This window comes from Moschus berezovskii, chromosome 5 (assembly GCF_049115385.1).
Source record: "Moschus berezovskii isolate FMDL1 chromosome 5, NW_MosBer_1.0, whole genome shotgun sequence".
Lineage (NCBI taxonomy): Eukaryota > Metazoa > Chordata > Mammalia > Artiodactyla > Moschidae > Moschus > Moschus berezovskii.
Genome location: NC_142464.1, coordinates 5683888 through 5755976, shown reverse-complemented (window position 1 = coordinate 5755976; position 72089 = coordinate 5683888). Strand labels below are relative to the sequence as shown.

The window sequence follows — 72089 nt, the reverse complement described above, 5'->3', positions numbered from 1 at the left end:
ATATTTGTCTTCCATGTATATGGTATTGATGATAATTGGATTAGGTTAGAGGGTCTGTTTACAAAATATTTTCTTCAAATGTGCCATTTTTCTGTTTCTCAGCAGTTTTCTAGGACCTGGGGGTAAAATTTTAAGCACAGTAAATCTCCTTTCAAAAGGCCCAACAAGCACAGTATTGACTTACCAGGCACCCTGGATGTGTCAGGCTCTTTACACAATCTATCACTGTTCATGACGGCAGGCCTCTTACAGGGGCACTCTTAAGCACATTTTACAGGAAGGAAGATAGAGGACTGGGAATATTAAATGACTTGTCCATGGCATCATGTAATCAATTCCTGGTCTATTTTATTTATAAAGCCCATTTCATTGCCACATGATCCCACCTATCTAGTTCACAACAAATACTCTGCTGTTATTTTCCCCCAATCCCATAGTATTAGTTATGTCCATATAAACTCTGACACCACACTGAAATCTGTATTCTATGTTTCAAACATAAGGACATCAGAATTATTTGGGGTACAGATTAAAATGTAGATTTTTTTTATCCCTCTCTGCAGAAATTCTGACTCATAGATCTGCATTTTAACAAGTGTATCATATGATTATATTACAAGTGATCTGAGAATCATACTTTGAGAAACATAGGCTGTTTCCATTTATATCCCAAGAGGCCACACCTAATCTTTCCTTTTATTAAAATGCACCCTTTTATCATTGATTTAAGTCATATACTTTTTTATATAATTTTATTTGCTTATGGCTGTCCTGGGTCTTCATTGGTGCTGAAGGACTTTCTTTAGTTTCAGAGAGTTGGAGCTACTCTTTGTCATGGGCCCTATAGCACACAGATTTCAGTAGTTGCAAATACATGGGCATAGTTACTCCACAGCATGTGGAATCTTCCAGGACCAGGGATCAAATCCTTGTCCTCTGCGTTGGCAGGTGGATTCTTATCCACTGCACCACCTGGGAAGTCCTAAGTCGTAGAATTTTGAACTTTGTTTACTTGTGTCTTTTGCTTGAGGTGTGATGTATATTACTTATTGAAACTTTAATGACATATCACAATGTGGGTCAAAATCAACATATTTACCTTAATATTTATGAAATTATATTGTGGAGATCTAGAGTATTCAATATCATTTCGTTTCTACCGATTCCTTTGTCTGTCTTTCAAATTCTAATCAGTGCTGTTGTTCCTTCCATATTTGGGTTCACTCAGGCTAACAAAGACCTACTATTGCTGTCATTCATTTAGTGGAACAATCAGTGACATGAACTAACTATCCTTCTACTAGACTCTGTAAGGAGCTGCAAGAATGGAAAAACAGATGCCTCCTCAGAAATACCAATTTCATCTAATAGGTGTAATTAAAAAGAAGCTGTATATTTACATTTCAAAAAGAAAAGTGACATAAACACCTATCCATATGGTACCTACAAATTTATGCATACTTGAAGTTAGGAACCATTTGCAAGTTCATGAACACTATTTCTATTTTGTCTTTCACTTTTGCACTAACTCTTCTTAAAACGTTACAAATAATCATTTGAGACTCTCTTTCCCTTAAATATTTAAGTAAATTTGGTTTGATCATCCAGTATTATGGTCTGCAATGTCCAGAAATCTCCATCCTTGTGATTTCTAAAAATCCCTAACCTTATTTCCTCAGGTTCTATGTCAGAAATGAATCTCAGCCCTATTTTTTTTTCCACAAAATATTTGACCACTTGATTTTAGCAGTGTGATGAGTTTACTGAGTCCTCTTCTCCCTTTTTGCCTGATTATATTAAAAAGTTCACACCCCCTCCGTATCACCCTTTTCATTGCCCACAACCACTTGGGAAGTATAATATCACTTAGTCCCTGGAAGCTATTCATTATCTACACAAGCCCAACTTCTCTGAAATTCTATGAATACAATTTTCTTATCTCAGTTATATCAGTAAAGGCTTCAGTTGTGCCAGTAAATTAAAGAATGTTGAAAAATCTAGTTTTTAATGCAAAACCAAAGGCTGTTATTCAATAAATATTGATTATGCATCCACAGTTCTAATGAATACAAGAAGCGATAGCAACTACATGATCAGTTTATGATTTGTGCTCCCTTAAACAATCTGTTTCTATCTTAATATATGTATGCATGGCATCTCAGCACCTAAAATTGATGACACATTTGGGCTCTAAAATTATGCAATGACTCATAGGAAAGTCCTTTTAAGACACTTATGGCAGATTTGCATTTAATTTATAGACTACTTTATATCTTCATTTTTATTATACACATAAAATCTACCCAAAAATTAGAAGTAAAGAGTGGTACTTAGAGATGAATCTACTCTCAAAAACAGCTAAAACCAGGAGTCTTATGACAAGGTTATCTAAAACAGAAACTGAAGTCAGAGTCAGCTTTGGCCGTCAAGGGCAAGCAAGTCCTTCACATTACAGCCTCAGAGCCTAACCTGGTCTTTGATAGCTAGTAGGGGTTGTGTGAAAGGAATGAGTCATTCAGTGAGGTAAGTGTATCAATTGACATTATAATGTTATTTTTGAGTCAGTGAAATGTCAAATTTATATTCAACATTTTCATTAAAAAATAACTTTAATGCATATTTTAGAAAGAAAATGTAGTGTTTACACAAAAAAAATGTAAGCCCTCAAGTATTCGGAAAACAGTTACCTAAAATGTTTCCACCTTAAGAATTACGAACAGAAATGCTACTTATGACTGAACATAAAACAAGAGTAGACATAGTTTAGGACTATCACTGATGAATCGATGAACACGTATAAATAGGTAGCAAGTAATAATCACATCCTCATTGCTGTGCCCTCCAGATTATCATTTTTTAAAATTTTATTTGCATTTTTTTCTCTTATGAAAATGTATCCATAAAAACAAGGCATTCAACATATAAAATAATTACTTTTCATTTGCTTTTTGTTTGCAAAGCTAATTTTTGCTTGGGCTTACAGGATGTTGATTTAGGATGGCTGCTACTAATCAAATCAGCAGACTATTTAGCTAAAAGCATATGTGTGTTTGTTGACACTATGACAAGCAGTGGCTGCATCATTGACCTGTGGATATTCCAAACCAGCAACAGTGGGCTGAGCAACTGATGTGATGGGAATGGACACACACTAGTCTGTGCAGGCACGAGGAGAGACAGAAAGGTGATAAAAGTGAGACAAGAGACCATTTCAGTCAGTTGGACAGCCTGTGTGAAAACTGTCACAGAGGTGAAAGAGAGAGTTTCTTGGTAGCACAAGCTAAGATTTTGCAAGAAGAAAGAGCAAATAATATGAAAAGAGAATTATAAAACAAGAGGCCTATAATATAGAGTTTCATTTAATTCATTCTACAGCCATCAGCCATTATAAACAAAAGAATAATTTAATGGAGTCTAAAGTTTAAAAAACACCAATCCTTAAATAAGACAGCACCTGTCTCTTCAGTGTTTTAATAAGCAACCATTCAGCCTGTTCTTGACATAGCTTATGTAATGAATTTCCGTCTTTACTAAGAAAGATACTTCTGTTAGAAAAATGTTAATTATTAAAAGAGTCTCTCTTTGGGTAAAGCCATTCACCACTAATAGTAGTAGCATGTGGAACACACAGCAGAAAACCTCCTACTTCACCTGTTGGCCCTTGGAAAATATATTTTTTAAAGCCTGAAAACCCCTTCCCCTAAGACAGTGAATATTCTTACCCTTTCATCATTTTGGCTATGCTATGATTTTAAAATGTCTACATTCCATTTATTATTGTCCTTCTTTCTGTTTATCCCTCAACCCAGTAGGATCTGATTACAGGTTTATTTTTCTCAACAATCTATTTTCTCATACCTGATTTTGGAATTGTTCTAAAAAAGAGATTAAGGATAGATATGCTAATTCTCAGATGAGTGGACAAGACTAAATCCCTGTATTATCTATTTTTCACATTTATAACCTATTTTCTTTAATCTGTCCCGTTTTATCTTTTTCTTTCACCAGGTCCTTCAATATCAGTACTTTTCAGATTTCCACATTTCATTCTCTTCTTTTTTCACTCTTACGTCTTCCTAGTAACCTTATTGTTTCTCATTATTTTGATTACAATTCTTAGGCTAATAATAAATTACAATTTTTTTTTATTATTCACATAGTCTTATTGAGTAACAACACGCTATTCACTTTTTCCTAAATTCTATAAATCTGCTAAATGTGTATTTCCACGTAGATGTTCCAGAGGCTCTTCCAAACTAATGGGTATAAAACTCATCTTTTATTCCCACCGAAGCTCTTCCTCACCTGGAGCTCAGAATCATCATTGAAGAATGGCCAAGCTGGCAATGTAGAAAAACCATGAATTCATCTCTTCCCATGAGCACACAGCAATCTCAATTATCTGCAGAGCAACCCTTGATAGAAAAAGGCCAGTACTTACCAGAAAAGATCTACAACTAAAGAAATAAAGAAGGAACCACAACAAGTTTAATGGGAGAGGTAGACTTATGAAATTAATATAATCAAATTCCATGCCCTGGGTGAGTGACCCACAAACTGAAGAATAATTTTATTACAGAAGTTTTTCCATAAAAGTGTGAGTTCTGAGCCCTGCACCAGTTTCCTTAAGATTCTGTACCAGAAAGATGCATTTGGCTTTGAAGGTCAGAATTCACCCTCACATAATGTACTTCCAGACTTCTCTATCTCTTGTCTAAACTCTTAACTGATCCCGTTCCTCTGAGTTTCAATCCTTCTAAGTAGTATTACACATTGCCACCAGAATAACTCTGCTAAAATACTGCTAAGATCACACCATTCCAGCTGCTTGAATTTCTTCATTCGTTTTCTAATCACCTATCAGAAAAAGCCCAAACACTTAGCAAGGATCAAAGATCTTTTGCAGTCTGGCCCCTGCCTATGTTTTCGTCTTTCTCTCAAGTCAATCTCCCCATAATTTTCAGGCTTTAGCAGTTCTAACAGTTCCATCTGCTTATAATGTGCTACTCTCTCTCCCCTGACCCTATTTTCTTAATCCCTGTGAAACAGTTCACCATTCAAAACTCATTTTAAACTTTTACCAACTGACATTCTTCTTATACTATGATCTTATGTCACATCATGTTCATGTGTGTTTACTTGTGCCTCTGCTCTGTGGGACACTGTGAAAGATCATTTCTTTTTTCTTTCCTTTTTTTTTTTTTTTTTGCCAGCACAGACAGGGAAAGGGGGGCTCCTGAGAGCAGCAGCAGGTGTATTTTGCTAAGGTGTATTTGTGCTCACAAAGTCTCACTTGTAAAATAGAACTAAAAACCTTATGCCTCCTTAAAATGCTATGACTATTTTAAAGAGTAATGTATATATGGAATAATAACGTGTAAATGGAATTTGCTGTGTGACACAAGATCAAACCAGTTCAATCCTAAAGGAAATCAGCGTTGAATATTCATTGGAAGGACTAATGCTGAAGCTGAAGCTCCAATACTTTGGCCACCTGATGCAAAGAGCCGATTCACTGGAAAATACCCTGATGCTGGGAAAATTGAGGACAACAGGAAAAAGGGGTGACAGAGGATAAAATGGTTGGATGGCACCACTCACTCAATGGACATGAGTTTAAGCAAACTCCAGGAGACAGTGAAAGTCAAGGAAGGCTGGTGTGTTACAATTCATGGAGTTGCAGAGAGTTGGACACGATTTGGCAGCTGAAAAACAACAACAAGTGTAATTGAAGTTACTCAATTAATTACTTAATTTGTAAGAAGCTGTATAAATGTATGTTACTATGATTGTTCTTATCATAAAGATTAAAAAAACTGGATATATGTATATGTACGGCTGATTTATTTCACTGTACAGCAGAAACTAACACAACATTGTAAAGGAACTTTACTCCAATTAAAAAAAAAAGAAATATGAAACCTGTTGATGAATATATAAGTTTTTAAGCTTACTTTTGATTTTAGTCTAATTTGCACAATATCTGTTACAATTCCACTGTACTGCAAATGACTTCTTAAACTTTCTAATAAAAGTGAATTTTATTTAACAACAACAAAAAAAGAAATTGTTTCTTCTTAATACTCTATCTTCCCTTATCCCTCCTGGGCATGGTAGTAGTTCAATCAATATTTATTAAACAAATAACTGTGGTTTTAAAATCCAGAAATTATCATGAAAACTAGCAGTCTAGTAAGGAGAAAATGAAAATAAACCATTCAAGTATGGCATATTCTGCATATTCTGTGCCATATGGATACCCATGGGTAGCAGAGTAACACAGGCTTCACAGATAACTCAGTTGTGGGTTATAATGGATGTCACATTCACGCTTGACATATTAATCAGTCCATGAATAAAAGTTATGTGAGTCTGTGCAAATATTGATCACTGCTACTTCCCATCCTGAGAAAGAGAAACAAAGAGGAAAAAAATAGAGTAAAAACAAAACAGGAGAAAGCTTGTGTGAGGACCAAAGCGGCAGAGTGGGGAGGAAGAAGTCATCTTTGAAATAGTGGACAGTCTGGCACACAAAGGCGCTTAACAAATATCTCTGAATGAATAAATGAAGAAATGAGTGGTAATGGATCATACAGAAGTAGAGTAGGAAAAGTGAGGTCGAATAACATGGAAAGTTGTGATTTTAGCTATCCATTGTTTCTTAACTTGCTAACGAGCAGTAGAATTATGTGTAGTTTGGGCAGAGGCATGCAGGAGAGGATGAGGCAAGTGATGAGGTCTAACTCAAAGCAAATCCAGGATAAGAATGAAACACTTCCCTATGATTCAAGCACACCCAAGAACTCGAACAAATTCTGAAGGAAACCACTTCTCACTTGGTCCCTTTAGAGAATTAAAATGTGGGCCTGTGCATCCATTCCGTTATTCAATTCCCTCATGCTATTGCAGATTGGTATTTGCATATAAGATTAGTCTTATATAAATCAAACCCAGGTCTCCCAAATTGCAGGCAGATTCTTTACCAGCTGAGCCACCAAGGAAGCCCAAGAATACTGGAGTGGCTAGCCTATCTTTTCTCTAGGGGATCTTCCCTACTCAGGTATAGAACCAAGGTCTCCTTTATTGCAGGTGGATTCTTTACCAGCTGAGCTACCAGGGAATCCTTATAAGATAGTGAAATACTTCAAATAAAGTGACTTGATCATGTAAGATTTTGTTTTTCTCTTCATGATCAGAGAGCATTTCCAGGAGTGTTTTCTAAACATTTAGATTGCATTTTTTGTTTTGTTCTCATAGTGAAATTAGGAACAAGTCTATTCTCTCTAGGTTTATAAAAATGTGAAGCAATAAAGTTGCACATGCACAATGAAAATGTGACTGTTATCAATTCTTGAAAATTTGAATGAATTATTTCAGGAAGTAAGAGCATTTTGATGGCATGAATGGACAGGAAAAACAAACTTGCTTACTCTGTACTAAAGCCAGTGCATTATTTTGTATTCTTGAATACATTAATCCTAGAGGCTATGATGGGAGAGAAGAATTATGGCACTGTTGCAACCAGCATTTATGTTTTCTGTGATTTTTCTAAACAGAAATTTGTTTGTTGTTGTTATGCCTCACAGTAGTTCTACTGTAAGATGAGTCAATCTCCTTATCTTGACAGTATATTTGAAACCACTGACAGAGAGGTGAAATAAATTGCCAGCATCACTAACAAGTAATGAAAAAGCTACAGTAAGTGCTTTTGTGTCTGGGCTACCAGACAGTTTTAATCTATGTAATTTTCATCACCTGGGCTTCACAGGTCACAGAAGCACTACCACGTGAAGATCTGTGAAATTAAAGACATCACAATCCCTGCCTTGGGAAAAATCTACATGCTGCAAAGCATTTGCCATTAATTACCTTATCTTATATTCAAAAATCCAGTAAATTAAGGTCAGTGTGGCTTTCAGATTTACCAGTGAGGAAAATGTTACCCAGATAAGTGAAATGATGTTAGGATGTGCAGAACCATAGCTGGAATTTCACTACCTGATTGTTGTTGTTATTGTCACCCAGTCATATTTGAACAACTGACTGGTTCAAGATTAAGAAAGGAGTATGACAGGGCTATCTACTGTCACCCTGCTTGTTTAACCTATACAGTGAGCATATCATAAGAAATACCAATCTGGATGAATTACAAGCTGGAATCAAGATGGGGGGAGAAACATCAACAACCTCAGATATGCAGATGATACACAGTCTAATGGCAAAAAATGAAGCGGAACTAAAGAACCTCTTGATAAAGGTGAAGGAGCAGAATGAAGGAGCTGGCTTTTTTTTTTTTTTCCTCTGATTAGTTGTTTCACTTTATTATTTTATCTAATTTTTTTTTACATTATTGTATTCGTTTTGTCATACATTTTAAGACTAAAAAAAAAAAAAAAAAAAAACTAAGAAGCAAAAGTTAGAACTGGACATGGAACAACAGACTGGTTCCAAATAGGAAAAGGAGTACGTCAAGTTTGCATATTGTCACCCTGCTTATTTAACTTCTGTGCAAAGTACATCATGAGGAACGCTGGGCTGGAAGAAGCACAAGGTGGAATCAAGATTGCCAGGAGAAATATCAGTAACTTCAGATATGCAGATGACACCACCCTTATGGCAGAAAGTGAAGAGGAACGAAACAGCCTCTTGATGAAAGTGAAAGAGGAGAATGAAAAGGTTGACTTGAAGCTCAACATTCAGGAAACAAAGATCATGACATCTGATCCCATCACTTCGTGGGAAATAGATGGAGAAACAGTGGAAACAGTGTCAGACTTTATTTTGGGGGCTCCAAAATTACTGCAGATGGTGATTGCAGCCATGAAATTAAAAGATGCTTACTCCTTGGAAGGAACGTTATGACCAACCTAGATAGCATATTAAAAAGCAGAGACATTACTTTGCCTCTATTGTTCCATGTCCAGTTCTAACTTTTGCTTCTTAGTTTTTTTTTTAATATTTAGTCTTAAAATGTATAACAAAATGAATACAATAATGTAAAAAAAATTAGAAAAAAATAATAAAGTGAAACAACTAATCAGAGAAAAAAAAAAAGCCAGCTCCTTCATTCTGCTCCTTCACCTTTATCAAGAGGTCCTTTAGTTCCTCTTCATTTTCTGCCATTAGACTGTGTATCATCTGCATATCTGAGGTTGTTGATGTTTCTCCCCCCTATCTTGATTCCAGCTTGTAATTCATCCAGATTAGTATTTCTCATGATATGCTCACTGTATAGGTTAAACAAGCAGGGTGACAGTAGATAGCCCTGTCATACTCCTTTCTTAATCTTGAACCAGTCAGTTGTTCCATACAGAGTTCTAACTGTTGCTTTTTTACCTGCATACAGGCTTCTCAGGGGACAAGTAAGATAATCTGGTATTCCCATCTCTCTAATAGATTCTTTGATGGCTCCAGACAGTAAAGAATCAAGTCAGTCATATTTGACTCTTTGTGACCCCACGGAATGTAGCTCGCCAGGCCTTCCTATCCCTTCCCATTTCCTGGAGTTTGCCCAAGTTCATGTTCATTGTCCCATGAAGCTGCCCAGCTGTCTCATCCTCTGATGCCCTCTTCTCCTTCTGCCCTCAATCTTTCCCAGCATCAGGGATTTTTCCAATGTATCGTCTGTTCATATCAAATGATCAAAATACTGGGGCTTCAGCCTCAGCATCAGTCCTTCCAGTGAATATTCAGTAAAGACTCTGGATGTAGGAGGTTACAATTTCTATGCCTTCTTCACACTAAAGACTGTGCATTTCTAAAGCCGTATTATAACACTATCTTCATAGCAAGACTTTCAAAGACAATTGTTTTTTTGTATCATGGTCATTGAAAAATTAGTTAAACAAAGTTTCCTGGTCCTGACAATGAAAAGAGAGTTGTTTTTCTTTATTCTTTCTCATACAGGAATAGTATTAACTTTTAATCACACATAAGCTTGGAATGGAAACAAAAGAAAATAAAATAAGTTACAAAGTATATTGACTTTTATTATATTCAGTTGATAATGGAAACAAAAGAAATAAAAAAAAGTCAAAGCTTTTTAATATGGTGCACTAAAGAGAAGAATTAAATATTAAATTTTTAACATTCCATTGTCTCTAAATACATATTGAGTGAGTTAGCTTAATGTGTTTTGGATTTTTAAAGTGCAGACAAAAATGTAAGAGACAAGGAGAAAGACATTGACTTGTTTTTGTTTTGTTTTTCTTTCCATAAAGCCGCAAAAGCATATGTTCTCAAGCACAGGACCCATCAGCTCAATACAAGAAATTTTATGATGGAATCACATAGTGTAGAGCAGAAGATGTTTTCCAGAAAAGGAAAATACATGTTTCGACAAATAGCTGCTGCTGCTGCTGCTAAGTCACTTCAGTCGTGTCCGACTCTGTGTGACCCCACAGACGGCAGCCCACCAGGCTCCCCCGTCCCTGGGATTCTCCAGGCAAGAATACTGTAGTGGGTTGCCAAAGCAACTACAAACACTGTGATACTCCAAAAGTTTGCGGTTTTAATTCAGGAAACTTATATATCAATGGGAAATATATGTAATCAGTTCCAAAGTTTTAAAGTTGCTCCTTCTTCTTTCATACTCAATTAAAAATTGGTTGTGCACATTATTATATGTTTGCAGAGACAAAGCAATTGCCATTTCCTTTAACTATTTAAAGTAATAGTGAATTCAGGGCTAGTTGAAGATTTCCATCATGACTTTTCTCAAGGCTTCTGAGTCCATTAAAATGAAAAAATGGTATTAAAATGTATAGCTCTTGACACTGAAAATGTTTTACAATTATCACCCATCCAAATACAGATGTCAAGCAGAATTTTTTAAAGGAGCTTTAGAGTTACTTCTATGGTAAGGGAGTGTGAGAGTTGGACTGTGAAGAAAGCTGATCACCAAAGAATTGATGCTTTTGAACTGTGGTGCTGGAGAATACTCTTGAGAGTCCCTTGGACTGCAAGGAGATCCAACCAGTCCATTGAAAAGGAGATAAATCCTGGGTGTTCATTGGAAGGACCGATGCTAAATCTGAAACTCCAATCCTTTGGCTACCTCATGCAATGAGTTGACTCACTGGAAAAGACTCTGATGCTGGGAGTGGTTGGGGGGAGGAGGAGACAGGGACGACAGAGAATGAGATGGCTGGATGGCATCACCGACTCGATGGACATGAGTTTGAGAGAACTCCGGGAGTTGGTGATGGCAAGGAGGCCTGGTTTGCTGTGATTCATGGGGTCGCAAAGAGTCGGACAGGACTGAGTGACTGAACTGAACTGAACTGGAGTGACAACTATATAAATAGCTCCATTATTTACATATCTCTCCTACCCTGCTCTAGAAATGAACAAGTAAGAATTCTGTGTTGCTTTCTTTGCTTTTTTACCCCATTAGAGGCTTTTTCACCAGCCACATTTAATTCTTTCACATGAAGAATTAATTCATATCCCAAGTCAATTAGCAGACAAATCTTCAGCAATGAAATTAAAATTATAGTTCAGATTTTTTATCAAGAACAATGTTAGTAGATCTTGAGATAGAGCTTTAAATGAGAAAGAAAACTAACTCTAAATAAAAGGGGTACTTAGAAGTATAGAAGTAGAAATGAGATAATAGGTAACAGCAGATAAAGGAAGTTTATTGGAATGAAAAGAAGTGGGAGATAAGCTGTAATAGAGCAGGATTGTGAAGAAAGCAACAAACAGGGTGGGGAAAAACTAGGATATTATCAGTATTCTCACTATGTTAAAATGCTACCAAAAATATATATATATTTTCCTGACTGAGTTTGCTTCTATCAGCAGTTTTAATGTGTGAATTATATATGACGGTGACGCCTTGCAAGATTTACACGCTTACTCAAAGTCAATAACAGGCCTTCTGCAGGGAGCATTCCATAAATGAAGTTTTTCACCTGTTACCTTATTCTGGACATCAGAAACTTGACTACACATATCTTCATGTTGGCTACCAAATTCAATCTTTCTCTTTAGGAAAAGCTGAATGAGTTTGTGGATATTTAAAAATCCTGCTTAAGGGTTTAAATCCACAAATTATGAGGAAGTACAGGGCTTCCCTGGTAGCTGGGAAGATCCCCTGGAGGAGGGCATGGCAACCCACTCCAGTAACCTTGCCTGGAGAGTCCCCCATGAACAGAGGAACCTGGCGGTCTACAGTCCATAGTGTCGCAAAGAGGCCAGCATGACTCAGTGATGAAGCGCCAGGCAGCAGCATGAGGAAGTAGGTGGAGTTTACTTGAGCGGGACCATTACTCTGTGGCCTGAAGATCACACTCAGCTCCATCAATCACAGAGGGTAACATTTGTCTTGAATTTCTTCTTCTATTTGCAGACACACTTTGATGCAAAAGTACCATGTGTGGTTTGTTTACAGTTGTGCTGCCCAAACTTCTGGTACCTACATGGGGATGCTTTCTTTGTTCCGTTCTGCTGTCTCCTTTGAAAGAAATAACAGGACTGAAAGGAGACTAATCAGAAAGGCAACCACTGTTTCCAAACACCTTTCATTCAAAGATAAAGGAGCCAGGGAAAGGACTGTAAATAATGCCTCACCACTCCACCTATTCCTTAAATTAACATACAGTGATGCCCCACGTTGATAGTCTGTGAACGAATGCTTAAGAGCAGTCGGAGTCAACTGGCCACTTCAGAATAATGTTTTGCTTCACAAAAGTTAGGAGACTTGGTCCTCTACCTCTTTTGTGAGCTATTTTCTATGTCATAGCAAAGGAACAGGAAAAGTACACTGAACTGTTTCCGAATTGAAAATTGTCTCACCTGCTCTGCCCACAGCTTTTGACTTGAGCAGAAATGAACTCTCTAATCTCTTCGTGACTGTTCACAGGAGTAAAGTTTGTCTCATCTACTCATCTCTGTTTTTTCCCCAGATAACCTGGGAGCAAATGCACAATTCAAACTCCATTCTTTTAGGTTAATACTTTAAACAGGGCCAGTCTAAGCCATTCTAGACTGAATAGATGATCTGGTACCTATCAGGCCCAGCATGTTAACTAGATTTTTGATTCTCATCCAGTTATTTTCTGTGTCAAAGTAATCAATGTGGTCTCTTTCCCAGTCTGAACAAAGGCAACACCAACAGTTCTGGTTAAAAAGTTTAACCTACTTATGGGTTTCCTGTCTTGACATCTAATTTTCACTACTGTTATGCATGCTGCTGCTGCTTTTACTAAGTCACTTCAGTCGTGTCCGACTCTGTGTGACCCCATAGACGGAAGCCCACCAGGCTTCCCCATCCCTGGGATTCTCCAGGCAAGAAAACTGGATTGGGTTGCCATTTCATTCTCCATCAGTTCAGTTCAGTCGCTCAGTCGGGTCTGACTCTCCGCGACCCCATGAATCACAGCACGCCAGGCCTCCCTGTCCATCACCAACTCCCGGAGTACACTCAAACTCATGTCCACAGAGTCGGTGATGCCATCCAGCCATCTCATTCTCTGTCGTCCCCTTCTCCTCCCGCCCCCAACCTTTCCCAGCATCAGAGTCTTTTCCAGTGAGTCAACTCGTCGCATGAGGTGGCCAAAGTATTGCAGTTTCAGCTTCAGCATCAGTCCCTCCAATGAACACCCAGGATTGATCTCCTTTAGAATGGACTGGCTGGATCTCCTTGCAGTATAAGGGACTCTCAAGAATCTTCTCCAACACCACAGTTCAAAAGCATCGATTCTTCGGCGATCAGCCTTCTTCACAGTCCAACTCTCACATCCATACATGACCACGGGAAAAACCATTGCCTTGACTAGACGGACCTTGGTTGGCAAAGTAACGTCTCTGCTTTTTAATATACTATCAAGGTTGGTCATAACTTTCCTTCCAAGGAGCAAGCGTCTTTTAATTTCATGGCTGCAATCAGCATCTGCAGTGATTTTGGAGCCCAAAAAATTAAAGTCTGACACTGTTTCTACTGTTTTTCCATCTATTTCCCATGAAGTGTTGGGACCAGATGCCATGATCTTTGTTTTCTGAATGTTGAGCTTCAAGCCAACCTTTTCACTCTCCTCTTTCATTTTCAGCAAGAGGCTTTTGAGTTCCTCTTCACTTTCTGCCATAAGGGTAGTGTCATCTGCATACTTGAGGTTATTGATATTTCTCCCAGCAATCTTGATCCCAGCTTTTGCTTCTTCCAGCCCAGCGTTCAACATGTATAGAAGCATAAATCTTTATCTTCCAAGTTATCACTTACTTCATGAAGCATTCCATGATTTTTACATTCTATTTCTCTTACTAACTTCTGCATCTAAAAGAAAGGAAGGAAATCGATTATGGAAATCAGTGATATATATCACATACTACAGAATCTATGCTTCTAAAATATGAAAAGTAGAAATAACTCCAAGCAGACCAAATACAGTAAATGTATAAACTTTTTTCTATGTATCAAATAATCTAGCTTCAAAATACATGAAGGAAAAAGAAAGATTAATCCTCAAGGAGAAACTGACAAATCTAATATCAGGATAGATTTTAACACAGGCTTCTCAATAATTGATACTGATTCTTTGAAATAACTACTCCATTTCTAAATTTTGAAATTTAAAAATGTACTTCTATAAAATTTATGGTTTAATAGCTAAAAATTAGGCAAGTTTCTCACTTAACAAGTAAGAAAAAAGCAATAGAATTAAATCTTAAGAAAATAAACTATAAACCATAAAGGTAAAAGCTGGACTCAATCAGGAATAACTATTTTATGAGAAACAATAAAATATAAAGTAAAGAATCAATAAAACAAAAGTTACTTCCTGGAAAAGACAAAATTAATTTAAAATCATAACTGTTGAGAATATAAAGAAAGAAATAAACAACATCAAGAGAGAAAAGGGAGATATAACCACAAATGTAGCAGAGTTTCTTTTTCTAAATTAGAGAATATTAACAACTTTGCAATTAAATTTTAACATTTATACAAAGGAGAAAAATTACTAGAAAAAGTAATGACTCAAGTACAGAAACTGACTTTATTTTAATACTCATTAAATAAATTAAATTTGGTTTTTTAATCCTCTATCAATAATCCTACATCATTTTAGATGATTTTATAAGCAGGTTATATGAAACATTCAAGGAATAGATAAATCCAATCTTAACTAATCTCTTTCAGAGAATGAAAATGAAGGATTCCTGTGTGAGTTAGGATAACAATATGGTGTTATGTCAAGCCTTCCCAGGTGGCACAGTGGTAAAGAATCTCCCTGCCAAAACAAGAGATGCAAGACACTCAGTTTTGATCCCTGCTTGCCTGGAAAATCCCATGGACAGAGGAGTATGGAAAGCCACAGTCCAGGGGGAACTTATGTAAACCCGGGGCAAATTCATATCAATGTATGGCAAAACCAACCAACATAATATTGTAAAATAATTTGCCTCCAATAAAAAATAAATTAACTACAAAAAAAAAAAAAGAGTTGGACATAATTTAATGACTAAACAACACCGTCATCATAATATACCTCAATTGACTCATTAGTTCATACAGGAAGATAACTCAAATTTTATGTAAAATCACCCATACTAGATATTTATACATAATATTTCATTTAACCTTTCTGTAACTGCATTTCTTTAGATGAAGGAAACTACAATTAAAGAGATTAAGCCAATTGCCAGAGGTTGCACTTTTCCTGGGTATCCATGTACTTGATTAACACAAATGATTTCTTTTCACTTGGCTCTAAAGCTCCAGTTGTTTGGGAATTAGAATCACTATACTACACTGAAGGGCAATATTAACAAATCATTACAGACAGAGTTTCATAGTTTTAAAAGAAAATAATTGTATATGGAAACTAAGATATGTAATTTTACCTGAAAGAAATATATTTGTAATTTTGTATTGTAAAATATTTTTATATGAATTGTAAGGGTAAAAAATGATGTTACAATACTATAAATTATGAAAAGTTGTGCATCTCCTAAAATGATATCAAACAAAATATCAAAACTTTTACCTCTTTAAGTTGCAAATGTCATTTCTCATTTATAATTTCTATAATGGCAAAAATTAACTAATTCCCTCATTTTTAATTAAATTTCAGCTCACTCATAGTCCATTACAGACAAAATAGGCATAATTTACTGTTTTATAGGAAGCAATACAATTAGCAAGTTTGTCTTCAGTTACAGTATATTCTAGTTAGTATTTGGGTTTTATTCACCTTTTTTTCCTCCTTCCATACATCTCACCCTCTCCTTCTCTCTCCCCATGTCTATAAATCTATTCTCTATGTCTGTTTCTCCACAGATACCCTGTAAATAAATTCTTCAGAAAAATTTCCCTAGATTCCGTATATATGTGTTAGAATACAATATTTATTGTTATCTTTCTGACTCACTTCACTTTGTATAATAGGTTCTAGGTTCATCCACCTCATTAGAACTGACTCAAATGTGTTCCTTTTTATGGCTGAGTAATATTTCATTGTGTATATGTAACATACTTGTTTATCCATTCATCTGTCGATGGGCATCTAGGTGCTTCCATGTTCTAGCTATTGTAAATACTGCTGCAATGAATAATGGAGTACATGTGTCTTTTTCAACCCTCATTTCCTGAGGGTATATACCTAGGAGTGGGTTTGCTGGGTCACATGGTGGTTTTACTCCTATTTTTTCAAGGAATCTCCATACCGTCTTCCGTAGTGGCTGTATCAGTTTACATTACCACTAACAGTGCAAGAGCATTCCCTTTTCTCCACACCCTCCCCAGGATTTATTGTTTGTAGACTTTTTAATGATGGCCATTCTGACTGGTCTGAGATGATATCTCATTGAAGTTTTGATTTGCATTTCTCTAATAAAGAGCAATGTTGAGTATCTTTTCATGTGTTTGTTAGCCATCTATATGTTTTCATTGGGGAAATGTCTGTTTAGGCCTTCTTCACTTTTTTATTGGGTTGTTTGTTTTCCTGGTATTGAGTTGTATGGGCTGCTTATATATTTTGGAAAAAAAAATTATCCTTTGTCAGTTGTTTCATTTGCTATTATTTTCACCAATTCTGACGTTGTCTTTTCACCTTGCTTATAGTTTCCTTTGCTGTGCATAAGCTGTGAAGTTTAATCAGATCCCACATATTTACTTTTGTTTTTATTTCCATTACTGTGGGAGGTGGGTCATAGAGGATCTTGCTTTGATTTATGTAATCAAGTGTTCTGCCTATGTTTTTCTCTAAGAGTTTTATAGTTTCTGGTCTTTCATTGAGGTCTTTAATCCTTTTGAGTTTACCTTTGTGTATGGTGTTCAGAAGTGTTCTAATTTCATTCGTTTACATGCAGCTGTCCAGTTTTCCCAGCACCATTTACTAAAGAGGTTGTCTTTGCCTCATTTGTATATGCTTGCCTCCTTTGTCAAAATAAGGTACCTAAAGGTGCATGAGTTTGTTTTTGGGATTTCTATCTTGTTCCATTGGTCTATATTTCTGTTTTTCTGCCAGTACCATACTGTCTTGATGGCTATAGCTTTGTAATATAATCTGAAGTCAGGAAGCTGGATTCCTCCAGCTCCATTCTTCTTTCTCAGGACTGCCTTGGATATTTGGGGTATTTGTGTTTCAATCTGAATTGTGAAATTTTTTGTTCTAGTTCTGTGAAAAATACCATTGGTAATTTCATAGGGATCACATTAAATCTGTGGATTGCTTTTGGTAGTATAGCCATTTCACAATATTGATTCTTCCTACCCAGGAACATGGAATATCTCTCCGTTTATGTTGTCTATGATTTCTTTCATCAGTGTCGTATATGATTTTCTGTGTACAGTTCTTCTGTCTCCTTAGGTAAGTTTATTCTTAGATAATTAATTCCTTTTTTTTTTTTTTTGCAATTGTAAATGGGACTGATTCCTTAATACCTTTTTCTGAGTTTTCATTGTTAGTATACAGAAATGCAAGTGATTTCTGTATTTTGAGTTTGTATCTTATAACTTGCTAAATTCACTGATTAGCTCTAGATTTTGTGATGTTATCTTTAGGAATTTCTATGTACAGTATCATGTCATCTGCAAACAGTGAGAGCTCTACTTCTTCTTTCCAATCTGGATTCCTTTTATTTCCTTTTCTTCTCTGATAGCTGTAGCTAAGACTTCCAGAACTATGTTGAATAATAAGGGTGAAAGTGGACATGCATGTCTTGTTCCTGATCTTAGGGGGAATGCTTTCAATTTTTCACCAGTGAGAATAATTTTTTTTTATGTAGGTTTATCATATATGACCTTTACTCTGTTGAGGTAGGTTCCTTCTATGCCAATTTTTTGGAGAGTTTTAATCATAAAGGGATGCTGAATTTCGTCAAAGGCTTTTTCTGCATCTATTGAGATAATCATATGGTTTTTATCTTTCAATTTGTTAACATGGTGTATCACACTGACTGATTTTCATATATGGAAGAATCCTTGTATTCCTGGAATAAAACCAACTTGGTCATGGTACATGAGCTTTTTGATGTACTGCTGAATTCTGTTTGTAAAATTTTGTAGAGGATTTTTGCATTTATGTTCATCAGTGATTCTTGCCTTTAGTTTCCTTTTTTGTGTCTCTTTGTCCGATTTGGCTATCACGGTGATGGTGGCCTCATACGATGAGTTTGGAAGTATTCCTTCCTCTGCAATTTTTTGAAAGAGCTGTTGAAGGATAGGCATTGGCTCTTCTCTAAACGTTTGATAGAATTCTCCTGCAAAGTCATGTGGTCCTAGGCTTTTGTTTTGTGGGAGATTTTTGATCACAGTTTCAATTTCAGTGTTCGCAATTAGATTGTTCATAATTTCTAGTTCTTCCTGGTTCAGTCTTGGAAGATTGAACTTTTCTAAGAATCTGTCCATTTCTTCCAGGTTATCCATTGTATTGCCATATAGTTGTTCGTAATAATCAATTATAATTCTTTGTATTTCTGCTTTGTCCTGGTTGTAACCTCTTCTTTTTCATTTCTAATTTTGTTGACTTGATTCTTCTCTCTTTTTTTCTTGATGAATCTGGTTAAATGTTTGTCAGTTTTATTTTCTCAAAGAAGCAGCTTTTAGTTTTATTAATCTTTACTACTGATTCTTTCATTTATTTTTGCTTGTATCTTTAAGATTTTTTTCCTTCTACTATTTTTGGGGTTATCTTGTTGTTGTTCTTCTTATTTTCCAGTTGTTTTAGGTATAAATTTGGGCCGTCTATTTGATGTTTTTCTTGTTTCTTTATGTAATTGATATAAACTTCCCTATTAGAATTGCTTTTGCTGTATCCCATAGGTTTTGAGTTGTGTTTCATCATTATTTATTTCTACAATTTTTTTTATTTCCATCTTGATTTCTTCAGTAACCTGTTGGCTATTTAGCAACATATTGTTTTATCTCCATGTGCTTGTGTTCCTTACAGTTTTTTCTTGCAATTGATATGTAGCCTCACAGCATTGTGGTTGAAGAAGATGCTTGATACAGTTTCAATTTTCTTAAATTTACTGAGGTTTGATTTGTGAACCAAGATGTGTGTGGTCTATCCTGGAGAATGTTCCATGTGCACTTGAGAAAAAGGTGTATTCTTCTGCATTTGGATGGAATGTCCTGAAGATATCAATGAGATCCGTCTCATCCAATGTATTATTTAAGACTTGCGTTCCCTTATTAATTTTCTGTTTTGATGATCTGTCCGTTCGTGTAAGTGGGGTGTTAAAGTCTCATACTATTATTGTGATACTGTCATTTTCTCCTTTTATGTCTGGTAGTGTTTGTCTTATGTAGGGTGCATAGATATTTACAATTGTTATGTCTTCCTTTTGGATTGATCCCTTGATCATTATGTTGTGTCCTTCCTTATCTCTTGTAATATCCTTTATTTTAAGGTCTATTTTGTCTGATATTAGGATTTGCTACTCCAGCTTTCTTTTGGTTCCCATTTGCATGGAATATATTTTTCTATCCTCTCACTTTCAGTCTATGTGTCTTTAGGTCTGAAGTGGGTTTCTTGTAGACAACATATATATAGGTCTTCTTTTTATATCCATTCACCCACTCTGTGTCTTTTAGTTGGAGAATTTAATCCATTTACAGTTAGAGTAATTATTGATATATATGTTCTTATTAAAGTTTTCTTAATTGTTTGGGGTGGATTTTGTATATCTCTTTCTTCTCTTGTGTATCTTCACTATGTAAGTATCTTTAACATCTATTGTAAAGCATGTTTGGTGGTACTGAATTCTGTTAATTTTTGCTTGTCTGAAAAGCTTTTGATTTCTCCATCAATTTTGAAAGAGATCCTTGCCAGGTACAGTAATCTTGATTGCAGATTTTTCCTTTTCAATACTTTAAATATATCATGCCATTCCCATCTAGCATGCAAAGTTTCTGCTGAAAAATCAACTGTGAAAAGTATGGAGTTTCCCTTGTATGTTACTTGTTGCTTCTCCCTTGCTGCTTTTAATATTATTTCTTTGTGTTTAGTCTTTGTTAGTTTGATTAGTATGTGTCTTGGCATGTTTCTGTGAAATCCTATAAGATGATGCTGTGAAAGTGCTGCACTTAATATGCCAGCAAATTTGGAAAACTCAGCGGTGGCCACAGGACTGGAAAAGGTCAGTCTTCATTCCAATCCCAAAGAAAGGCAACGCCAAAGGATGTGCAAATTACACACAGTTGGACTCATCTCACATGCTAGTAAATTCATGCTCAAAATTCTCCAAGCCAGGCTTCAGCAATATATGAACCGTGAACTTCCAGATGTTCAAGCAGGTTTTAGAAAAGGCAGAGGCACCAGAGATCAAATTGCCAGCATCTGCTGGATCATGGAGAAAGCAAGAAAGTTCCAGAAAAACATCTATTTCTGCTTCATTGACTATGCCAAAGCCTTTGACTGTGTGGATCACAATAAACTGTGGAAAATTCTGAAAGAGATGGGAATACCAGACCACCTGACCTGCCTCTTGAGAAACCTGTATGCAGGTCAGGAAGCAACAGTTAGAATTGGGCCTGGAACAACAGACTGGTTCCAAAGAGGAAAAGGAGTACGTCAAGGCTGTATATTGTCACCTTGTTTATTTATCTTATATGCAGAGTACATCATGAGAAAGCTGGAATCAAGATTGCCGGGAGAAATATCAATTACCTCAGATATGCCGATGACACCACCCTTTTGGCAGAAAGTGAAGAGGAACTAAAAAGCCTCTTGATGAAATTGAAAGAGAAGAGTGAAAAATTTGGCTTGAAGCTCAACATTCAGAAAACTAAGATCATGGCATCTGGTCCCATCACTTCATGGGAAATAGATAGGGAGACAGTGTCATACTTTATTTTTTGGGGGGCTCCAAAATCACTGAAGATGCTGATTGCAGCCATGAAATTAAAAGATGGTTACCCCTTGTAAGGAAAGTTATGACCAGCCTAGATAGCATATTAAAAAGCAGAGACATTCTTTTGCCAGCCAAGGTCCGTCTAGTCAAGGCTATGGTTTTTCCCGTGGTCATGTATGGATGTGAGAGTTGGACTGTGAAGAAAGCTGATCGATGAAAAATTGATGCTTTTGAACTGTGCTGTTGGAGAAGACTCTTGAGTGTTCCTTGGACTGAAAGGAGATCCAACTAGTCCATTTTGAAGGAGATCAATCCTGGGTGTTCTTTGGAAGGACTGATGTTAAAGCTGAAACAGCAATACTTTGATCACTTCATTTGAAGAGTTGACTCATTGGAAAAGACTCTGATGCTGGGAGGCACTGGGGGCAGGAGGAGAAGGGGACAACAGAGGATGAGATGGTTGGATGGCATCACCAACTCGATGGACATGAGTTTGAATCTTGAACTCCGGGAGTTGGTGATGGACAGGGAGGCCTGGCGTGCTGCAATTCATGGGGTCGCAAAGATTCGGACATGACTGAGCGACTGCATTGAACTGAACTGGCAAATTTCTCCTTGGGTTTATATTGCGTGGGACTCTTTTTACCTCTTAGGCTTGATTGACTATTTCCTTTCCCATGTAGGGGAAATTTTCAACTGAAATCTCTTCAAAAATTTTCTCATGCATTTTACTTGCTCTTCTTCTTCTTCTGGGAACCCTATTATTTGAATGTTGGTGTGTTTCATATTGTTACAGAGGTCTCTGAGACTATCCTCAGTTATTTTCATTCTTTTTACTTTGTTGTTCTCTTCAGAAATTATTTCCACCATTTTATCTTCCAGCTCACTGATTTGTTCTTCTGCTTCATATTCTTCTTTTGATTCCTTCTAGAGTATTTTTAATTTCAGCGTTTGTGCTGTTTTCCTCTGCGTGTTTACTCTTTAATTCTTCTAGATCTTTGTTAATTGATTCTTGAATTTTCTCCATTTTGCTTTCAAAGTTTTTGATCACCTTTATTGTCATTATTCTGAAATATTTTTCAGTTAATTTGCCTATTTCCGCTTCATTTATTGGGACTTCTGTGTTTCTAGTTTGTTCCTTCATTTGTGTTGTATTCTCTGTTTTTTCATTATTTTTTTTTTTAATTATTATGTTTGAAGTCTCATTTTCCCAGGCTTCAAGTTTGAATTCTTTCTTCCTTTTGGTTTCTGCCCTTTATGGTTGGTCCAGTGGTTTATGTAAGCTTCTTATAGGGTGAGATTTATGCTCAGGTTTTGTGTTTGTTTGTGTATTTGTTTGTCCTCTGATGAGCATGGTTGAGTGAGGTGGCAACCCTGCCTGCTGTTTGTATTTTTAGTTTGTTTGTTGATTAGATGAGGCATCCTGCACAGGGTGCTTTCCGTGGTTGGGTGATGCTGGTCTTGATTACAATGGTTTCCTTTGTGTGAGTTCTCACAATTTGACACCCCCTAGGGTTAATTCTCTGGTAGTCTAGGGTCTTAGATATAGTGCTCCCACTCTAAAAGCTCAGGGCTTGATCTCAATCTATTGGTGAAGAGTCTGGCTCAGCTTGACTTGTCTCTGCTGCAGGTTTTAGATCAGATCCAAGGTGTCAGCCAGCCTGGGTTATAGTTGGGAGGCCCTGAAAGTATCTGCTTGCAAATTCCCTTGGGCTGTTGACCGAATAACCTTTCTTGGAGTGGAAGGCCTGAAATCGGGTTTCCTGTTGGCTGGCAGTTGGGTACGACCCTGAGCCTCTGGAGGCCTCATTCAGGCCCCTTTGTCTCACTGCCCGCCTCAGCTCAGTGTACTTTGGTCAAGCTCGCAGGTCTCCAACTCCTTATTCATTTTTCAGTAATAATTTCTCACAGACATTTAGAGCCTAATTCATCAAGAAACTCAGCTGTGATGGAAAATGTTATATTCTCTTTCTTGAAGGCCTTCCTAACTTATGTAGTTATTATCCTAACTTTTAGCCATTTTTCAATGGCAAGCCACTCCAGTACTCTTGCCTAGAAAATCCCATGGATGAAGGAGACTGGTAGGCTGCAGTCCTTGGGTCGCTAAGTGTCGGACACGACTGAGTGACTTCACTTCCACTTTTTACTTTCACACATTGGAGAAGGAAATGGCAACCCACTCCAGTGTTTTTGCCTGGAGAATCCCAGGGACGGGGGACCCTGGTCGGCTTCTGTCTGGGGTCATACAGAGTCGGACATGACTGAAGTGAAGCAGCATCAGCAGCAGCAGTAACATTTCAGCTTATTCTCAAAATAAAGAACACTTAATGAATGTTACCAAGATATTTGAAAAGTGGTCTAAAAATGATGATGTCTCACTATCTACTGGAAGCCATTTTTTGACTCACTCCAGTCCCTTTGCCTTTGACCCATACTCTCTGTTGCCCATAACTGAGTTCTTATAATTTTTTAAAATTGTTTTATTTTTATTTTCTTTTCTCAAATCTATCTGACTTTGCTCATTCTGAAGTTCTTTAATTTGCAATTCTGTTCAATAGTCATTTCTTAACATTATCCAACACTTAAAAATACTTGAAAAATATCCCAATTTTTGTTTATAGAATTTTAAATCATATTAGAGTAAATTAGAACATACCAAACCAAGATACTCACCACCACTTTCAAATCTTCTCATGGTCTGAGAAGTTGTTTATGAGATGTAAAGAATAAAAGAACAGAACAGGCTCAGATATCAGTATCACAACAACTTTGGAAAGCAAAAGCAGGCACTGCATCCTAAAAGGCATATCCTCACATGTGGAATACCATGGAATAGCAATTCCTGAGGTCTACTTTGCCTTATAAATATGGAACAAAGCCTGTGGACTGATATTATGTCATCCTTGTGAGTGAAAACAAGATGATAAAATGTTCACTGTGGCTTGTTTAGTGCAATCAACCTTTCCCCACAACATTAGCCCTGATTTTTTTAAAAAAAATGTCAGTTCCATATTAAAATCCTCCGTCTCAGTAGAACAAAATCCAAAATCCTAAAATCCTACAAGGATTTGTTGTGACCTGGCCCCTCAGAACCTCTCTGGTGTCATCTACTCCCATTATCATCAGCCTCTTCATGTCCAGACACATGGGTCCCCTTGCTGTTCCTCACACATGACAGGTGCCCTCCTGCCTCAAGGTCATTGTAGAACTATTATCTCTACTACCGTCTTTTGGGTAACCATCTGAAAGACTTCCCACTATGTATCTCAGCTCTTTACTCAAATGCCACCTCCTCTGACAATCCTCTGCTTCTCTTTTATCCATTATGAACCTAGGGTACAGTTACTGCTTTCTTTTTTGCTTGTCTTTGGTCTACATTCCTCCACTGGAGAGTAAATTTTATAAAAATGGGGCTTTTGTTTTGTTCAAAGATGCATTCCTATTACCTGAAAGAGTATCTGGCTCAAAGTAGACTCTCAATAAATATTACTCTTGAATGAAGAAATGCAAGTAAATGTAGTCAAAGACTCAACTCACGTAAGGCATTCAGACAATATTTTTGACTTTCTATTTAATGAGGTCAAGGTTGCTGATGTGAAAACCATAGAAATTAAGCAGTTCCAAGCATAAATAAATAGTATATGCCCAGAGTCACACTGTTATTCTCTAATTATAACCTGCATGTAGTTACTTACAAGGTAAATCCCAAAATAGACCAGTGCAAGTTGCTCGAGAATATGCATGGCATGTATGGATTGAACAATAAAAACTTCATGTATGTTACTTGAAATTTGCTATGTTTTCAGAACTGCTTGTATCCACTCCACCTTCCATCCTTACCCAGACCAAAAAATGTATTCTACCTGTTGCACTATATTCAATCAAATTCAACAAATTTCCCCTGACTTATGATTTAACACTGTATTTCCTAAAGATAATCAAGTTTGGGTTTCCTTATGGCAATTTTGTGACTGTCTCTTCCCCACAATGCTCTTCACCCTCTCTCTGGTGACCCTCTTGTCACAGAGCTCAAGTGTGAGAGAGAGGGTATGGGGCATCGGTGGGCAAAGGATTAATCTGACCACTTCTCATTTGAGTACACAGTTGCTCCAAGATTGGGGAAACTTCCAAGTCTGAGGAATTCAAACTGTTCTCCCAGAAGAATCTGGCACTGGCCTTTCTATGAGGTGTATTAGAGGGTTTACAGTGCCAGCTGAGCCTTCCGTGAAATCTGCTATTAACCATATGAAAGAGACCTTCTCATTTCACCTCCCTATTCCCAGAGTGCCACCTCACCCCATAAACTTATGCAGGGTTTTCATTCAGAAAATTCAAGAAAATAATTCCCCACGTACCCTCTTACCCATACAGTTTTGAAAACATTTGAGTTTGAACTCTCTGATTAAGGTCACCAACTGTTGTTCAGCTGTCCAGTCATGTATGACTCTTCATGACCCCATGCACTGCAGCACGCCATGCCTCTTTGTCCTTCATTATCTCCTGACGTTTGCTGAAGTTCATGTTTTTGTATAGGTGATACCATCCAGTCATCTCATCCTCTGATGCCTTATTTTCCTCCTGCCTTCAATCTTTCCCAGCATCATAGACTTTTCCAATGAGTCAATTCTTCACATCAGATTATCAAAATACTGGAGTTTCAGCTTCAACATCAGTCCTTTGAATAAGTATTCAAGGTTAATTTCCCTTAAGATTGATTGGTTTGATCTCCTTGTTGTCCAAGGGACTCTCAGGAATCTTTTCTAGCACCAAAGTTTTAAGGCATCAATTCTTTGGTGTTCTGCTTCTTTACTGTCCAGTTCTCTCACAACCATACATGCCCACTAGGAAGACTATAGTCTTGATTATATGGACCTTGCTATGACAAGATCAACTATAAGTCCATGGAAGCTAGTAGTCCTCTAGGTTACCATTGTCTTGGAACAGTTTTCTCAGAGCTACTGAGATAATGTCTCCCAGGGTCAGAGTCACAAATATTCCCACCAAATGAAATAACTCTCTGCTTTCAGGTGGTGACTATATTTTTTAGTCAACAGTTTTGCTGACCAACATGAAAGGACCCAGATCAGATTTCTCTCCTCCACCTGAACTCTAGGAGAAACTGAAGCCACCAGCAGAGACCTCTTGTGCTCATCTGCTTCCTCAGGAGTTCAGGATGGATTTGAGTAAGTCTCCCCTAGTCCTCAGATTTCCCGTGTTGGTTGAGAATCTGAATTTTTATTTGGTGGGTTATATCAGATACCTTCCCCCTCTCAGTAAGATACTGATAGCTTATGTGAATGATGTTGGGTTTGTGACTTCTGACGAATAGAATTTAGCTTCAGAATAAGACACAAGGCTTTGGGTACACAAAAATAAAACTTTTGTGGCAAAACATTTATTACACTGAAAAGGAGATAGAGAAAACTTCTGACATGGACATCAGAAAGGGGGAAGGGTATGTGGAGAGTGCCTGATCACTAGACTTATCAAGGGAGACATTTTCTTCAATTGGTTATTAAGAATAAATCAAAAGAGTCTCTCAAGGTTGTAAAGGTCTTACCAGATCCATTCCCCCTATATATATATTAAGATAACAGGATTATTCAGAAGGTTCTTAAGAAGGAGAAACATGTCCTCAAACAGGATACATAGCTGTTATATAATCATTAGAACAGACTTTAAGAAAACAAAAACAAAAACATACTCTTGACCAAGATAAGTTCTTTTGTTGTATAATCATTAGCTCTGGGCTTAATGAAATTTAGTCTTAGAATAAATAGATTGTTGCCATAACAACTCAGAGCTTAAGATAGGTCTTCTGTGATTAAGACAAAGGAATGTACAAAATAGCTTATCCTTTTCTCCTCCTCCTTTTCAACTTACCCAAGAGTTAACCCTCTCAGTACAGGTGGGGGGTGAGTCGAAAGACACGAGGAAATACCCACCCTAGATACTGAGCAGGGCTTGGTTGGAAGATATCTAGAGAATTCCCACCAGGTTGAAAGACACTGGGAAGGGGAGGTAGTGTGACTTGATTTAAAGACACTGAGTTGGCTCCACTGTAGAATGATATAAGGAATGGGAGCTCATATTTGCAAGTACCTAGTTAACTGGAGAAATTAAATCTTACCCTAAATATTCAGGGGGCTCTTTAATGTATACATACTTAAAAATTACAAGTTGGATTGGGAAAACCTTATGCATTGCCTTTTGGGGGAAGCTCAGATTTCACTGTGTCTTTGATTTTTAAATGTCCTGTATGATCTTCCTGAGTTCTATTGTGTGTTTGTTTATAATAGGCCTATAAGAGGTCTTTTGTGTTACTAATTGGTGTCCAAATGATGGATCCTTTTAAAATTAGAAAAACTAACAAATTATTAAATCTAGAGCATTATTTTTATTTATTTTTTAAATTAAATTATTTATTTTAATGGAGGCTATGATACTGTGAAAGTGTTTCACATAATGTGCCAGCAGATATGGAAAACTCAGCAGTGGCCACAGGACTGAAGCGGTCAGTTTTCATTCTAATCCCAAAGAAAGGCAATGCCAAAGAATGCTCAAACTACTGCACAATTGCACTCTTCTCAAATGCTAGTAAAGATATGCTCAAAATTCTGCAAGCCATGCTTCAGCAATACATGAACCGTGAACTTCCAGATGTTCAAGCTGGTTTTAGAAAAGGCAGAGGAACCAGAGATCAAATTGCCAATATCCGCTGTATCATGGAAAAAGCAAGAAAGTTCCAGAAAAAATATCTATTTCTGCTTCACTGACTATGCCAAAACCTTTTACTGTGTCGATCACAACAAACTGTGGAAAATTCTGAAAGAGATGGGAATACCAGACCACCTGACCTGCCTCTTGAGAAACCTGTATGCAGGTCAGGAAGCAACAGTTAGAACTGGACATGGAACAACAGACTGGTTCCAAATAGGAAAAGGAGTACGTCAAGGCTGTATATTGTCACCTTGCTTATTTAACTTATATGCAGAGTACATAATGAGGAACGCTGGACTGGAAGAAGCACCAGCTGGAATCAAGATTGCTGGGACAAATATCAATAACCTCACATCTGGAGATGACACCACCCTTATGCCAGAAAGTAAAGAGGAACTAAAAAGCCTCTTGATGAAAGTGAAAGAGGAGAGAGAAAAGGTTGGTTTGAAGCTCAACATTCAGAAAACAAAGATCATGGCATTTGGTCCAATCAGTTCATGGGAAATAGATGGGGAAACAGGGGAAACAGTGTCAGACGTTATTTTTGGGGGGCTCCAAAATCAAAATTTCAGAATGTTCCACAGTTTATAGGCTTTGGCATAGTCAATGAAGCAGAAATGGATGTTTTCCTGGAACTCTCCTTCTTTCTCCATGATCCAGCGGATGTTGGCAATTTGATCTCTGGTGCCTCTGTCTTTTCTAAAACCTGCTTGAACATCTGGGAGTTCACGGTTCACATATTGCTGAAGCCTGGCTTGGAAAATTTTGAGCATGACGTTACTAGCTTGTGAGATGAGTGTAATTGTGCGGTAGTTTGAGCATCCTTTGGCGTTGCCTTTCTTTGGGATTGGAATGAAGACTGACCATTTCCAGTCATGTGGCCACTGCTGAGTTTTCCAACTTTGCTGGCATATTGAGTGCAGCACGTTCACAGCATCATCTTTCAAGATTTGAAATAGCTCACTGGAATTCCATCATCTCCACTAGCTTTGTTCGTAGTGATGCTTTCTAAGGCCCACTTGACTTCACATTCCAAGATGTCTGGCTCTAGGTCAGTGATCACGTTATTGTAATTATCTTGGTCATGAAGATCTTTGTACAGTTCTTCTGTGTATTCTTGCCACCTCTTCTTAACATCTTCTGCTTCTGTTAGGTCCATACAATGTTCCCTTGGTATCTCTTAATATTCTTGAAGTGATATCTTGTTTGTCCTATTCTGTTGCTTTCCTCTATTTCTTTGCGTTGATCACTGAGGAAGGCTTTCTTATCTCTTCTTGCTATTCTTTGGAACTCTGCATTCAGATGCTTATATCTTTCATTTTCTCCTTTGCTTTTTGCCTCTCTTCTTTTCACAGCTATTTGTAAGGCCTCCTCAGACAGCCATTTTGCTTTGTTGCATTTCTTTTCCATGGGGAAGCTCTTGGTCCCTGTCTCCTGTACAATGTCACGAACCTCCCTCCAGAGTTCATCAGGCACTCTATCTATCAGATATAAACCCTTAAATATATTTCTTACTTCCACTGTATAATCATAAGGGATTTGATTGAGGTCATATCTGAATGGTCTAGTGGTTTTCCCTACTTTCTTCCATTTCAGTCTGAATTTGGCAATAAGGAGTTCATGATCTGAGCCACAGTCAGCTCCTGGTCTTGTTTTAGCCAACTGTATACAGCTTCTCCATCTTTGCCTGCAAAGAATATAATCAATCTGATTTTGGTGTTGACCATCTGGTGATGTCCATGTGTAGAGTCTTCTATTGTTTTGTTGGAAGAGGGTGTTTCCTATGACCAGTGAGTTCTCTTGACAAAACTCTATTAGCCTTTGCCCTGCTTCATGCCTTGCTCCAGGCCAAATTTGCCTCTTTCTCCAGGTGTTTCTTGACTTTCTACTTTTGCATTCCAGTCCCCTATAATGAAAAGGACATCTTTTTTTGTGTGTGTTAGTTCTAAAAGGTCTTGTAGGTCTTCATGGAACTGTTCAACTTCGGCTTCTTCAGCATTACTGGTTGGGGCATAGACTTGGATTACTGTAATATTGAAATCATTAAACAGAAATCATTCTGTCGTTTTTAAGATTGCATCCAAGTATTGCATTTCGGACTCTTTTGTTGACCATGATGGCTACTCCATTTCTTCTAAGGGATTCCTGCCCACAGTAGTAGATATAATGGTCATATGAGTTAAATTCACCCATTCCAGTTCATTTTAATTCACTCATTCCTAGAATGTCTATGTTCACTCTTGCCATCTCCTGTTTGACCATTTCCAATTTGCCTTGATTCATGGACCTAACATTCCAGGTTCCTATGCAATACTGCTCTTTACAGCACCAGACCTTGCATCTATCAGTGGTCACATCCACAACTGGGTATTGGTTTTGCTTTTGCTCCATCCCTTCATTCCTTCTAGAGTTATTTCTCTACTGATCTCCAGTAGCATACTGGGCACCTGTCGACCTGGGGAATTCCTCATTCAGTATCCTATCATTTTGCCCTTTGATACTGTTCATGGGGTTCTCAAGGCAAGTATACTGAAATGGTTTACCATTCCCTTCTCCAGTGGACCACATTCGGCTGTGGTCCATGTGATCACATTGACGAGTTTCCTGCGATTATGATTTCAGTTTGTCTGCCCTCTGATGCCCCCTCGCAAATCCTACCGTCTTATTTGGGTTTCTCTTACTGTGTGCGTGGGATATCTCTTCACAGCTGCTCCAAGAAAGCGCAGCTGCTGCACCTTACCTTGAATGAGGGATATCTCCTCAAGGCCGCCCCTCCTGACCTTGAATGTGGATTAGCTCCTGGCCCTCCTGTGCCCGCACAGCCACCGCCTATTGGACGTGGGGTAGTTCCTCTCTTTCACCGTCCCTGGCCTCAGGCGTGGGGTAGCTCCTCAAGGCCGTGCCTCTTTGCATTGTCGGTTGCGCCGGGGCCGGCATCTCTCGAGTCTGCGCCGCCGGGGCCAGCGTCTCTCGTGTCTGTCTGTGCCACTGGGGCCGGTGTCTCTCGCGTCTGTGCCCAAGGAGTAAGCGTCTTTTTATTTCATGGCTACAGTCACCATCTGCAGTGATTTTGGAGACCAAAAAAATAAAGTCAGCCACTGTTTTCAATGTTTCCCCATCTATTTCTAATGAAGTGATGGGACTTTATGCCATGATCTTAGTTTTCTGAATGTTGAGCTTTAAGACAACTTTTTCACTCTTCTCTTTCACTTTCATCAAGAAGATCTTTAGTTCTTCTTCAGTTTCTGCCAGCATATCTGATGTTATTGATATTTCTCCTGGAAATCTTGATTCCAGGTTGTGCTTAATCCAGCCCAGTGTTTCTCATGGTGTACTCTGCATATAAATTAAATAAGCAGGTGACAGTATACAAACTTGATGTACTCCTTTCCAGATTTGGAAGCAGTCTGTTGTTCCATGTCCAGTTCTAACTGTTGCTTCCTGACCTGCATACAGGTTTCTCAAGAGGCAGGTCAGGTGGTCTGGTATTCCCATCTCTTTCAGAATTTTCCACAGTTTGTTGTGATCGACACAGTAAAAGGTTTTGGCATAGTCAGTGAAGCAGAAATAGATGGTTTTTTGAAGCTCTCTTGCTTTTTCTATGATTCAGTGGAAGTTGGCAATTTGATCTCTGGTTTCTCTTCCTTTTATACCAACTTGAACATCTGGAAGTTGATGGTTCACGTATGGCTGAAGCCTGGCTTGGAGAAATTTGAGCATTACTAGCAGGTGAGACGAGTGCAATGGTACCGTAGTTTGAGCATTCTTTGGCATTGCCTTTCTTTGAGATTGGAATGAAAACTACCTTTTCCAATCCTGTGGCCACTGTTGAGTTTTCCAAATTCGCTGACATATTGAGTGCAACACTTTCACAGCATCATTTTTCAGGATTTGAAATAGCGCTACTGGGATTCCATCACCTCCACTAGCTTTGTTCATAAGGATGCTTCCTAAGGCCCACTTGACTTCACATTCCAGGATGTCTGGCTCTAGGTGAGTGATCACACCATCGTGATTATCTGGGTCGTGAAAATCTTTTTTTGTACAGTTTTTCTGTGTCTTCTTGCCACCTCTTCTTAAAAGTATCTGTTTCTGTTAGGTCCACACCATTTTTGTCCTTTATTGAGCCCAACTTTGGGTGAAATATTGCCTTTGTATCTCTAATTTTTTTGAAGAGATATCTAGTCTTTCCCAATCTACTGTTTTCCTCTATTTCTTTGCATTGATCATGAGGAAGGCTTTCTTAAATCTCCTTGCTATTCTTTGGTACTCTGCATTCAAATGGGCATATCTTTCCTTTTCTCCTTTGCTTTTCACTTCCTGTCTTTTCACAGCTATTTGTAAGGCCTCCTCAGACAGCCATTTTTCTTTTCTGAATTTCTTTTTCTTGGGGATGGTGTTGATTCCTGTCTCCTCTACAATGTCCAGAACCTCTGTAGTCTGTAGTTCTTCAGGCACTCTATCTATAAGATCTAGACCCTTAAGTCTATTTCTTACTTCCACTGTATAATCATAAGGGATTTGATTTAGGTCATATCTGAATGGTCTAGTGGTTTTCCCTACTTTCTTCAATTTAAGTTTGAATTTGACAATAAGGATTTCAGGATCTGAGCCACAGTCAGCTCTCGGTCTTGTTTTTGCTAACTTTATAGAATTTCTCCATCTTTGGCTGCAAAGAATATAATCAGTCTGATTTCAGTGTTCAATATCACGGTAATCCAAGTCCATGCCCTAACCAGTAATGCTGTTGAAGCTTTATTTGAACGGTTCTATGAAGACCTACAAGACCCTTTAGAACTAACACCAGTCACAATGGCCATCATCAAAATCTATAAAGAAGCTGTGGTTCATATATATTATGGAATATTACCCAGCTATAAAAAGGAACGCATTTGAGTCAGTTTTAATGATGTGCATGAACCTAGAGCTTATTATACAGAGTGAAATAAGTCAGAAATAGAAAGATAAATATCATATACTAAAACACATATATAGAATCTTGCAAGATGGTACTGATTTTTTTTTTTTTTTGCAGTGCAGCAATGGAGAAATAGATATAGTGAACAAACTCATGGACATGAGGGGAGAAGAAAGGAGAAAATGAGATGTATGGCGAGAATAGCATGAAAACTTACATGATTGTCTGTAAAATAGATAACTAATGGATATTTGCAGTATGACTCAGGGAACTCAAACATAGGCTCTGTAACAAACTAGAGGGGTGGGATGGGGAGGGAGTTCCAAGAGGAAGGGGACATATGTATACCTATGGATGATTCATGCTAATATTTGACAGAAACCAACAAAATTATGTAAAGCAGAATTGCTTTCAATAAAAAAAAAAAAAGGAATCACCAGTGTCAGGATGAGAAGATGACATCAGAAATAAACAGCTGTCCCAAGATACTGGACCTTACTCTTATGACTGGTTCATAAGTTCTCTTCTTAGTTTCTTGGACTCTTACACGTGAATTAAATGTTTTCTGTTCTGTTTTTGTGTTTTCTGTCATGGGCACGATCTTATGCAATTTTAGAAGTCAGTCAAATGGTTGAGTTTGGTGAATTGCCTGCATCCAGTACTTCTGGTTTACCTAATGGGTTTCTTGCCTCTACCTCAAAGTCTCTGATTGGATACCTTTTAGAAAGTTTATTGTAGAAGAAAAGATATCTACTGATATCTCTGGATGGGAGCCATTCACTTGTCCAATCAAACATACTTATCTAACGCTAGCCATAAATATAAAATTTCCCTTAAGGTTACTCTAGCTAAGTCAGAATAACAAGTTAAATTTAGGAAAAAAAAAAAAAAAAAACAACTCTAGACTTTTAGAAGGGGGTGCTTCAAAAGTTATGGGATGTATTTATCTGGCTAACACCAGACTATGGTGATCTAAGCTTAAAGCTACCCTCACACACACACACACACACACACATACCATGCTGGAAACAAATATACCATACCAATCATAACCTAATAATACTAGAAAATTAGACTGGGTGTCTTACAAAAATTGCCAATGTACCATTTCTCCTTAATATGGTGATTGCTGTGGAACAAATTGGATCAAATGTCCAGAAATATAGACTCAATGGCTTTGTGGGTCCAGTATATGGCCCTGGCTTCCACCAGGCTGGCTAGGAAGGTGTACTTTAGGATTCCCTTGAGTTCAAGGCTACTTCTGTACAAACTTAGATGTGACTACAACAAATTTACCATCAATACAAACCTGATGGACTAAGAGATCTATATTTTCTTGGTATGATCATTTAATAGCTATTTCTGTGCCTTCAGTAGGATTAGAATATGTTATTTCTCACATTGAAGCCTTAAAAAATTCACTCAAAAGACATTAAATGACAGCAACCAAGCTATTAGTCTACTAAATTCTGAGGTTTCTATGATGAGAAAAGCTGTCTTACAAAACCGTATAGCCCTTGATATACTTACAGCATCTCAAGGGTGCACCTGTGGTATAATTATACTGAATGTTTTATTTATATACCAGATGAATCCTCTAATGTGTGATGTTTTAGGAAGATGGTGTAGTTCTGAAAACTCATGGTTTAAATACCTATTTGTAACTTTGCTACTGCTGCTGCTACTAAGTCACTTCAGTCGTGTTAGACTCTGTGTGACCCCATAGACGGCAGCCAACAGGCTCCACAGTCCCTGGGATTCTCCAGGCAAGAACACTGGAGTGAGTTGCCATTTCCTTCTCCAATGCATGGAAGTGAAAATTGAAAGTGAAGTCGCTCAGTCATGTCCGACTTGTTGCGACCCCATGAACTGCAGCCTACTAGGCTCCTCCATGCATGGGATTTTCCAGGCAAGAGTACTGGAGTGGGTTGCCATTGCCTTCTCCGATTTGTAACTTTAACCACATTAACGGTACTGCTTGTTATCTGTTTATTTTACAAGACTCTTGTCTTTTATATTACACGATGTATAACCAGGCATTTGGCCAAATTAATCACAGCTCAATATCTTAAAGAAATAAGTCACATTTATAATGTAGAATAGTTGTAATAGTGTGGTTCTAGGTTGGAAAGGACAACAAGGGATATATCTCCTAGATTCTATTAGGTTAGAATATCCAGAGAATCTTTTATTATTTGTAAATGGGCCTAAACCAGAAATTAACACCCAGAGTGATTTTTGGATGAGGACCTTCACCTGATCTGAGATGAGCCTCCCAGCACTGTGGGGATGGAAAAAAGAAAAAGTCATGAAATATCTCCCAAATATAGTTAAATTTATGACCATTGGGAGACTGTGAAATAAAAATACATCCTGCCATATTAATAAACAAACAAAGTTATGGTCATCAGCAATTTCTGGTCTTCAAATGTGAATGAGGGCTCCCCAAACTGCGATCCAGAAGATACTGTCACCTTCCTCCCCATACTGATTGCTGAGGAGCTGGAAGAATGCAAGAAGAAAGGTGAACAAGAGAACAAGGCTGGCCCCAGATAGCTGAGATGCCTATGAAAGGAATGCATTCAATGAGCCCAGAGGCGAGCATCTTCCCATACATTGAATGCTAAATTCCTTAACTTGATATCTGATCTTTGATGTTCAGACTTCCTGCTCTCTTTGCTGCAAACTTGTATATAGCCTGACTTCCCCTCCTGCTTCCTTGGAGCAGTTTTCTCAGAGCTACTGAGGTGCTGTTCAGGCTCAGAGTCATAAATATTCCCACCAAATAAAATAACTCTGTACTTTCAAAAACAAATTGCCTATTCCTATTGAGAAAACAGACTTTCATTTAGGACGTGTGTGTACACATTCAGTCGTGTCTGACTCTCTGTGACCCTGTGGACTGTAATCCACCAGGTACCTCCATCCATGGGATTTGTCAGGCAAGAATACTGGAGTGGTATGCCATACTCCATCATTTAGGATAGAATTAAAAAAAAAAAAAAGACTCACAAAAGCTGTTTAAATAGAGCTCAGATAGGGAGAATATAGACCTACAGCCAAAATAGTTTCTTAAATAGGAAAAGTTGAGTAAAAGTGAATATCACACAAGCTGTCCAAGATTAGTCTGGATACAAGTCACAAATTTCAAAAGAAAGAAGCATAACTAAACTGAAGCTGCTGCAATTCAACTTATGATGGGTTACATCCTCATGAAAGTGAAAATATTAGTCTCCCAGTCATGTCTGACTCTCTACAATGCCATTGACTGTGGCTTGTCAGGCTCCTCTGTCCATGGAAATCCAGGCAAGGATACTAGAGTAGGTAATCATTCCCTTCTACAGGGGTCTTCTCCACCCAAAAATTGAACCCCAGTCTCTCATATTTCAGACAGATTCTTTATCCTCTGAGCCACCAGGGAAGCCCTATGTCCCAATACTCCCAGGGAAAGTTGAACGCAGTAGGTTGAAATGTATTAAATACACCTAACCTACAGAACATCTTACACCCAGTTACCTTAAACGTGCTCAGAACACCTATCTTAGTCTACAGTGGGGCACAATCATCCACTACAAGGCTTATTGTATGATAATATGTAAGTGATGAATATCTCATGTAATTTAGTGATTACAGTACTGAAAGTAAAAAAAGAGAAGTGTTCTATTGGCTGTTTATTCTCATGATCCATGATTGTGGGTGTGATTTGGAACTGTGCTCACTGCCACTGCCCAGCATCACTGAAGAAGACTAACCCCAGATAGCTAGCCTGGGAATAAATAAAAATTCAAAATTCAAAGCTGAAATTCCGAAGTACAATTCCTACTAAATACATATCATTTTCACACATTAAAAAATTGTAAGTCAGACTGTAAATGGGGGACTATCTGTATTAATCTGACGTTACCTTTATTCAATATGTGAAATGATATAGGGCGCATGGCTGAAAAAGGACACATGGCAAAGGCGTACCCATAAAGATGGCGCCTGATGGATGTCAGGAGGGCGTGGCCCCAGGTAATCACAAAAAAATTGTGATTGGCACCTGAACACTTCCCCTTGCATGAACAGTGCATGATTACCCTAGACCTCTGTTGTGACGTCAGCGCGTGATGACCTGAGCCTTAATATGATTGGAGCCGACCGCAGAAAGTCCCTTGCAAAACCCCCACAGTTCAGTTCAGTTCAGTTCAGTTCAGTCGCTCAGTCATGTCCGACTCTCCGCGACCCCATGAATCACAGCACGCCAGGCCTTCCTGTCCATCACCAACTCCCGGAGTACACTCAAACCCACGTCCACAGAGTCGGTGATGCCATCCAGCCATCTCATTCTCCGTCGTCCCCTTCTCCTCTCGCCCCCAAACTTTCCCAGCATCAGAGTCTTTTCCAGTGAGTCAACTCGTCGCATGAGGTGGCCAAAGTATTGCAGTTTCAGCTTTAACATCAGTCCCTCCAATGAACACCCAGGATTGATCTCCTTTAGAATAGACTGGTTGGATCGCCTTGCAGTACAAGGGACTCTCAAGAGTCTTCTCCAACACCACAGCTCAAAAGCATCGATTCTTCAGCGATCAGCTTTCTTCACAGTCCAACTCTCACATCCATACATGACCACGGGAAAAACCATTGCCTTGACTAGACGGACCTTGGTTGGCAAAGTAATGTCTCTGCTTTTTAATATGCTATCAAGGTTGGTCATAACTTTCCTTCCAAGGAGCAAGCGTCTTTTAATTTCATGGCTGCAATCAGCATCTGCAGTGATTTTGGAGCCCACAAATATAAAGTCTGACACTGTTTCCACTGTTTTTCCATCTATTTCCCATGAAGTGATGGGACCAGATGCCATGATCTTTGTTTTCTGAATGTTGAGCTTCAAGCCAACCTTTTCACTCTCCTCTTTCACTTTCGTCAAGAGGCTTTTGAGTTCCTCTTCACTTTCTGCCATAAGGGTAGTGTCATCTGCATAGCTGAGGTTATTGATATTTCTCCCAGCAACCTTGATTCCAGCTTGTGCTTCTTCCAGCCCAGCGTTCTTCATGATGTACTCTGCATATAAGTTAAATAAGCAAGGTGACAATATACAACCTTGACGTACACCTTTTCCTATTTAAAACCCCCATACTTGCATTTATATACAGAGGTCTTGTAACAATAAAGCAGAACTGCCTTGACAGAACCCCCGCTGCGTCTGAGTGTCCTTCTGTGGGCGAGGAGGGCTGTGGGGCAGGCTGCCAGCTCACCATTCCCCTGGGGTTTCTTCCCCACCACTCCGGCGCGGGGAGGCAAAACAGGCTCCGCATCCGAGGCCGAGGACTCGCCGATGCCTTGCTCTCCCCTGCGGCACCACTGTGGGAGAAACAAGGGGACCTCACATCTGGTGCTGTGACTCTGATCCCCTCGGAGAAAGAGAGCCTTCATCGCAAGGTCTTGAAAGAGAGACGACAAAAAGGTTCCACGAGCCTCTGTGTGATGCTTCCATTGAGGAGTGCAACCCCAAGACAAGTGTATTAAGGTAGAAAAGAAACCTTCAAGGGTGAGCGCTATAATCCTTCCCTCCTATTCTCCCCTTCTCTCTCTCTCTCCCTCTCTCTCTTACTCGGGGGGTTCAGTGAACGGCAATCGCTCGCAGGCGTAATCGAGGCTACCTGCCCAGGGCACTCCTTGGGGGAAGCCAAAGACCCCTCGAGCTGAGAACTTAGTAACGGGAGCCCAATTGGGTGAACCCCCCTTTTTGTTTCCCTTTCTTTCTCTCACTTCTTGCCGAGAGTGAGGCCAGAACCCCTGTGGGCATGGGGTGGGCACTTAAAAGCTGATAGGGCGCCCGCCACTTAAAGACTCCTGTGACAGGATAAGGGGGTCACGGAATGGGCTAGAGGCCCCTAGGGCACCCGCCCCCATCAAGAAAATTTCCATGCAATGACAAAGGCACACAGTTCCATCAGCATCACACAGGCCCAATCACTCGGCCACCACCACTCCCCATAGGACCTTTCTTGGTGGACACTCTCGGCAAACATGCCTTCCTGTGTCTGCTCACCATGGGGACTACCATTAGCAAAACCGATGAGCCCGCTCTGAAGGCCCTGAAGTACATGCTTAAAAATAGAGGACTCGAAATCTCTGACACCCAGGCCATCAAAGTCTGGGGGGCTATTACCAGATTGACCCCATGGATAGATTCGGCCAACCTATTCTCATGGGATACCTGGGATAGGGTCCAAACTCTAGCTAGCAAAAGGGAAATTCCCGACGGAGAGGAGCCACCCTTGGGGTTCTACCCCACAATTTCCACCCGTAAGACCTGTTTCGCCCCCAAAAAGGGACTGGTAAACGAGGGAGAGGTTACCACCCATAACGCTGAAAAGCAATGGGAACAATTTGATGATGAGCGTGCCACCATAAATTTCGAGGAGAAAGAGAGGGGACCAACTATAGCCAATAACTTATGGCCTCCCTCGGGGAATGAAAAGAAGTCCAACCAAACTGAAGATTTCCTCAGCGCCCCCAGTGTCCCGGAGGCCCAAGCTCATAAGTCCAATCTGTACCCCCCTCTGCCACCCCCTCTCAAAGGGGGGCTCGATAACGTCCCCCCATGGAGATTAAGGGAATCCCCATGGAAAGGGCGGGCCTATCCCGAAGACCACTGGGGGGCACCATCACCGTTTAACCCAGACTCAATACAGGCCTTCCCCATAAATGTAAACCCCGGGGGGAACCGGCCAGCAGCCTGGTACCCTTGGGAAGCCCAAGACCTAAAAGAGCTCAAGAAGGCGGTAGCAGAAGATGGCCCCAATTCTCCATGGTTGGAGACTATTCTCCAGCGTCTAGCTCATCAGCCTTGCATGACCCAAGATTGGAAAATGCTATGTAAGCCCGTACTCCCCAGTAACACCTACATTAAGTGGTGTGCTTTTTTCAAGGAGGAATGTCATGCCCAAGTGGAAAGAAACCAAACTGCTAACCCCGTCATCCCTGTAACTTTTGGGATGTTATCCGGGACAGCAGATCAATGGAGCATGGGACCCCATCAGGCCACTATCCCTGCTCCTTATACAGACCAGGTATGAGCCATATGCCTAGCCGCCTGGAGAAAATTAGCTGAAGGTCCCGGCAAAACCCCCATATCAGGCATTAACCAAAATAATAATAATAATAATAATGAGGACCTCTCCACCTTCATAGATAGAGTGGAAAAAAGCATACAAAGAAAATTCCCCCCAGGTTCCTTAAGAGATCAAATTGTCAAAATGTTGGTATGGGAAGGGATGAATTCCGACCACAAGGTGGCCTGCGCAGGGCAGAAAGATCGATCCATGGAACGATGGATAGTAGCCACCAAGGATATTGGGACACAGCACTACCAAACTCAAGCAATGGTGGCTGCAATGGAGTCTCAAACCAAGGTGATAGCTGACGCTCTCGCCTCTGCCTTCAGTAAGGTGTCCATGGCCCAAGGTGCCTCCCCTGAAGGCACCCTCAAAAATCAAAAAACAGGCAATTGTTTTCAATGTGGAAAGGAAGGGCGCTTTAAAAAGGACTGCCCCCTGAGGCCAGGGAGAATTGGAAATAGAGGGCCACCTACAACACCCTGTCCGTGTTGTAAAAAGGGATACCACTGGAAAATAGATTGTAGGTCCAAATTTGATAAAGACGGGAAACCTTTAAACTAAATGAGGGACACTCCCCAGCCCCGTTATCCCAAGGGGAAGCCCCAAGCCCTCCTCCCTGGGGTATGCCAGCCTGAGGTTACTGAACTCTCCCAAGAGATGTCTGATAAATTAGAAAAGCCCTTCCCTGGGTGCAATTCTACCAGAAGGCCCCCTTACCAACTAATGGGCATTAATAAGCCCCGACCTACCAGGCAAGAGATCAAATGGACTGTCCCTATAGTACCAGGGCTGAGACCAAAAATGGATATAACAATAGGAGGAAAATGATTTAGATGTCTAGTAGACACTGGGGCAGACAGAACTATACTGAGGCAAGAAGAGGTTCCTCCCATGTGGCCCATGGCCGAGGGACCTCAACTATCGGGTGTCAGGGGCGTTACATCCTCCAAGGAATCCTCCAATTGGCTCAAATGGGAGGATCCTGATGGCTCCAAGGGCCTAGTCAAGCCCCTAATCGCCACAGGACTCAATGCCAACCTATTAAGGCAAGACATTCTAGGGCAAGCCGACGCCTATATAACCACTGACTATCGGGGTTTTTACCAAGATCTATTATATGAAGAAGAATATCAACAGCAATTTCAACCTTCCGGGATCCCCAACTACCGGGGGGATCCAGAATTTGAAAAGATAAGAAAGGGAGAACCACTGACTCGATGGAAGCCTCACCCCCAATCCTAAAGGCCACTGCTCCCTCAGCACCCCCTATAGTTTGGACGCCAGGACCCCCTATATGGGTGGAGCCGTGGCCACTTCCCCTTCCCAAACTCCAGGCATTACAATCTTTAGTAGAGGAACAACTTAAATTGGGACATATCCGGCCATCTAACAGCCCCTGGAATACCCCCGTCTTTGTTATCAAAAATGCCTCTGGAAAATGGCGCCTTTTGCAAGACTTCAGAAAGGTTAATGAAAGAATGAAAATTCAAGGGACACCCCTAAGAGGGATGCCCTGGGTCCCCGCCATTCCCATCGCCCGGCACCTCCTGATAATAGATACTAAAGAGTGTTTCTTTTCGATATCTCTGGAACCACAAGATTATGAAAAATTTTCCTTTTCAGTACCTTCTGTTAATTATGAAGGTCCGGACAAACGATATGAATGGGTTGTCCTGCCTCAAGGGATGGCTAACAGTCCATCCTTCTGTCAACAATATGTGGCTAATCTTACTCAGCCCGTCCGACTGCTATCTAACATCTTATTATACTTATATATGGATGATATCATTCTTGGGGTGCCCAATACCACAGAGCTTACACGGGCCTCCAAATTACTATTCGATTGTCTTGCCCAGGGGCAACTCATAATCTCTCCTGACAAAATCCAGCATGTCCCACCTTTCAAAGTCCTGGGGACCCAACTTACCCTTGAGGTGGTCTCCCCCCTTAAGCCACAGATAACTATGAAAGAAACTTATTCCTTGGTTGAGCTCCAAAGCATCTGGGGGAAATCAACTGGCTACGGCCCTGGATCCCTATATTAGGGGACCTAATACCCCTCTTTAATTTGCTAAAAGACAGACTCCCCCACGAAAACATCACCCTGTCCCCACCCCATAAACAGGTTATTAAAAGGGTTCAACAGGCTCTCAATGCTGCTCAACTTTCTTGCTATGACCCCACTCAAGAGCTTCAATTATGGATCTTGGCCTCCCCAGAAACACTCCTGTCCATGCTAATACAAACAGACAAACCCTTACACTGGATCCATGTCTCTCTGGGGGGAGGACCCCGAGTCTACACCAGCCTAGACCAGATGGCTGATCTGATACAAAAGGGAAGGGACACTTCAATCAGGTGCTTTGCCCGTGAACCCGATGAGATTGTTGTCCCCTACAGATTAGCTGACTTCCAATGGATCCAGAGAAACAACAACAGAGTGGCCTTAGCTTTCGAAGGATTCTTGCGAAAGATTGACTGTCACTATGGGCCTCACAAATGAGTTGCCGTCTTTTGCTGGTTACCCTGGAGGGCATCTCAATTATTTCCTTCCAAGCCCATAATAGATGCCTCCAACGTCTTCACAGACAGAGGAAAGCACGGCGCAGCCATTGTCATCTTTGAACCCTCCTCAGCCCCTACTGGCGCCCCCCACTGACACCATTGCCCATGCCAGGGCTCAGCACAATACAAAGAACTCTTCGCAGTCATTCTGGCGCTCTCTAAGGTCTCAGGTCCCATGAATTTTTTTACCGACAGTCTCTATGTGAAAAATCTGCTCCCTGGGCTTCCCCAATCTCATATTCGGTTAGATGATAATCCTATTACCCCTCTTATGATACAAGCATGCACGCTCCTTCAGGCAAGGGATCATCCTATCTATTTACATCACCTCAGAGGCCACCAAAACCTGCCTGGAATGCTATCATTAGGGAATTCCATGGCAGATCAGCTGGCATCTACCCATGTATACACACTCCAACAGGCACAGGATCTCCACAACCTAACCCATATTAATTGGAGAGGTCTGCACCAAAGGTTCCCACAAATACCTATCAAGGATCTAAAGAGGATCATACATACCTGCCAGTCCTGTATCCCATTCTTGCAGGTTCCTCCATTGCAATCACCAGGGGTTAACCCTCGAGGACTAAAACCTAATGTAATATGGCAAACAGATGTCACTCACTACGCCCCCTTTGGTAAACTAAAATATATCTTTGTATCTGTAGATACATATTTCCAAGCCTGCTTGGTCACCGCCCATACAGCAGAGAAGGCACAACATGCCAAGGGTCACTTTCTCCAATGTTTTGCTACTCTGGGCCTCCCAGCCCAAGTAAAAACAGATAATGGCCCTTGCTTCGTAAGCAACTATTTGCAAGATTTTTTTAAACAATGGAACATCCAACACACTACAGGCATACCCCATAATCCTCAAGGGCAGGCTATAATAGAACGCCAAAACAAAACTTTAAAACTGCAACTACAGAAACAGAAAGGGGGAATAAACCCTCATCAACAGTTAGGAATATCTCTCTTTACTCTAAATATTTTAAATTTTTCAAAGAATGAACCACTCACCCCATTCCAGAGACACTGATCCAACCAAGAGCCAAGACCAGAGATAACAGTTAGATGGAAAGATCCACTTACAGGGTTATAGAGAGGTCCAGACACACTCTTAACATCAGGAAGAGGGTTTGGATGCGTGTTCCCACAGGGGAAATAAGACCCATCTGGATACCAGCGAGGAATCTTAAATAGCTACATGATAATCACCAATCAGCCCAAGAACCATGAAAGTTCATGAGGCCGCCTTCTACTTTTGATCTCTTACAGATTGGCAACTAAGAGGCCTTGTCAAAGGCTTAGATGAACTCTCCCCTTGCCACCTGCAAATCCCAGGATCGTCGGCCTAACTGTGACCTCGGACCCCATAGCTGATTTCACGCGGACAACCAAATGACCATTGTGTTTGTATTAGCTGCACTATTCAGTGTGCTCTTTGCTATAGGCCTTGCATCTGTTGCCCCAGAGGAGTGGCCTCCTGCACTCCGCTTCTCTCTGGTGCTAGAATATCTTGCCTATTGCGGCTTACTATCGATAGCTTATTACTTTGTAACGACCTATCACTCTCGCTTTCTGACCCGCCCACTGGCATAACGGTTTAGCCATGATCTTCTTGTGCCTTACCCTGATGGCACTCCCCAGGCTTTGAGACACTGCTTCCTGTCCCTGCTCAAAAATTTATAGCTAGGTCCATTCCTCATGCTACCGCACAAGCCCTACGCCATGCACCATGTGCATCAACAACAAACAGACCAAGTCCTTACTTACTATTAAGGTGCAAAAGACAGGGAGCCAAACGAGCAACTGCTATAAGTCAAATGGGAAAAACATATGTTTTTACCCCCGCACTCACATTGGATACTCAGACGGAGGTGGGGTAAAAGATATTAACAGACATAAGGCACAACAGCAATACATAAATAATATAATTACCCAACTAAAGGAGACTCCCGAACCTTACAAATGCATAGACCTACTCACTCAGCTGAGGCCTCTCCTGCACCGCCCCCCCCCCCAACGACGATCTACATACACATCACCTGCCTCCTCAATTCCTCCTTCCAATTTTTTCAGAATTCACAAAAAAAGCCTTCCGAGGCATGCTGGATGTGCATGTCACTAACCCCCTCACCACATATCGCAGTCCCTTTGCCCAACACCTGGGTATCAGCGGGCAATTACACTCTCAAAACCAACAATACCACCGAAAGTTTCACACAGCTTATTGGGCCAGTTGCTGACAATGTCTTGCTTGCTGCCTCTTCAAATCTAACTTGCCTTCTTAATACCCCATCCTCTAATGCTTACTATTATAACGACACTCACTCTTGCACCATGGGTCCCATGGAACAGTACAAGCAACTGCACCAGCCCTGGGATCTTTCTTCTCTGTGGGACCTATGCCTATTCCTGCCTCCCTTCGGACCCTACAAGGTGCATCTTGTTTTTCTTATCCCCAGGGCTAATCTTCATCAATGAAGGGGATATAGATCAAATCGTTGACCATCATGAGGGGTTACCAACAAAGCCTCCTCACAGAGGATGGCGGGCTATCGTTGCTCCTATCCTAATCAGGACTGGCATAGCGACAGACCTAGGTGCTGGGATCGGGGGCATTTCAACTTCTGCTCATTTTTATTACAAATTGTCTCAGGAACTTAATGAAGACATGGAACAAGTGGAAGAGTCCCTTGTATCCGTTCAGAGGCAGATTAATTCACTGGCTGCAGTAGCCCTACAAAATAGACAGGCCCTTGACCTCATCACTGCGGAAAAGGGGGGAACCTGTCTCTTCTTGGGGGAAGACTGTTGTTACTTTGTTAATGAAACAGGCATAGTCCAGGGAAAGGTGAAAGAGTTAAGAGATAGAATTGAACGCTGGAAAAAGGAATTGCAAAACTTTTATGACACCCAAGGCCTGTGGAATCAATTCTTCCCCTGGCTGCTCCCCTTCCTGGGACCAGAAATGATCATTGTTATACTTCTTTAAGTTGGACCCTGTCTTGTCAACCTTTTCCAGAAGTTTCTGCAGGAGTGGATTCAGACAATTTCCCGGGAACAAGTGAAGACCATCCTCCTCGCTCAAATATGGGGGACAGACCCAAAATCCCGAAAGACCCCTGGCGACCATCTGCAAATAGGCTACAAGCCTAAGATGGGGGGCACTCCAGCTGCCCCAACAATCCAATCCACTCGCCTGGGACATAAAGGGCCCAAGAACCTCAACACCCAATGGGTCTAGGGCCCAATGGCACTTGCGCAAGGCCCTTTACTAGTCCTACCCCTGTCCAATACAATATACCTCCATCCAATGCCATCCCGAAGATTGGTTATAGGCCAAGCCCCTCACCACAAAGCCTAAGTCCGGCCAGCCCTCCAAAAGACCTTCAGCCAGGTCTTAAGCCTCCGGGGTCTATGCTTGACTGGGTAGCCAATGATGGGTAAGATCCCCAGAGGGGGACAACCTAAGACAGGCACAGTCACTGAGTCTCCGGCGAGGCCATGCAGGTGGCCCCCGATGGCTCCCAAGAAAGACCCCACAAATAAATTAAAAAGGGGGATATATAGGGCGCATGGCTGAAAAAGGACACATGACAAAGGCGCACCCATAAAGATGGCGCCTGACGGACGTCAGGAGAGTGCGGCCCCAGATAATCACAAAAAATTGTGATTGGCCCCTGAACACTTCCCCTTTCATGAACAGTGCATGATCACCCTTGACCTTTGTTGTGACGTCAGCGCATGATGACCTGACCCTTAGTATGATTGGAGCCGACCGCAGAAAGTCCCTTGCAAAACCCCCACGCTTGCCTTTATATACGGAGGGCTTGTAACAATAAAGCGGAACTGCCTTGACAGAACCCCCGCTGCATCTGAGTGTCCTTCTCTGGGCGAAGAGGGCTGTGGGGCAGACGGCCAGCTCACCCTTCCCCTGGGGTTTCTTCCCCACCGCTCCAGCACGGGGAGGCGAAACGGGCTCCTCATCCGAGGCCGAGGACTTGCCAACGCCTTGCTCTCCCCTGCGGCGCCACCGTGGGAGAAACAAGGCGACCCCACAAAATGGCGTATATTAATATTTATAGGTCTCTCTCCAGGAGAGCTCAGATTCACATGCAAGGATGATTCAAATCTTCGACGCAGATTAAGCAAGATGGAAGATACATCCTCCATCTAGAATTGGAGTGCAGCAATCTTGCTTACCAGTGATGCTCTAGTTAAACCTCTAATCCGCTAGACAGAGGCAACTCTCCAGACATTGACCATCTCTCCACATGAGGTAGGTAGATTATCTGCTCAGGCTTTTTAGCTAAAATGTAGATTCCTAGCCTCTACTCTACCCCCACCCATCCCCCCACTCTCAAGTGGACTCTCAAAGTGAGATATTGGAATTTGTTTTGTAACAAACATCATCATATGATTTTATGATCACTCAGCTTGGGACTCACTGCTTTCAACTTAAGCCCAACATCCTCCTGCCTCATGTCACTTAATTGTAACCTTCCTGGAACTTTAGTCCTCTTTCTGAACTGTCCTTTTACTGTCCTATAACTGAATACCAGACATAATTGTACTTATATATCAATTCTGTCTGCTCGTATTATATCATTGCCCTGTTTCCAGCATAGCAAGCTGATTATATTTAATAATTGGTTCTACTCACCATTCTGTGGCTTGGTATTGAAATAACTGTGCTGTAAAGTTATAACAAGCAGTGCCTGTAAGTCTAGAAGCTATAAAGTGTAATGCGTTAACTATCTATTCCCTATAAAATGGTGGGAACAAACACTTTCCAAAGTAAGCAAAAGAAAGTCACTTAACAGATAAAATAGATAAGGCACAAACACTCAATAGTTTTCTTACCCCTGGGAAAATGAAATAAGAACAACTTTGCTGTATTTTATGCCTGCCAACCTTTAAGTCTTTATAAGAAGTAATTTATAGTTCATTCTATTGTATACTTGCAATCAATGAGCAAACTACTGCATCATGCTTGCCCAGCTATTCTATCAAGAGCATAGAATAAATGAGCCATTGAACTATTATATATATATTGTTTCTAAATAGATTGAAAATATATGTAAATAACTCTGTCTCCGGAGCTTAGGCCTCATGTAAAGATGTTTAAATGGTGATCACAATAATGCAAAATTCATGACAACTCATTTCCCTGTAATAGCAATGCTGAGTCACAATAATTAAGGGTACATATGGGAAACAATTTCAGTAAGAAAGTGACGTATAAGTACAAAATTTTTAAAGTAAAAAGTTCTATGTTAGTTTCAGTTATGTAAGTGCCTTTCTATCATTTCCTTCTAGACAGCCAATTGTAACACAGGCCTCTCCAGAGATCAAAAATGCATTGTATTTGCTACATGTGGCACGTTGCAGAAATCTCAGAACTGTGGAGAATCACCAGTGGTGGTGGAAAGGTTGCTTCTTTTCCCAGTGTCACATCCCATTAGAACACACACCATTCCACAACAGCTGAACAAATACTGACTCAGGAAACAAAACAGGTAATAATGATATAGGACAGCAGTGTTTAGAGAAGCAAAATATCTAATTCAAAGAAAAGCATTTAACCTTTTAGAGGATAACTTGTAAAGAACTATCAACATTTTAGGTGCACATATATTTGACTGTTAGAAATGTATTTGCATTAACAAATAACAAAGTAAACGGCATAGATAAAGCCATCCATTGCCATCTTGTTTGCAATTAAAATCCTTAGAAATTTTTAAACATTTATCTCTACAAACTAGGTTAAAAAGTTATGGTACATATTGACTGAGTGACCATATTTTAAAAATATATAATATAGCAGTAATATATTTACTGACTGGAACAATATCCATGATATAATATCAAATGAAAATGTAAGTTGCAAAGCATTATTGTGTTCACATTGTGTATAAATATATGTATTAAAAGTTTCTGAGGGCATATGCATGATGTTATTAAATATGATCATTTTTCCAGGTTGCAAATGAGGGATCTGAAAGCCTTAGGTGCTTTCATTCTCTACTTTATACTTTCTCTACCATTTTAGCATTTTTATTTTTTTTACTATTAGTCTATATTGATTTAAAATAAATTTATTAAAGATCAAAATCTCTGATGATACAGAATCATAAATAATTTTGATAACATGCAATTAATAGAATAAAAATCCTCATATACTGTTGTTTGTTATTGTTGTTTAGTCACTAAGCCATGTCTAATTCATTTGTGATCCCACAGACTGTATCCCACCAGGCTCTTCTGTCCATGTGATTTCCCATGCAAGGATACTAGAATGAGTCGTCATTTCCTTCTCAAGGGTATCTTCCCAACCCAGCTATTAAACCCCAGTCTCTGCATTAGCAGGTGAATTCTTTATCACTGAGCCAACAGGAGAGCCAAGTGTTGGAGAAAGTGTTAATTGGTAACATGTCCATGGAAGAAACTTTGGCAGTGTATTTCAGAATTAAAATGCATGTTATGATATCCAGCAATTCCTTTTCTAGAACTTTATCCTATACCTACATTGACATATGCACAGAATAGTCATTATATAAGAGCAAACTGTTATGTACTCATTACCCATCAATTTTATGTCAATAAATCAATTGCTATGAAATTATTAGAAAGAATAAGATAGTTCATTTTTATGCCATTATAAGATAATCACCAACATGTATTGTTAGATACAAAAAGCAAGCTATTAAAAAGCAATAGTCATAAAATTAAATATAAAATATATTTTCAAAACAAACTAAATGAAATGTTACCCTTTGTGCTAATATAATAACATTATAAATGCCTATATATCAATATTTCTAAATGTATAGAATACTTTTGAAAGAAATATCTTAGAAAATAATAATTAGCTTTCTCCAAATTCATGGGGTCGCAAAGAGTCGGACACGACTGTGAGACTGGACTGAACTGAACTGAACTGAAAGGAGACTCAGTTTTATTATTCATTTGTGCCTTCCAAATTGTGTATCATGTGCTTGTATTGCTTATTTTAAAAGCTAACTTAGGGGCTTTCCTGGTGGTCCACTGGTTAAGAATCCACCTTCCATTGCAGGGGACATGAGTTTGATCCCTGGTCGGGGAAGTGATATTCCACATGTCCCATGGGGCAACTAAGCTTGCGTGCTACAACTACTGAGCTCATGCACCACAGCTAGAGATCCTTCCCACAACTACTGAGCCCACACACAACTAGAGAGAAGCCCACACACTGCAGCAAAGACTGCCCATGTCACAGCTGAGACCTGACACAGTCAAATAAATGTTTTTAAAAACTAATGTAAAATAATGTTAACATGTTTGATAAGGAATTTGAAAGCATTCACGGATGTTCACTCCATTCAAAGGATCAGATAACTTATTTATTCATTCAACATTTACTGAAAACATGCATCAAGAATAGTTCTAGGTACTTTGCCTATATCAGGTAACAAAACCGAGAAATTCTCTGCCTTTATGAAGCTTACGTTTCTGGGTGAGGGAGCAGGTGCAGGAAAGAGACTAACATTAAATGTAATAAAGAATATATAATATGGTGTGGGTCTAAATCACTTCAGTCATGTTTGACTCTTTGTGACTCTATAGATTGTAGCCTTCCAGACTCCTCTGTCCATGGGATTACCCAGCAAGAATATGGAGTGGATTGCTGTGCCCTCCTCCAGGGGATCTTCCCAACCCAGGGGTCAAGCTTCTTTCTCTTATATCTCTTACACTGGTAGGCGGGTTCTTTACCACTAGCACCACCTGGGAAGCCCATGGTAGGTGGTAAGTGCCATCAATTCAGTTCAGTCATGCAGTCATATCTGACTCTTTGTGACCCCATGGACTGCAGCATGGCCTCCCTGTCCATCACCAACTCCCAGAGATTGTTCAAAATCATGTGTATCAAGTCAGTGATGCCATCCAACCATCTCATCCTCTATCATCCCCTTCTCTTCCTGCCTTCAATCTTTCGCAGCATCAGGGTCTGAATGAGTCAGTTCTTCGCATCAGGTGACCAAAGTTTTGGAGTTTCAGCTTCAGCATCAGTGCTTTCGATAAATATTAAGGACTGATTTCTTTTAGGATTGACTGGTTGGATCTCCTTGAAGTCCAAGGGACTCTCAAGAGTCTTTTCCAACACCACAGTTCAAAAGCATCGATTCTTTGGCATTTATTTTTCTTTAAAGTCCAACTCTCACATCCATATATGAGTACTGGAAAAACCATAGCTTTGACTAGACGGACCTTTGTTGGCAAAGTAATGTCTCTGCTGTCTAGGTTAGTCATAACCACAGAGGGAAAATAGCAAATAGGATCAGGTGTATAATAAATTCAGGGATGGGGGATAATTTATATTATTAACTATGGTAACGGGGAGACTTCACTGAGAAGGCTAAATTGGAGCAAAGATTTAAAGAAGATAGATTCCATGTGTACATTTAGTAAAAGGGAAGAGCTCATGTAAAGACCTTGAGGCAAAAATTTTCTGGGCTATTCCAAAGGCCAGTGGGGCTAGTATGGAATAATTGAGGAAGAAAAGTGTAGATTATGAGGTCAAAGAAATAAGTGAAATCAGAGCCCTCAGCTGGGACCTGGATGCAATTCTAAGAATTTCAGTTCTTACACTAAGAGGAATAGAACTGCTGCAAAGTTTGATTGGAGGAATGACATGATTAGGCTATTTATCCAGCCATCACTCAAACTGCTGTATTGAAATTAGATTATAGAGAAAAGAATGGAAACAGACTTTGAAAGGGGCTGTTGCATAACCCAAGCGAGAGATAGTGGTGTTCCCAGTAGCAGCAGTGGTGATGTTGAGAAGTGATCGGATTTGAGAAACACCCACAGGATTTCCTGGTGGTGGGATGTGAGATGTGAAAGTTTGGAGCCAAGAATAACTCCAAATTTCACCAGTCCTTGAGTATAAACTTTTTGACGCTTGCTCACCCACTATCTTCACGCAGCTTCTACAAAATGAATGCAAGATAGAAAAGAGTGATCATAACACAGCATGAGCCGGCAAAAGGCTCATACTGTTAAAAAGATTGGCATGGGCTGTTTATCTTCAATGGGATAGCTTACTGCTATTACTTTCATTTTATTTTCTCTACAAATTTCCTACTTTACTTGAATAAGGTCACTTTGATATTTTATAGTTTCTATCAGTTTATCTTCTTAGTTACTTTATGCAAAAAATCACTGGTGCACACAATTTTCTACAAAGATATCAATATTTTGTTTAAAAAATATCCTGAGTGAGAAAAATTTTTTTTTAATAATCTTCAGGGAGTATCTGTGTTGTTTAGCAGAAGTGTCACTTAATTTATGTCATTTTCTTATTGACTAAGCAGCTTTTGTTTGCTCTATGGCCATTTGTAACCCATCTAGCTTTCTTTCAAGACTAAACAAAAATACATCCCTCCCATCAAGACAAAATGTTAAATAGAAACTATTACCAGTATGTCTATTACCTTGATTTTGTTTACAAGTATCAAAAACCATCAGGTTTTACATAGTTTTTCTGTGCAGGTTCTGGTACCGATTATATATCAATAAGTGCTGCTTTGGTAGCTCAGCCGGTAAAGAATTCACCTGCAATGCAGGAGATCTCAGTTTGATTCCTGGGTTGGGAAGTTCCCCTGGAGAAGTGATAGGCTACCCACTCCAGTATTCTTGGGCTTCCCTAGTGGCTCAGATAGTAAAGAATCTGCCTGCAATGCCAGAGACTTGGGTTCAATCCCTGGGTTGGGAAGATCCCCTGGAGGAGACATGGCAACCCACTCCCACTTTTTGCCTGAAGAATCCCCATGGACAGAAGAGCCTAGTTAGCTACAGTCCAAGGGGTCACAAAGACTCAGATATGACTAAAGTGACTAAGAATGTAGCACATACTTCAATAAAGCTTCTTTAAAATAAGAAACATTAACTGATAAATAGCTTCTAATACTGGTGGCCCAGAACCTGAAGATTCTTGGAATCATTCTGCACTTATATTTTTGCAAAGAATTTTCCACTATCATGAAGATCAATGCACAAAGAGCACACTTCCCATCTTACCTGCCTTTCTACTATATCTGGCCCAGGCTGGTTTGACCGTTTTCCCAAATACAAAAGGTGAAGAGATTTCCCTTTAGTGACTGCATAAAATATGCACTGAATGCTTTTTAAAATGATTGAAAAATAATTTATTTATAATATTTACTAGTTTCATATTTACAGCATAGTAATTCAATACTTTTATAGATTATACTCCATTTTGCACTGGGTATCTGTAATCCCTGGAGAATGGAGGCTTCAAAATTTCATGCTTTGAAAAGATGGTTTCATGAAGAAGTCTCACTATCAAGCTCTGTGGAACAATGATAGTATATGGAAAATGTATTGAAAATATATGTTAGTAGAAAAACTTACACATTTGCTCTTATTCTTTGAACAAAAATATAAATAATATTAACAAGGTACTTTCCATCATTGCAATTCAGAGCTTTCAAATGGACTAAATTGCTAAAGGAAGCATAAATTTTGTAAACATATCCCTAAGGCCCAAATGCATCAATCTCTCTATCTGTATTATTATTTATGTCAAAGCAATTAGAAGCCTCTGATACTTGACCAACATCAAATTATGCTTAAATTAACCTTGTTGCAGGCACCTTCTAACATAAAAAGTAATATCTGCATAAGTCAAAATTAAAAAAAAAAAAAAACAAACAAACCACAAAACAGAGACAACCAGTAGTTTTAGATTTTACAGCAAATGAAAAGAATAGAAATTGCCCTTTATAACTGCACAAAGAGATAATTGGGTTTCAATTAGTTGAAGGTGGAATTTTTATCCAAGGGGTTCCTGATAGCTCAGTTGGTAAAGAATCTGCCTGCAATGCAGGAGACCCCAGTTTGATACCTGGGTCAGGAAGATCCACTGGAGAAGGGGTAGAATACCCACACCAGTATTCTTGGGCTTCCCTTGTGGCTCAGCTGGTAAAGAATCCACCTGCAATGTGGGAAACCTGGGTTCGATCCCTGGGTTGGAGAGATCCCCTGGAGAAGGGAAAGCTACTCACTCCACTATCCTGGCCTGGGGAATTCCATGGAATATGTCCATAGGGTGGTGAAGAATAGGACACAAATGAGCGACTTTCATTTTAACTTATTAAGTGCATGTTCCTTTCTAGGCACTCTTCTCAGTGTGAGGATATAGCAGTGGACAAAACAGACAAAAAATTAGTGCCCTTTTGGACTGTACATTCTAGTAAGAGGATTAAAATCTCCAGAAGTGTTTTCTGGTTCCAAAGTACAATTTTGAATGGCATAATGATAAAATTTTAGTTTTTAAATCTTGAATAGTAAGAGATATCCAAGATCAGACTTCTTAAAAGCTATCATTTGGTGAGATTTTAACTGTTAATGTTTTTGGCATTGTGCTTTGTACCATTTATTAAATAAAAATTTTAAAAAAAGCTATCAAAAGAGAAAAAAAGAAATCCAATTTTCACTCAGGAGAAGACTCTTGAGAGTCCCTTGGACTGCAAGGAGATCCAAACAGTCCATTCGAAAGGAGATCAATCCTGGGTGTTCATTGGAAGAACTAATGCCCAAGCTGAAACTCCAACACTTTGGCCACCTCATGCAACGAGTTGACTCACTGGAAAAGACTGATTCTGGGAGTGATTGGGGGTGGGAGGAGACGGGGATGACAGAGAATGAGATGGCTGGATGGCATCACCGACTCGATGAACATGAGTTTGAGTGTACTCCGGGAGTTGGTGATGGACAGGGAGGCCTGGCGTGCTGTGATTCATGGGGTCACAAAGAGTCGGACACGACTGAGCGACTGAACTGAACTGAACTAAAGGAAATAATGAAAAGGAAGCCACACTGAAAATTTATTACTGCTTAGTCCAGATACAGTCCAGAAATGACTTTGTAATATTGAGTAATTTAAACTCTGTGCCTCAGTGTCCTTGTATGTAAAATGGAGATACACTTATATTTACATTTTAAAGATTTTATGAATATTTAATAAGGCAATAAAGATGCTGAGCATGATTCCAAGGTATGAGGTCAGAACTTAAGTTTTCAAAAATGCAAATGTGGACTATGTAAAACGTGTTACTGCAGAGTTAGTGGCATTTGACTAGACCTCAAGCAAAATTCTGGGCTGTATGAAGCACAAGCTGGAATCAAGAATCCTGAGAGAAATATCAATAACCTCAGAGATGCAGATGACACCATCCTTATGGCAGAAAACAAAGAGGAACTCAAGAGTCTCTTGATGAAAGTGAAAGAAGGGAGTGAAACAGCTGGCTTAAACTTCAACATCCAAAAGACTAAGATCACGGCATCAACTCCCATCACTTTATGGCAAATAGATGGGGAAACAATGGAAATAGTGAGAGACTTTATTTTCTTGGGCTCCAAAATCACTGCAAATGGTGACTGCAGCCATGAAATTAGAAGACGTTTACTCCTTGGGAGAAAAGCTATGAAAAACCTTGACAGCATATTAAAAAGCAGAGACATTACTTTGCCAACAAAGGTGCATTTAGTCAAAGTTACATTTTTTTTCCAGAAGTTGTATGGATGTGAGAATTTGACCATAACCAATACCTTGTGCTACCTAATGAGAAGAGCTGACTCAATAGAAAAGCCCCTGATGTTGATAAAGATTGAAGGCAGAAGAAGAAGGGGATGACAGAGGATGAGATTGTTGGATGTCATCACCAACTCAATGGACATGAATTTGAGCAAGCTCCAGGGGTTGATGATGGACAGGGAAGCCTGGCATACTGCAGTCCATGGGGTCGCAAAGAGTCACATATGACTGAGCCACTGAACTAATTGAGCTGAACTGATTAGACTTCCCACAGTACCAAACAGCAGTCAGTACATGACTGCAATTCTGGAAATAAGTAAAATTTGCATGACAAACCCCACTGTTACCCCCTTTGTATGCCTGGGGACAATTTCCCAACCATATCACACCATATCACAAAGAACAACGGATATAGACTGCTAATATTTGAGGAACTGTCATGAAAGATAATTTTTCTTGGTGATTTATAGCCAGTAAATCTAAGGACAAGTGAGGAAGGCTACAAGAGACAGAGTTCAGCTCAACAAAATGAAGTACAGTTTTGACTCCTGTCTTCTAAAGATAGGATAGGAGCTTCCCTGGTGGCTCAGTGGTAAAGAATTGACCGGACAATGAAGGAGAACTGGGTTTGATCCCTGATCCAGGAAGATCCCACATGCCACGGAGCAATTAAGCCCCTGTGACACATGTATGGATGTGAAAGTTGGACTGTGAAGAAAGCTGATCGCCGAAGAATCGATGCTTTTGAACTGTGGTGTTGGAGAAGACTCTTGAGAGTCCCTTATACTGCAAGGAGATCCAACCAGTCCATTCTAAAGGAGATCAATCCTGGATGTTCATTGGAGGGACTGATGCTTAAGCTGAAACTCCAATACTTTGGCCACCTCATGAGACGAGTTGACTCACTGGAAAAGACTCTGATGCTGGGAAAGGTTGGGGGCGGGAGGAGAAGGGGACGACGGAGAATGAGATGGCTGGATGGCATCACCGACTCTGTGGACATGAGTTTGAGTGTACTCCGGGAGTTGGTGATGGACAGGGAGGCCTGGCGTGCTGTGGTTCATGGGGTCGCGGAGAGTCGGACACGACTGAGCGACTGAACTGAACTGAACTGAACTGACACAGCTACTGAGACTGTGCTCTAGAACTCAGGAGCTGGAACTACTGAAATCCATGCACTCTAGAGCCTAAGCTCCTAAACAAAAGAAGTCACAGTGAGAAGCCCATTCACTGAACTAGACAGTAGCCCCCACTTTCTACAATTAGGAAAAGCTCTCACAGCACTGCCAAAAAGAAATAAATAATAAAGAGATAATCAGTTCAGTTCAGTCGCTCAGTCGTGTCTGACTCTCCGCGACCCCATGAATCACAGCACGCCAGGCCTCCCTGTCCATCACCAACTCCCGGAGTTCACTCAAACTCATGTCCACAGAGTCGGTGATGCCATCCAGCCATCTCATTCTCCCTTGTCCCCTGCTCCTCCCTCCCCCAACCTTTCCCAACATCAGAGTCTTTTCCTTTGAGTCAACTCATCGCATGAGGTGGCCAAAGTATTGCAGTTTCAGCTTTAGCATCAGTGCCTCCAATGAACATACAGGATTGATCTCCTCTAGAATGGACTGGCTGGATCTCCTTGCAGTATAAGGGACTCTCAAGAGTCTTCTCCAACACCACAGTTCAAAAGCATCGATTCTTCTGCGATTAGCCTTCTTCACAGTCCAACTCTCACATCCATACATGACCACGGGAAAAACCATTGCCTTGACTAGACGGACCTTGGTTGGCAAAGTAATGTCTCTGCTTTTAATATACTATCAAGGTTGGTCATAACTTTCCTTCCAAGGAGCAAGCGTCTTTTAATTTCATGGCTGCAATCAGCATCTGCAGTGATTTTGGAGCCCACAAATATAAAGTCTGACACTGTTTCCACTGTTTTTCCATCTATTTCCCATGAAGTGTTGGGACCAGATGCCATGATCTTTGTTTTCTGAATGTTGAGCTTCAAGCCAACCTTTTCACTCTCCTCTTTCACTTTCATCAAGAGGCTTTTGAGTTCCTCTTCACTTTCTGCCATAAGGGTAGTGTCATCTGCATATCTGAGGTTATTGATATTTCTCCCAGCAATCTTGATTCCAGCTTGTGCTTCTTCCAGCCCAGCGTTCCTCATAATGTACTCTGCATATAAGTTAAATAAGCAAGGTGACAAAATACAACCTTGACGTACACCTTTTCCTATTTGGAACAAGTCTGTTGTTCCAAGTCCAGTTCTAACTGTTGCTTCCTGACCTGCATACAGGTTTCTCAAGAGGCAGGTCAGGTGGTCTGGGATTCCAATCTCTTTCAGAATCTTCCACAGTTTATTGTGATCGACACAGTCAAAGGCTTTGGCATAGTCAATGAAGCAGAAATAGATGTTTTTCTGGAACTCTCTTGCTTTCTCCATGATCCAGCGGATGTTGGCAATTTGATCTCCGGGGCCTCTGCCTTTTCTAAAACCTGCTTGAACATCTGGGAGTTCACGGTTTACATACTGCTGAAGCCTGGCTTGGAGAATTTTGAGCATGACTTTACTAGCGTGTGAGATGCGTGCAATTGTGCGGTAGTTTGAGCATTCTTTGATATTGCCTTTCTTCGCGATTGGAATGAAGACTGACCTCTTCCAGTCCTGTGGCCACTGCTGAGTTTTCCAAATCTGCTGGCATATTGAGTGCAGCACTTTCACAGCATCATCTTTCAAGATTTGAAATAGCTCAACTGGAATTCCATCACCACCACTAGCTTTGTTTGTAGTGATGCTTTCCAAGGCCTACTTGACTTCACATTCCAAGATGTCTGGCTCTAGGTCAGTGATCACGTTATCGTGACTATCTTGGTCGTGAAGATCTTTTTTGTACAGTTCTTCTGTGTATTCCTGCCACCTCTTCTTAATATCTTCTGTTTCTGTTAGGTCCATACCATTTCTGTCCTTTATCGAGCCCATCTTTGCATGAAACGTTCCCTTGGAATCTCTAATTTTCTTGAAGAGGTCTCTTGTTTTTCCCATTCTGTTGTTTTCCTCTATTTCTTTGCATTGATCACTGAGGAAGTCTTTCTTATCTCTCCTTGCTATTCTTTGGAACTCTGCATTCAGATGCTTATATCTTTCCTTTTCTCCTTTGCTTTTCACTTCTCTTCTTTTCACAGCTATTTGTAAGGCCTCCTCAGACAGCCATTTCGCTCGTTTGCATTTTCTTTCCATGGGGATGGTCTTGGTCCCTGTCTCCTGTACAATGTCACGAACCTCAGTTCAGAGTTCATCAGGCACTCTATCAATCAGATCTAGTCCCTTAAATCTATTTCTCATTTCCACTGTATAATCATAAGGGATTTGATTGAGGTCATGTCTGAATGGTCTAGTGGTTTTCCCTATTTTCTTCAATTTAAGTCTGAATTTGGCAATAAGGAGTTCATGATCTGAGCCACAGTCAGCTCCTGGTCTTGTTTTCGCTAAATGTATAGAGCTTCTCCATCTTTGGTTGCAAAGAATATAATCAATCTGATTTCGGTTTTGACCATCTGGTGATGTCCATGTGTAGAGTCTTCTCTTGTGTTGTTGGAAGAGGATGTTTGCTATGACCAATGCATTCTCTTGACAAAACTCTCTTAGCCTTAGCCCTGCTTCATTCCATGCTCCAAGGCCAAATTTGCCTGTTACTCCAGTTGTTTCTTGACTTCCTACTTTTACATTCCAGTCCCCTATAATGAAAAGGACATCTTTTTTGGGTGTTAGTTTTAAAAGGTCTTGTAGGTCTTCATAGAACTAATTAACTTCGGGTTCTTCAGCATTACTGGTTGGGGCATAGGCCTGGATTACTGTAATATTAAATGGTTTGCTTTGGAAACGAACAGAAATCATTCTGTCATTTTTAAGATTGCATCCAAGTACTGCATTTCGGACCCTTTTGTTGACCATGATGGCTACTCCATTTCTTCTAAGGGATTCCTGCCCACAGTAGTAGATATAATGGTCATCTGAGTTAAATACACCCATTTCAGTCCGTTTTAGTTCACTGATTCCTAGAATGTCGAAGTTCACTCTTGTCATCTCCTGTTTGACCACTTCCAATTTGCTTTGATTCATGGACCTAACATTCCAGGTTCCTATGCAATATTGCTCTTTACAGCACCGGACCTTGCTTCTATCACTGGTCACATCCACAACTGGGTATTGGTTTTGCTTTTGCTCCATCCCTTTATTCCTTCTATAGTTATTTCTCCACTTAGCTCCAGTAGCATACTGGGCACCTACCGACCTGGGGAATTCCTCATTCAGTATCCTATCATTTTGCCCTTTGTTACTGTTCATGGGGTTCTCAAGGCAAGTATACTGAAGTGGTTTGCCATTCCCTTCTCCAGTGGACCACATTTGGCTGTGGTTCATGTGATCAGAAATACTAGTTTCCTGTGATTATGATTTCAGTGTGTCTGCCCTCTGATGCCCCCTCACAATACCTACTGTCTTATTTGGGTTTCTCTTACCTTTGTCTTGGAAAATCTCCTCACAGCCGTTCCTGCAAAGTGCAGCCGCTGTACCTTACCTTGGACGAGGGATATCTCCTTAAGGCTGCCCCTCCTGACCTAGAACTCGGAGTAGTTCCTCTCGGCCCTCCTGCGCCCGCGCAGCCACCGCCTATTGCACGTGGGGTAGCTCCTCTCGGCCGCTGGCCCTGGCCTCAGGCGTGGGGTAGCTCCTCATGGCCGCACCTCTTTGCGTGATTCGTTGCACTGGGGCCGGCGTCTCTCGCGTCGCGTCTGCACTGCCGGGGCCGGCATCTCTCGCGTAGCGTCTGTAGGCTGCTTTAAAATGGACAGGAATGAGAGAATTCAATTCAGATGAACATTATGTCTATAAATGTGGGCTAGAATACCTTAGAAGAAATGTAGTAGTCCTCACAGTCAATAAGAGTCCAAACTATAGTACTTGGGCGCAATTTCAAAAATGACAGAATGATCTTGACTCATTTCCAAGGTAAACAACTCAATATCACAGTAATCAAAGTCTATGCCCTAACCATTAATGGCAAAGAAGCTGAAGTTTCATGGTTCTATGAAGACCTACAAGACTTTCTAGAAGTAGCATTAAAAAATATGTCCTTTTCATCATAGAGGACTAGAATGCAAAAGTAGGAAGTCAAGAGATATCTGGAGTAACAGGCAAGTTTGGCGTTGGAGTACAAAATGAAACAGGGAAAGGGTAACAGGGTTTTGCCAAGAGACCATATTGGTCATAGCAAATACCATCTTCCAACAACACAAGAGATGACTCTATATGTGGACATCACCAGATGGTCAATAATGAAATCCGATTGACTATATTATTTATAGCCAAAGTTGGACAAGTTATATACAGTCAACAAAAACAAGACGAGGAGCTGACAGTGGCTCAGATCATGAACTTTTATTGAAAAATTCAAAATTAAATTTAAGAAAGCATGGAAAACCACTAGGCCATTGAGGTATGGCCTAAAGCAATTCCCTTACAATTGTACAGTGGAAGTGACAAATGCATGCAAGGGATTATATCTGATAGACAAATTGTCTAAAAAACTATGGACGGTGGTTTGTAACATTGTACATGAGATGATGATCAAAACCATCCCCAAGAAGTAGAAATGCAAAACGGCACAATGTTTGTCTTAGGAAGCCTTATGAATAACTGAGAAAAGAGACAAGAAAGGCAAAGGAAAAAAGGAAAGATATGCACATCTGAATGCACAGTTCCAAACAATAGCAAGGAGAGATAAGAAAGCCTTCAGAACTGAACAATGCAAAGAAATAGAGGAAAACAACATAATGGAAAAGACTAGAGATATCTTCATGAAAATTAGACATGCAAAGGGTGTATTTCATGCAAAGTTAGGCTTAATAAAGGATGGAAACAGTATGGACCTAACAGAAGCAGAAGATATTAAGAAGAGATAGCAAGAATACACAGAAGAACCATGTAAAAATGATCTTAATGACTCAGATAACGATAATGGTGTGATCATTCTCCTAAGTCAAATATCCTGGAGGGCAAAGTCATGTGGACCTTAGGAATTATCACTATGAACAAAGCTAGTGGAGATGATGGAATTTCAGCCATGCTATTTCAAATCCTAAAAGATGATGCTGTTAAAGTCCTGCAATCAATATGCCAGCAAATTTGTAAAGCTCAACAGTGGCCATAGGCCTGGAAAAGTTCAGTTCTCATTCCAATCCCAAAGAAGGTCAATCCCAAGTAGTATTCAAACTACCACACGATTGCACTCATCTCACATGCTAGTAGGGTAATGCTCAGAATCCTTCAAGCTAGGCTTCAACAGTAAATGAACCAAGAGCTTCCAGATTTACAAGCTGGATTTTGAAAAGACAGAGGAACCAGAGAAAAAAATTGCAGCATCCATTAGACCATAGATAAAACAAGAGAATTCCAGAAAATCATCTACTTCTGCTTCTTTGACTATGCTAAAGATTTTGACTGTGTGGATCACAACAAACTGGAAAATTTTTCAAGAGATAGGAATACTAGATCACCTTACTTGCCTCCTGAGAGACCTGTATGCATGTCAAGAAGCACCAGTTAGAACCAGACATGGAAAAAGAGGCTGGTCCCAAATTTGGAAAGGATTACATTAAGGCTGTATGTTGTCACCCTATTTATTTAACTTATATTCAGAGTACATCATGCAAAATGCCAGGCTGGATGAAATATAAGCTGGAATCAAGATTGTTGGGAGAAATATCAGTTACCTCAGATATGAAGATGACACCAAACTTATGACAAAAATTGAAGAGGCACTCAAGAGACTCGATGGTGGTGAAAGAAGAGAGTGAAAGAGCTGGCTTAAAACTCAACATTAAAAAAACTACCATCATGGCACCTGTCCTTTCATTTCTTGGCAAATAGATGGGGAAACAATGGAAACTGTGACAGATTTCTTTTTCTTGGGCTCCAAAATCACTGAAGACAGTGACTGCAGCCATGACATTAAAAAACAGTTGCTTCTTGGAAGAAAAGCTATGAGAAACCTGGATAACATATTAAAAAGCGGAGACATTTCTTTGCCAACAATGTTGGGTCCAGTCAAAGCTATGGTTTTTCCAGTAGTCATGTACAGACGTGAGAGTTGGACCCTAAGGAAGACTGTTCTGTGGTTAGTTGCTCCGTGGTATCCAATTCTTTGTGAACCCATGAACTGTAGTCTGCCAGGCTGTTCCATCCATGAGGATTCTCCAGGCAAGAATCCTGGAGTGGGTTCCCCTGCCCTCCTCCAGGGGAATATTCCCAAGACAGAGATGGAACCCGGTATCCCATGTTGTAGGCAAATTGTTTACCATTTGAGTTACCAGGGAAGCAAGGAATACTGAGTACTGAAGAACTGATGCTTTCAAACTGTGGTGTTGGAGAAGACTTTTGAGAGTTCCTTGGACAACAATGATATCCAACTAGTCCATCCTAAAAGAAATAAACTCTGAATATTCATTGGATGGATAAATGCTGAAACTGAAACTCCAATATTTTGGTCACCTGATATGAAAAACCAACTCATTAAAAGAGATCCTGATGCTTGGAAAGATTGAAGACAGGAAAAGGGGCCAACAGAGGACAAAATGGTTGGATGGCATCAATGACTCAGTGGACATGAGTTTCAGCAAACCCCGGGAAATAGTGAAAGACGTGGATACTTGGAGTGCTGCAGTTCATGGGATCAAAAGAGTTGAATATAATTGAACGACTGAACAGCAACAAGACTGCTTTATAAGGTATGCAGTTCCCTGTCATTGGAAATAAACAAAGATAAGAAACCAATACTATAAATTGGAGTGGTGAGGATTCAAACATCAAAGTAGTTAGTTAACAGGGTGGGTCTCTCTCAACTCAGATCTCTGGTGATTATGCTTCTGAGAAATGGGTCCTGAAACCTTTGTCACTGTGAATCCGTAAAGAGCCTATTTATTCCATTCCTATGTCCCCTGCCTCTAACTTATGATTGTTGTTGTTAGTGTGTCCAACTCTTTGTGACCCTATGGACTGTATCCTGCCAGGTTCCTCTGTCCATGGGATTCTCCAGGCAAGAATATTGGAGTGGGTTGCCACATGGTAGGTGCTAATAAATTTACTTAAGAAGAGTATGATTGTGAATTTACATAAGTTACTCTTCATTTTGTTCTCCTGTGTCTCCTAAAGAAATACAAGTGCATTTAAAGAAAAAGTACAAAAATAGGTTTTGTGGAAAATATACATCCAACATGGAGTAATTAGCACTGAACTAGACCTCTGGGTAGAGAAGGCAATGGCAACCCACTCCAGTACTCTTGCCTGGAAAATCCCATGGACGGAGGAGCCTGGTGAGCTGCAGTCCATGGGGTCGCTAAGAGTTGGACACGACTGAGCGACTTCACTTTCACGCATTGGAGAAGGCAATGGCAACCCACTCCTGTGTTCTTGCCTGGAAAATCCCAGGGACGGGGGAGCCTGTTGGGCTAACGTCTATGGGGTCGCACAGAGTCAGACACGACGGAAGCGACTTAACAGCAGCAGCAGCAGACCTCTGAGTCAGGAATAAACCCTGGAGGATGAAATGGCAACCCGTTCCAGTATTCTTGCCTGGAACATCCCATGGACAGAGGCACATGGCAGGCCACAGTCTATGGGGCTGAAAAAGAGGCCGACAGGACTTAGTGACTGAACAACACCAAGAGAACCTAACAAAAATATTTTACATATATTCGACATTCAATTAAAAAATCTCTAGATATAGAAAAAAAAAAGGAAAAGAAAGAAAGAAAATGTTATCTGTAGTAATTTTTTTTTAAAAAATGCAGTCAATAGAAACCAAATCTAAGATAGGCCCAGATATTGGGTCTATAAAAGAGTCTAAGGCAGTTATTCAAAAACATATTCAAAGAGAAAAAAAATGTTCAAAGAACTAAATGGAAAAAGAGTCTTAAAGAATGGACAAGAAATATGAACAGAGAAATGTAAACTATAAAAATAATCATAATAAAACTCCAAAATTAAAATTCCAGGGAAGTGTTAACTGAAATAAACTATGAAGGGCAAGCAGGAACAGATGAATTCATGAAGAAATAAAACACTGTGAGGCATGAGAATATGAACATTTGGCCTGGGGTTTCAATTAACATGTCTTTCTATTCTCATAACAAATGTAGCTTAGACGGCATACCTTTAGAAATATTGATTCAGATTCTAATGTAAACCCCACAATGAATTCATTTTAAAACTCTTAGGGGGACAATTGAGTTTACCAAGAGAAGATGAAAATGTTCAAGTGAAATGAGAAATCCCCCCAAAAAAGAAGGTAAAATTAGTACACATTCATTGAAGATGAGAATGATAACAGATAAGATCTTCTCCCTAAAACTTACAAGACAAAAATAGTAAAATTTTTAAATTTTTTGACAAAAATTACACAGCTTGAAAATTATTTTGAGGAATTTTGAGGAAGTGATTATAGAGGTAAATATATATTTACCTCTCTAATCAGTGTATATATATATATATATATATATATATATATATATATTGAATTCACAGAGAACTATTCCTAAATTCAGCACTATTTTTAGTTGAGAAAAAAATAGAACAAAAACTGAGACCATGTAGCAAGTTTTACCCATATTTTGTAACATTATGTCTACTTTTAAATGATGCTCCCTAATGGTGTTTTCAGTGATAGAAAATATTCATTATATATGGGATTTCATATTTTTCTTAAAAGTTTTTAAATTTTGGTTTTTTTGCTTTGGCAGAGTAGGAGAATGTGGAGCTCATCTCCCCAATAAATATCAAAAATATTAACACATCTACATGTGGAACAATTGTTGCCGAAAACTAAGTGGAGAATGGCAGAAAGACTTCTGTATAACGAAGACTCTAGGAATGTTCCACGTAGAATTGGGTTAGAAGGGTAAAGAAGCAATAAGGTGGGACATGTGCCCCTAGGAGGAGACACGGAAGAAGAGGAAGATTACGTAGTGGAGATCGCAGAGGGTGAGCAGTTTGGTGACTCAACTTTGGGTCCAATAGTGGGAACATGAGTCCCTTTAGCTTGTTTGAAAATCGACAGGAGGTTAGGGGCTTCCCTCATGGCTCAGTTGGTAAAGAATCTGCCTGCAATGAAGGAGACCCTAGTTCAATCCCTGGGTCAGTGAGATACCCTGGAGAAGGATATGGCAACCCACTCCAGTATTCTAGCCTGGAGAACTCTGAAGACAGAGAAACCTGGGTAGGTTACAGCCCATGAGGTCACAAAGAGTTGGATATGACTGGGCAACTAATCTAGACACCCGTCATTAATAGTTCACATATACTTGCTTACTCCTGAAACAAGGCAGTTGAATCCAACTGAAATTTCCCAGGACTCTAGCTTGTTTCCCACAATTGCCCCAGCATGCACCCCAAACTAGGCTGAGTGGCTCCTTTTGTCTTCCTTGCTCTTCATTGTAACTCCACACTAGTGTGAAGGTTGCCACAGGTGAAGTGAGTGCTCAGTTTTGAGGGATGAAGTCAGACTCAGAACAGCATCTGAAAGAAGGTGATGTGAGGGATTAGGCAGCCATTACTGGCACTTACAAAGGCAGCACATCAGAAGTTGTCCATGTTTCTGATTACGGCTGGGGCCATCACAAGTTGCACACAGATATGCCAATGACTTGATTAGCCAACATGTACTCCAGCATTGTTCCCCTCTGGGGCATGGTGTCAGTGCTGGGAGGGGGAAGACGATAAACATACAGGGAACACAGCCAACTCAGACTCAAACCTCAAGACATCTTCTCCAGAAACGGGACCTGCCATGCTGTGGAAAGACTTGATACCCTTTGAACGGAGGGGAAGCCCAGCCTGACACCTGGTATAGACCTAACCCCTCCATCTCCAGCGCCACATCCTATTAAGGTGATTTGTTGTTGTTGTTGTTGTTTTGTTGTCATGTCATGTCCGACTCTTTGAGATGCCTTGAACTGTAGCCTGCCAGGTTCCTCTGTCCATGGGATTTCCTAGGCAAGCATACTGTAGTCAATTGACATTACCTTCTCCAAAGGATATTTCCAGCCCAGGGATCAAACCCACCTCTCCTACATTGGCAGGCAGATTCTTTACCACTGAGCTACCAGGGAATCCAAGGTAATGGCTGCCACCAATCTCTGATGAAAGACATGACCAGTAATCACATTAGATCCAGCTCTCCCACCAAAGGCACTGGATATATGCAGACTGCATAGGGATACACTCATATAGAAACACCTCATCAAGACCACAATAGGTAACTCACATAATTTCATAAAGACAGAGAAAGATAAGCAAAAGGAAAAGACACAGGAGTTTGTCTCAATTGAAAGAGCAAGAGAAAACCTCTAAAATATAATGACATAGAAATAAACAATTTGCTAGATAAAGAATTAATAGCATTAGTAATAAGAATGCTAAATGAAAGGAGATCAAATCAAGATGGCAGAGTACAAGGACATACACTTATCTTCTCTTGTAAGAACACCAAAATTGCAACTAGCTGTTGAAAAAACATCAAGAGGAGTACATTGGAACCCACCAAAAAAAAAAAAAAAATACCGCAAGTCCAAACAAACAAACAAACAAACAAAAATGACTATATTAAATGAGACAGTAGGAGGGGCACAATCACAATACAATTGTCTCAAACCCTCTAGGTGGGCAACCCACAAACTGGAGAACAATGATGCCTTAGAATTTCCCCCACTGTTGTAAAGTTTCTGAGTCCTACATCAGGCGTCCTAGCCTGTTGTTGTTCAGTCACTAAGTCATGTCGCACCCTTTTTGACCCCATGGACTGCAGCACTCCAGGCTTTCCTGCACTTCACTATCTTCTGTAGTTTGCTCAAACTCATGTTCATTGATTCAGTGATGCCATCCAACCGTTCCATCCTCTGTTGTCTCCTCCTTCCCTGAACCTTTCACAGCGTCAGGGTCTCTTAATGCTCTTTGCATCAGGTGGCCAGAGTATTGGTGCTTCAGCTTCAGTATCAGTCCTTCCAATGAATAGTTAGGGTTGATTTCCTTCAGGATTGGTTTGATCTCCTTGCTGTACAAGGTACTCTCAAGAGCCTTCTCTAGCACCACAATTCAAAAGTATCAATTCTTCAGCACTCCACCTTCTTTATGGCCCAACTCTCACATCTGTACATGACTACTTGAAAAACCATATCTTTGACTATATGGAATTTTGTCAGCAAAGTGATGTGTCTGCTTTTTAACATGCTGTCTAGTTTTGTCATAGCTTTTCTCCTAAGAAACAAAGGTCTTTTAATTTTGTGGCTGCAGTCACTGTCTTCAGTTTTGGAGCCCAAGAAAATAAAAACTGTCACTGTTTCACTTTTTCCCCACTTATTTGCCATGAAGTGATGGTGCCAAATGCCATGATGTTAGTTTTTCCTTTTTGCAGATGTACCACACTCATGGCAGAAAGAAAAGAGGAACTAAAGAGCCTCTTGATGAGGATGAAAGAGGAGAGTGGAAAAACTGGCTTAAAACTCAACATTCTCAGCCTGGGGAAACATCAAGGGACTAGGAACTCCCAGGGAATCTGACGTTGAAGGCCAGATGGATTTGGTTTTAGGACTTCCACAGGACTGGGGGAAACAGAGACTCCACTCTTGAAGAGCACATACAAAATCTTATGCACACTAGGACCTAGGGGAGAAGAGCAGTGACTCTATAGGAGACTGCACCAGATCTATCTGCTAGTGTTAGAGTCTCCTGTAGAGATGTGGATCAGCAGTGTCTAACCACAGGGACAGTGACCCTGACAGCAGCAGTTCTGGGAGCTGTTCATGAAGGATACAATTGACCCTACTGGAAAGCCTGTAGACAACAGGCCTGGGTTGCTTCAGGAAAAACAAGTAACAGGGAGGGTGTCTAGTCCCACCCATCAGCAGATAATTGGATGAAAGCTTTACTGAACAAAGCCCTGTCAGTCAGAGCAAGACCCAGTTTTCCTCACCATCAATACCTCTCACCAGCCTCATGCACCAAGAAACAGGCATAAGAGGCAAGAAGAACTACAATCCCACAGCCACCAAAACAAAAACCATGACCACAGAAAGTTAATTTAAGTGAAAAGGCAGAACATTATCTCCTAGATGAAATAATAAGATAAAATCCCTTGACAACAACCGAATGAAGTGAAGACAGGGGAAAATAATGATGGTGCAGATGATCGAAGATATTGGAAAAAGATTGAGGAATATGCAAGAAATATTTCCTAAAAACCTATAAAACTCAAGAACAAAAACAAACAGAGATGAACAGTATCAGCTAAGTTCACTTCAGTTCAGTTGCTCAGTCATGTCTGATTCTTTGCGACCCCATGGTTTGCAGCACGCCAGGACTCCCTGTCCATAACCAACTCCCAGATTTTAACCAAACTCATGTCCATGGAGTCGGTGATGCCATCCAACCGTCTCATCCTCTGTCATCCACTTCTCTTCCTGCCTTTCAACCTTTCCCATCATCACGGTCTCTTCAAATGAGTCAGTTCTTCACATCAAGTGACCAAAGTATTGGAGTTTCAGCTTCAGCATCAGTCCTTCCAAAGAACACCCAGGACTGATCTCCTTTACCATGGACTGGTTGGATCTCCTTGCAGTCCAAGGAACTCTCAAGAGTCTTCTCCAACACCACAGTTCAAAAGCATCAATTCTTTGGCATTTAGCTTTCTTTATAGATCAACACTCACATCCATACATAATTACTGGAAAAAACATAGGCTTGACTAGATGGACCTTTGTTTGCAAAGTAATGTCTCTGCTTTTTAATATGCTGTCTAGGTTGCTCATAACTCTCCTTCAAAGGAGCAAGTGTCTTTTTATTTCATGGCTGCAGTCACCATTTTCAGTGATTTTGGAGCCCAAAAAAATAGTCAACCATTGTTTCCACTGTTTCCTCATCTATTTGCCATGAAGTGATGGGACCGGATGCCATGATCTCAGTTTTCTGAATGTTGAGCTTTAAGCCAACTTTTTTCACTCTTCTATTTCACTTTCATCAAGAGGCTTTTTAGTTCTTCACTTTTTGCCATAAGGGTGGTGTCATCTGCTTATCTGAAGTTATTAATATTTCTCCTGGAAATTTTGATTCCAGGTTGTGCTTCATCCAGCCCAGCGTTTCTTATGATGTACTCTGCATGTAAGTTAAATAAGCATGGTAACAATATACAGCCTTGACATACTCCTTTTCCTATTTGGAACCGGTTTGTTGTTCCATGTCCAGTTCTAACTCTTGCTTCCTGACCTGACTACATGTTTCTCAAGAGGCAAGGCAGGCGGTCTGGTATTCCTATCTCTTTCAGAATTTTCCACAGTTTATTGTGATCCACACAGTCAAAGCTTTGGTATATTCAATAAAGCAGAAATAGATGTTTTTATGGAACTCTTTTGCTTTTTCCATAATCCAGCAGATGTTGGCAATTTGATTTCTGGTTCCTCTGCCTTTTCTAAAACCAGCTTGAACATCCAGAAATTCATGTTTCACGTATTGCTGAAGCCCCACATGGAAAATTTTGAGCATTACTTTACTAGCATGTGAGATGAGTTCAATTGTGCGGTAGTTTGAGCATTCTTTGGCAGTCTCTTTCTTTGGAATTGGAATGATAACTTTGGGAATGGAAGAACGGTATAGTAGAAGGGATTTACAGCAGAATAACTGAGGCAGAAGAATGGGTAAATGACTTGTAAGACAGAATGGTGGAAATCAGTGCCACACAATGGCATAGAGAAAGAAGAATGGAAAAATAAAAATATGAAGACACCCTGTTCATGTCAGAAAACTTTAAATGCAACAACATTTACATTGTAGGGGTCAGAAGGAGAATAGAAAGAGGACCCAAGAAAATATCTGAAGAAATAGCTGAAAACTTCTCTAACCTGGGAAAAGAAACCAAGGAAGTATAGAGAGTCCCAGGCAGAATAAACCCAAGGAGGATCACAGACAAATAGTAATCAAACTGACAAAAATCAAAGACAAAGATAAAATATTAAAAGCAAAAAGAGAAAAACTACAAATAATTTACACAGGAACTCCCATCAGGCTATCAGCTTGTTTCTTAATAGAAAGTCTACAAACCAGAAGGGAATGCCATCGTATTTGTAAAGTGATGAAAGGGAAAAACCTACAAACAAGAACACTCTACCCAGCAAGATGTCTTGTTTTAACAGAGAAATCAAAAGCTTTACAGACATCATAATTTAGGAAAATTCAGCACCACCAAACCAGTTTTACAACAAATGCTATATAGGAATTTCTCTAGGCAGGAAACACAAGAGAAAGAGGTGACCTGCAATGAATAAACCCAAAACAGTTAGGAAACTGGTAATAAGGTCATGCATATCAATAATTACCTTAAATGTAAAGGATTAAATGCACCAACCAAGACATAGACAGACTGGGGGAATGAAAACATTTGTGTGTATACATTTCTACTTACCACATCTGTCTACCAAACCCCCCAAATTATAGGTAAAAATTTTTTCCTGTTAGGTTAATCATATTTCCATTATGGCTTGAAATTGCAATTATCTTTTGTTTTTGTCTGGCTATTAATTTTGGAAATGGATAAATATCTTTTGTTACTGTGATTATGTAACTAGTTTTTATTTAATAACATTGTATCATGAATGGTCAATTGAAAATAATATAATTCTATATTCCTAAAGCTGGCATTTAATAGAAAAACTTGGGATTACTTTAAAATCCAGATGCACATTAGAATTATCTTGGAATTTTTTGAAAAATACAAGTGGCCAGGTATTGTTTTTTTCTCCATTACTTCAGATGCGATTGTAATAAGCAGCCATGTTTAAAAACAGCTTGACTACATGATGATCTTTTACTTTTATCTAATTTGTTTCACGTTTTCTATTGCATATCAGTGCTCCCAGTTCATTTAGCTTATGTTTTCCAATTTATCCATCTCTTTTTTGTTGTTGCTATTCTTTCTCAAGCCTTCATTAACTGTAGTTGAAAAAATTGTGTGTGTGTGTGTGTGTGTATGAAAGAAAAGTGAAAATGTTATTCACTCAGTCATGTCCAGCTCTTTGCCACCTCATGGACTGTAGTCCACCAGGCTCTTCTGTCCATGGAATTATCCAGGCAATAATACTGGTGTGGGTAGTCATCTCCTTCTCCAGGGGATCATCTTGACCCAGAGAAGATTACAGGTGGATTCCTTATAGTTTAACCCGCAAAATCTGTACTTTAGTTAATAATACAGGATCACATGTGACATGTTAATTTTCTGTTTGTTTTTTTTTTTACACAAAATCAGTTCAGTTCAGTTCAGTTCAGTTCAGTCGCTCAGTCGTGTCCGACTCTCCGCGACCCCATGAATCACAGCACGCCAGGCCTCCCTGTCCATCACCAACTCCCGGAGTACACTCAAACTCATGTCCACAGAGTCGGTGATGCCATCCAGCCATCTCATTCTCCGTCGTCCCCTTCTCCTCCCGCCCCCAACCCTTCCCAGCATCACAGTCTTTTCCAGTGAGTCAACTCGTCTCATGAGGTGGCCAAAGTATTGGAGTTTCAGCTTTAGCATCAGTCCCTCCAATGAACATCCAGGATTGATCTCCTTTAGAATGGACTGGTTGGATCTCCTTGCAGTATAAGGGACTCTCAAGAGTCTTCTCCAACACCACAGTTCAAAAGCATCGATTCTTCGGCGATCAGCTTTCTTCACAGTCCAACTCTCACATCCATACATGACCACGGGAAAAACCATTGCCTTGACTAGACGGACCTTGGTCGGCAAAGTAATGTCTCTGCTTTTTAATATACTATCAAGGTTGGTCATAACTTTCCTTC

General features: G+C 40.0%; 2 protein-coding genes across 2 annotated transcripts; both read left to right on the top strand.

The window, feature by feature from the left end:
- Window positions 1-38970: 38970 nt before the first annotated feature.
- Window positions 38971-39999, top strand: LOC148777783 (endogenous retrovirus group K member 9 Gag polyprotein-like). Its single transcript, XM_088836655.1, has one exon. It carries the CDS (start codon window positions 38971-38973, stop codon window positions 39997-39999), a length of 1029 nt encoding a protein of 342 aa, XP_088692781.1.
- A 4345-nt stretch (window positions 40000-44344) lies between these two features.
- On the top strand, window positions 44345-45604 carry LOC148777782 (syncytin-1-like). Its single transcript, XM_088836654.1, has 2 exons — window positions 44345-44486; window positions 45075-45604. Exons 1-2 carry the CDS (start codon window positions 44345-44347, stop codon window positions 45602-45604), a joined length of 672 nt encoding a protein of 223 aa, XP_088692780.1.
- The last annotated feature ends 26485 nt before the right edge of the window (window positions 45605-72089 follow it).

Bases quoted from the DNA above. Each gene is read 5' to 3' on its own strand.
- LOC148777783 (XM_088836655.1), top strand. From the start codon at position 38,971: ATGGGGACTACCATTAGCAAAACCGATGAGCCCGCTCTGAAGGCCCTG.
- LOC148777782 (XM_088836654.1), top strand. From the start codon at position 44,345: ATGTGCATCAACAACAAACAGACCAAGTCCTTACTTACTATTAAGGTG. The intron at 44,487-45,074 runs GTGGGGTAAAAG...TCTTATCCCCAG, and splicing joins CATTGGATACTCAGACGGAG to GGCTAATCTTCATCAATGAA.